Genomic DNA, 72,089 nt, shown 5'->3' with positions numbered 1-72,089 from the left:
AAGTCCTGAGGGGAGACTGTCTTTGGCACCTCCCACATCTGCATTTCCTTTTGGCCCAGCCTTCTGGGTTGTTATTGGATGGAAAAAGCTCAGTAGTACTGATGCTCTGATGAAGAAGTGTTTACTGCTCTTTGCAGCATAAAGACCATGAGGAGGAAGAGACCCTTGTTTACCTGGAAAAGCTATAAACACACACACACACACACACACACACACACACACACACACACACTCACCTACACACTCACCTCAATATCCATACATTCAGCTTTATAATTCTCAAGTTATGAGATATATGCTGTGATGTTCGTTGTTGTTTCTTTTCTAATAACACACAGCTGTTGAAGCCAACCGTGTGACTTCTCTGCCCACTCAGACTGTAAAGCCACACCTCCAAGGTGCCAGAGGAAGCCAATGACATGGATACCAGAATACAGCAGGACGGAAGCTGGGCTACATTGGTAGGGCTGGGAGAGTCCAGCTCTGAGGAGGAGGTGCAGGGCACTCCCTTATACTGTCTCTTAGGACTCTGGGAAGAGGGTTTTCTTGGCTTTCAGGCTGCCTCTGGTACTTAGGGAACTAGTAGAGTGGGATTCCCCAATGGCTCCAGTGCCAGATTGATTCAACCAGCTCCACATATGCCACTATTGCTGCACAAGTGGATACAACTCTGAGCACAGCCTCCCCAAGGGATTCACACCATGCGCTCTCTTTCACCCAGAGACTGTTTCTGTTGCTTCGGAAGGCATCCTGTTACCTACAACCATGACTTCAGTGCAGCCTGGGAATATTTCTGAAAGAATGGGAACTGTATGAAACCAAACAGGCATGGGTGATGGCAGGCTGTGCCTGTGGAGTTGCAGCTTCTAGGGCATCTCAGCACCTCCAAATTGCTTTCTGACACTCCCTCCATGTTAAGTTTGCTTCCTCATTCTCCCTTCAGATGGGGTCTTCCATTGCACTCCAATCCACCTACTCATACTGCGCAGGGCTGATCATGTATGCTCCAAAGGAACCCTTGATGCTCACTCATGAGCATCCCCACAGCAGCCCTCAGTCCTCCTCTGTTCATCATCTCTACAAATGCTCTCAAGGCCATGCCCAGAAATGCATCTCCTAGATGGTGCCATACCAAGCTGGCAATCAAGATTAAACATCCCACTTGTAAAGTTTGTTCTTTGACAGTTTCATACATGTATAAACTATGTTTTAAGCATATACATCCTTATATAGTCTCCCTCCCACTTCTTCAGAACCCCTTCTTCCAAATGCCTATTCTTCCAAATGCCTATTCATTATTTCATTAATGATCATAGTCTGTTCATATTTCCTTCCACAGCAACAGTCTGTACGTGGGAAAGGGCCTGGTGTGAATCCCATGAGGAGGAGGCTATGCTCAAGAGTTGCACCCACTTCAACAGCAACAGAAGGGTATGCTGGTCTGGCTGAGCCAGCCTGGCACTAGGGCCTCTGGGGACATATTAAAACACTAGGGATCTCTTAAAATAGGGATGAATGGCACCCCCTGAAGGATGTAATTGTGTTCTGACCCCATGAACATGTGGTGAGCTTATTTCAAAACAGGGTCACTACTAATGTGATTCACAGGAAGGATCCCAAGATAAAATCCACAAGTGTTATTCAGGTCAACCTTAAGCCCTATGGCAAGTGATGAAAGGGGGAAAAATGAGAGTCATTGGCAGGAGAGTTGAAGCCATGTAAAGATGGCAGAGGTATTGCAGCAGATACAATCCAGGCCAAAGAGGTATCTCAGTTCTCAGATGTCTCTGGGATTCTGTCTTCAGCACCCAGGTCAGGTAGGTGCTGGATTCTGTTGCCTTTAACTGCAGCTCCAGGGAATGCAGCCACAGGCCTAGGGATACCCAGAGCCATCAGCAGCTGGAAGAGAAGATTCTCCCCTTGAGCCCTTATGGGAACCTCAGCCAAGCCCTGCTAACATTTTGACTTTAGACTTCTGGCCTTCAAAAGTATAAGAAAATTTAAAATCCAAAAACAAACAAATGAAACAAAATAATACAACAACAAAACAGTGTGATGTTTTAAGCCACAATGTTTGTGGTAATTTGGTGTGGCAACTCAAGGGTGACTTAGGCAACAAGCCATATGCTTGTTAGTCTAAAGTAATGACCTTGCTGCCGCTTGAGTATAACTTGAGAATGATTTTCAGGACAGAGAAGAATATCACAGAAGAAGACCCCTGAGTCAAAAGTAAATACTCTGAGTTCAAATTACACCGACTTTCTTTCTAGTAGTGTCCTGCCTGAAATGCCTAACAGTTCCAATCTCCAGCTTTCTCTTTCACAAAATTTGTTGTGTTTGTCTTGTGAATTTGGCATGAAAATGGAATCAGACAGAATATTGGATGGGGTTCGGCTAACAAATATGCATCTACCTGGAAAAGGGTTCCTAGATTCTGCAAGTCTATTTTCAAAATCTTATTACATTTTATTTATTTATTGTATGTATGTATGTGTGTGTGTGCATGCGTTTGCATGTGCATGTATGTGTGTGTACTGTGGAGGTTAGAGGACAAACTGAAGAAGTCACTTCTCTCCTTCTACCATGTGGACTCTAGAGATGAAACTCTAGTGGTCAGGCTTATGAGCAGTACTTCAAGCTTCTGAGCTATCTCACTGCCCTTACAACTGCAGCAGGTAGTACTGTGAATCTTGAACCATGATGTTCTCATCTGTAAAAGGTCATGTTGAGTCCAGCATGCAAGACTAACCTGGAGGTGAGGCGGTTATAACATAGAAACACTCTACAGCTGGTCTCAGACTTGGCCGACTTTGGATAAGCAGTAGTTGTGCTTTGAGTTGTCATTGCCACCTCACTTTCAAGAGCAGGAACAGCTTTGTGCTGTGGTTAACTTTTGGTCTTCTGCATGTGTGCACATGCCACAAGTGTTCTTTGGAGAGATCCAAATTTTCCTGCTAGACAGAGTCTAAAAGAATGGTCAGAGATAGATAGATGGATCGATCGATCGATCGGTAGATAGATAGATAATAGATAGATAGATAGAGATAGACATAGACATAGACATAAACATAGAGATATAGGAGAGAGGAGAGATAGAGGAATAGAGACATAGAGATAGACACACACACATACACAGAGAGAGGGAGAGAGAGAGAGAGCTATGAAGTTCTTCAGAGCTGGGGAGATGGCCTAGCTGGTAAAAACACTGGTCATACTTGCCTAACAATCCAAATAAGTACAAAACTAGATGTAGTGCATGCATCTGTAATCATGGCACTTCTACAGGAACATATGAGACATAGCTCGACTCACTCAGAAACTCGTGATCCAGCTAGGCTAGAGTACTCAGAACGAAGGTAAATAAAATAAACTCTCAACATGTTGGCAGGTAAGGACTCTCTCCAGAGCTGTCCTCTGACTTTCATACATATATAGGACACACACACACAAGCACCACTTTAAAATTGTTTTTCAATGTCCTTCTCCCTTATAATAGAAGCCACATTAGTAGAGAAAAGTTTATAAAGAAGCTCTTCATTGCTGTTAATCCAGAAATGTCCATTAATACATGGTGGGTAAAAGGAAGCAGAACTACTGGATAGAAACACCTCCATGTCTACAACACTGTCTATCAAAGTATGTTTTAACATCTCCTGACAGGCAAGAGTAAGGACTACATCTTTGGAAGCCATACCAGAGACTGGGCTCCATACTTTGGGTAGGAAACTGAACATGTCACCAGGATCCCAAATAATTTTGACACATTATGTTTGTACTCACACTCAAAAGACATGCTGTTTTAAGTCAGCAAAGACTCAATCCTCCCACCAGTGGGGCTAGCCTGATCTAATCCAACAATTGTTTTGCTGGAAGGCCATGTAGAAGGATGTAAGTGTAAAGTAGTCTTATCCTGTTTTGCGCCATTATTAACCTTTCAGCACCAATAAAGTGGGTTCGAGTTCGAAGTCATAGACACTCAGGGACACTGGGTATGGAACTGGTGGCTGCCACTTGGAAATCAAACAACAGAGGAGTTGCTTCAGGATAGTGCGATGCTAGGGACAATCTTCTTCTCCAGTACTTTGTAATTCATCAGGTGTCAACTTGAAGGGGAATGGAAAGAGGAGCCTGTTATCCCCATGGTGGCACCAGCAGGAGAGGAAAGGAACCACATGATTCATTCAATTAGTCTATAAGTTCCCTCTGGGTCTGCAGAGGGGCTTCTTATGGCCATCAAGGTCAAGTTGTGAAGAACACTTATCTATGGGACTTGATAGAAAACAAAAGAAATCTCATTTTCTCTCAAATTTAATTTTATCCTGTGTTCTGAGAGTGTGATCCTATCAAACTCAGAGTGTAATAGCCCAGTTGGAGTGGATCAGATAGGATTTTTGAAAGTGCCTGTGAGCTCTCAAATGGCAGGCACATGTGCCTCCGCTGTCTGTTTAACCACAAGGTTTCTGAAAGTTGCCTTATCCCCATCCCCACCCACATGTCTTGTCAGTTCTTTGCTTTAGCAGATGGTCAGCAGCACCAAGGCATGGGAAATGTCTTACCAGTCCAGCCTAAGATGTTTCTATTACACGTTTCCAGGGGAAACTTGGTTGCTTTCAAATCTCCTAGCCACTGGAAAGATACCAGGCTCACAGTTCATGAAGCAAGCTTCTAGGAGCAGGCGGGCCAAGGTGGTGCATTGTAAAGAACACCTGATAAATATTCTGTAACTCAAGGGGTATGGAGACAGAGTACAGTGGCAGAGACTGGTGAAGTGAAGCTTCTTAAATGGTCAGTGAAGATTTTCCTACTGCAGAGAGCTGTGGGTGAGAAAGGGTAGGTAGGACAGCAGGATCTGGCATAGCTAAGGCCCTACCTTCAATAGGCAGGGGTCAACCACTGCAAGGGGCCTCAAGAACCAAAGTGCCTTAAAGACCTCAGAGTGACTCCAAGATCTTATCCCTTTAAGGCATGAAGAGAGCAAAATCTCCGTCAAAAGGTCACAACTGAGATTTAAGACCAAGAAACCTTATAAGCTAGAAGTAAAGGCAGGAGGCAAAATGATTGAGGAGGAAATGCCTTGGAATATCTGAAGCTTGCATTTATACTTGGGTGGTCTTTAAAGACCCAGTGTGAGGCAGATGTGGTCATGTGCACCGTGAAGAAAGAGAGACACCCATACATACCACAGGCAGACAAGGTGGAATGGTTGAGGCATGGCTGCCAGCAGTGTGAAGGCATAACTAGGTCAACCTCAGACTCTGACTGAAGCCCCCAGGGGTGGGGAGCTTTCTGGCATGGCCTCTTCCCAGGTTACTATATGTATATCCAATATCTGGAGGTGTACTATGAGCCTCTAAACCTGGGAGAGGGGTTTTCGCCCTCCTTGGTAGTCTCTCAGGACTTTATAGCTCAGAACATATCTGGTGTGAAAGGTTGCTTTGATGCCCTGGAGTCTGAGGATAGATCTAAGGAGTAGGAAGTTCCCATTCTGCTGTAAAGAGCACAGTCTTTTCTTCTGACCTATAGAAAAGAGGGACTCTGGCTCTGTCCCTAGAAACTGCGTCCCCATAAAACCTTTTGATGGCAAACTCTCTGAAACTGTGGAGAGCAGAGAAAGTGCCGATGAGAAGGTGAAAACGATTATATTGCTTGCGACTTGTCGATAGACACAGCAATTACTAAACAGTCTCATGGAGAATTTGCGAGGTCACCATTGGCAAACTCCATAACCATCCTTATAAATAAGTCCCATGGCCTTCATAACTAACCCTGTAATGGTTCAGACCTACTCTTCTCCCATTTCCTCCCTCCCTCCCTCTCTCTTTGATGTGTAGCAAACAGAAGAGTTTGGAAGATTAGAAAGGCTTTGGCCTCTGTTTCAAATGTACTTGTGCAGGTGTTTAGGGGAATCCTTTTCTACCACAGTGCTTAACTTCACTGTCAGCCTTGATTTTAATGAATAAAACACAGCCCTTTAGAGTTGTCGGGCTATTTCACACTAAATTTACCTGTGCTCCTTAAATGACCCAAGAACTCAGCTGAGCTCTTGTGGCAAAGCAAGGCTAAACAGTGTGCAAACACCAGGGAGAAAGCTCACAAAGTAAAGGGAGCAGGCAGGCCCAGTCCTCTGCAAGGCCCATTGGTACCTCCACCAACGCCATCTGCCTACAATGGAGAGAGGAGGGAAAGTAAATATACACACTTAGTGGACTTCAGGTCCATATGATTCTTCAAGTTGAAAAAACCAACACTGTGCAGGAAGAATGTAGAACATTGGTTGTGGGGTGTACTATTATCAATAATTAAAATGCATGAATGTGCTAAGGAACCCTTATTATGATAATTTAATATAGAAATGCAGGCATATGTGTGTACACAGATCTACTGATATATATGTGTGTGTGTATATATATACACACATAGACACACACACATAGACACACACATATAGATATAGATGTAGATGTGGATGTGGATGTGGATGTGGATGTGGATGTGGATGTGGATGTGGATGTGGATGTGGATGTAGATATAGATATAGATATAGATATAGATATAGATATAGATATAGATATAGATATATAAATATTTGGGTAAAAGCTAAAACAATGGGGATCTTTAGCATTCTGAAAACAGCCAGCTAATTTTGACTATCTTTACAACTGATTGTTGTGTGCTTATTTCAGATTGAACTACTTCTGCCTACAGATCTGCAGGCTGTGATGGGGTAGGGTGTGGGACAAAAATATAGGGCAATATGCAGTAAATAACATAATCTAGCTAATCAAAATGAGGAAGCATATATATGATATGTGAATGCTTGTGCATACGAATGAGTATATGTAAGCATTGTATGTAAGGAAATGTGGAAAAGCAATGGATGGATGTGTATATCATACTGAACAATCTTAAGGCACTCAAATGAGACTACATGTATTACAGGTTTATTAGCTCTTTCTGTATATATCCATCTATTGGTTATATATTATTAAAAATATAATGCTTTTGCATATAGTGAAAACTATGTTTAAATCTATTTAGAAATCATCTTGGAGGCAAGTGTACTTTGCAAAATTCAATGATAATGCTGGAACTATGCTATCTTATTAATTCAATTTACATTAGAGGAGACAGGATGAGATGAAGTCAACACCACAGGGTACCACAGGAGACTTTGTAGAAGGGTTCTTAGGTCCCTGGAGTGTTTCACCTTGGGCCTAGGGGCATAGCTAGAGTGTTCTGTTTAATGTACACACTGTGAACTTCATTGTCAACAGGCACTTCACTTCTCAGAAACTTTACAAACAAAATTGCTTTTGTTGAAAGGAAAAAGCTGCTTTGGCAAATATACTTAGTGAATTGGCTAATTGTGGATGGTGTGAATAGAGCTGCCTTCTCTGGTTTCCAAGGCTCACCAGGGTACTGCTGCCAGGAACAGAGGGCACGCAGGCAGTGGTGTGTGATGAGGCAGGATGTCCATATGACTGCTGAGATGACTTATGCTTTTATTTCAATGTCAGATTATTTTATTTTCCTTGAAAAAAATATGGTTAGACAAGCCTCAACAAAACTGAGATATAAGGAATTTGATAATTCTTCATATCTCTAAAATATTTAATAGTTTATAAGAACTTTAGATATTAGAAATAAAACTAATATTAATACTAAATCTATTAAATACCTGTTTAATAGTGAATTTCTGAGCTCATTTAGTATCAAGAATGGCTCTGGAGGCCATATTGTACCTATTTTACAGATAATGAAAGAGAAGTGGGGGATTTATGACCTGTGCAAGGCCATGGAACATGGCAGAGGATATGAAATCTACCTCACAGATCCTAATGCTGTGGCAGGACTTCTAGATGTACTATGCTGGCTTCCAATATAATTCCTATGATGACCCTTTCGGCTTATCCCACTGAAAGGCCAAGTGGGAAACCAAGCACCAGACCAGGACCAGGGGCACTTGTCACCTTCAAAGACCCACCTATGGAAACCTACTTTTACTAGTTATTTACTATTTACTATTTCTTAAGGCTCCACAACCTTTAAATTAGCTCTGTACTAAGAGCTAAAGATTAGTTGTACAAATGTGAGCTGGTAGGGGCCATTCCAGGTTAAACCATATAACAATGACAACAGCTGGCTCTGCCTATAACATTTGGGGAGGAAGGGTTATTTGGGGAGAGAGGGTGATTTTCTTGGATCTGAATGAGATGTTTTAGTGGTCCTTAATGGCTCCCAATAGTGTTTTGAAATTCTCTTGAGAGAATAATTGAACACACAAAGGGGGAAAAATACATGTAGATCATCTTTGATAGATTTAAATCTGTTCTTCCTGGGAAATTGCTCTTAATTTGCTTTGCCAATTTAATTGCGAGACATATCTCCAGACCTTGTCCAAACCCAGATCCATTCTCTACAGTCCATTGCATCCATAGTTATTGTCTGTGGGGCATTTTGTATTGTTCCCATTTTAATGTGCAGTTGATAGTATCCTCAGTTAGACTATTGGCATCAAATAGGCCAAGACTTTCTGACATTCTGTTCCCACTACTCCAAGCACATAGCACTAATAGCCTGTGCTTCAAATTACAAGAAAACAAAAAGAAAGGAAAGACTTAAAAAGAAGCAGAAGGATGAAGAAAAAAAGGGTGAGAACAGTTTTAATGGCAATGACAAAGTGTGTTTTAGACAATCTAGCTAGTGCTGGAATGAAAATAGAAGTAGTTTTCAATATGGCATATGTAATTACAATTAATTAAATATTCTGTTACCTAAATTATTTAATTACTAAACTTCTCACAGCCTGTGAGTTGATTTAATCAAAAAATGCCATAAAAATTAGAGATGTGGTGGATGGATGGCCTTTGAGAACATTCTGTATTATAAATGGAACCCTCAGCCAAAGAGAGGGAGGAGGGAGACAGGGGGACGAAAGGAGGAGGGGGAGAGGGGGAAGCAGGAAGAGTGAAGCAATGCTTTCTTCTCCAGTCAGCTGGGAGTTTTGTCTCAAAGTGAGGGGAGAGGGGAAGAGGGTGAAAAGCACTGGGAAATTTACCATGTTAATATTCCAGAGCATAGGACTGGCCCTGATGGGAGCTGTGGGCACAGCAGTCAGACAAACCCAAGCTCACCTCAGCACTGAATGTTAACTAAGTGCACCTTCCTGACTTTGTTTTTCTCATTCATACAGCTAGATCACAATAATGGTGATAAAAAAAACAATAAGGCCAATCCCTGGAGGCCCCTATGCAGATGAAAGAAGCTAATATATGTAAACCACTTGACCCCATGAAAGGCCCCTGGCACACTTGGTGACTGTCAATTCCATGCTTTGATTTTGGACATTGCTTACTGTTTATACTGGGGACAGAGCTTACAAGTCTCTGCATTTCAGTTCCTTTGAATGATGGCTGGTATGTACAAGATAATGCTGATGCTGATGAGACAGCAGCTCCACTTGTCGCCAGTTCTACCTCCTTCCCTGCATCCCATCCATCCAGCTACACAATAACCCTTATCCTGTCTCCCCATCAGCTGGCCTCTGTCTCACCTGTGAGTCCCTGTGTCTCCAGTAGAAAGTCATTTATTCTGCTGATAGGCCTTCACTTTCCTTCACATTTTGTTTTGGCTAAATGATTATCTGACTGTCCTAGGTAGGTGGTTTATCTCAATAAACTGAGAATGTGTCTGAAATGGAATGCATGGAGAAAGGATGCCAGTCGGTCTGTGGCATGAAATGTGGATATCAGTTCGGACTTGTTTTATGGGGTATGGGACAAAACATATAGACTTGAAATATTCAAGTAGGAAAAAAAACCCCACAGCATATCCCCTAGTCTTCTTCCAATCACCACCATCCTAAGTCACAGAAATGAAAAATGACTTTCTCACCTACAGTATCAGAAATCAGTCCCAAGTTTCCTGTTCCCAGATGATAATTCTTTTTATCATAAACTGTTCTTTTTGTACTTGATAAATTTCTATGGTGCTACTTATTGCCAGACCCCCATAGAACAAACAAAAACTTCAAAGATGTTGCCATGGCTTGCCTCAATTTCCTGTGCCTGCCCCCACAAAAAATGGCCCCCAAATAATATCATACTTGCTACCAGGCCCTTCTACCTTTTGTAGGAGCTGGCAATGCTGGTCATGTACATCAAGCACAGGAGTCTAGGTGTTTGGATATACCATAGATAAAAAGAGGTATATGTCATGTTTACACACATCCACTACACAAATCCATGGCCCATGGAGGGTCATGCTACAAGAAGTTAATTCAACATGTGGGTCTGACTCATAAGCTATCCCTGACTTGGAAGCCTTGAGTGGACCTGGACATAAAAAGGAAACCGTTCCAAGAAGTTCTGAGCAACCAAAGAAGTCCCATATGTTCACCAACTTGTAGAGAAATGGAAGGGTCTCTGATTTCTCTTTTCAAAGTTACTCTCCAGGGCAACGGAATGGTCTCTGGTAGTTTGGAAAGTCTTGCTTCAGAATGTGTCCTGGTTTTTAACATTTGCCTGCAATGTCAGCTACATAATCCCAATATTCAGTCAGAGTGAGTTTTCTTATCTTGACTCCACATCTACATTTGTAGAACACATTTTATCGAGTACTTGGCAGGAGATATGGAGTGGCGAGGAGGTAATTCTCTTGTATTGCACTGATTTCAGAATTTTTAATAAAAACTCCCCAAATCCAGTTCCACCAATATAGATGGAATTGGAAATGTGTGCTTCGGACTGCATTAACCCTATAGTATCTGGATTTAATTACAGGAGTCCTAGGCAATCGTGCCAGCTTCCTTGCTCCGTGTAGTATTGTGCTTCATCTTACCACAGAGACACTCAATCAAATTATAGATCAAATTCATTTTCAACTCCTATAGTCCACAGAGGCTCATAGATTACTGAAAAGAGACTTAGCATTATCCATTTTTGAATTCCTGAATGTTTATTTTAGAAATACAAAAAAAAATCAATTCCAATCCAAGAGAATTTATGTGTCCTCACAAAGGAATTATGCATGCCTAGTTCAGTAGAATTATTACCACTCCAGAGTTACCTGCTCAAGTTACTCCCAGGCCACATGGTAGTACCACCCCTGTTCCTAGTTCCCAAATAGAACCTGTTGTTTCTTCTGCTTTGTGGATCATTATTCCAAATCTTAGATTACTCTGGAGATAAGAAAAGTGCCCATGACATTTGGAGCTATTGTAGAACTCCTTTCAGAGCTAAGATCCAGTGTCCACTAGTAGCCTCTAACATTCCTGTCACAGATCCAAGACCTGTATTGTCAGGATATTGACATAGTAGTAAGAGTGGTGATAATTACAGCTAAGACTTATAGGCAGTTAACTTTGTTTCAAGTATATCAAGAGTTCTATATGTAATCTTGTATTTTCCCCCAGAGCCCCGCCACTTTCCCAGGTCTCAGGACTCCCCTTCTGATTATTTGCTAGATACCTGATTCTCTTGTTCTTTCTTGTTCTTCTAGAACCAAAGAGCTGCCTCCGAACTACATTTTGAGAGACAGAAAGGAGCAGAACTTCCAAATAATAACTGTACCCTCTTCTGCTTCATCTCCAAAATCCTCCTACATGGACTCCTTGCTGAGCCCAACTCCTTGGTTTTAGAATGCTAGTGCTCTGTGCTCTGTGCTCTGTGGAAGTTTCAAGTGGTCCCTCTTGACCCTGAGCCCCAAGCATGCCATTCTAGGTCTCATGCCTCTCCATTCCCTGATGCCTTAGGCTAAAGTCTTTTCAAAAAATTGCATGATCTCAGGCTGTCCAATACAGAATTCCTTGTGCTTCTCCACAGTGGACTAATGCGCATTTGTGTATGATTTTAGATCTACTCATTTTATATCATTATTGAAGAATGTTCCATTATGCAGTTCCATTGTGAATCTTATAGATGTGATTGTAAAAATTCATAAGACACAATAGAGTTAGTTCATGTGAGTCCGATATTTAAGAAAGTATGGGATAATGGGAGGTGGCTGGGAAATTATAAAAGCACTCTGAGCTTATTTGTGTTGCCCTATAGTTCTCTGAGTTCTAATGCTCCCTGATAAATAGCATGATAGAGTGTGATAATAGAGCAGATGTGACTTGTTATTACACAGTGCGGTTGTCAACTGGGAAGCCATTACTGCCGACGCTCAGGGATCCATAATGATGAAGGTAGTGATAACATGGATAATTAAAATGTAAAGAGATTCATCATTATTTTAAGCCTCTAGTTTTGCCCACACTTAGGCTTAATTTTTTAGCTCACAAATTTTAGCACTTCTTTCTGCTTCTTCCTACCACAGAAATAGAGAAGAGTGATTTACAAAATCATTCAAAATCGGAAAGTAGAAAAAGAGAAAAGAAATTGAGTGGTGGGTAATCCAGAGCCTAATGGATCATGCCTGGATGACAATGAGGGAGGCGTAGTACATTTCTATTTTCATGGTAGGCTTGTCTTTGGAGACCAAAATAATCCAGGTATCAGCTCATCAGTGTCTGAATAATTAAGCGTTGGGTGAACTTCTCTGCAGCTCCAAGAAGAAATCTTCCATTAAGGGGGAAATGTCAAATCTAATGTCACCTGGGCTCCTTTTCCTTGTCGAAGGCTTGTCTTGCCTGTGACTTTGGATTAAATCTCCTTGCTCAGGTTTCTTATCTGTACATGTGCCCTCATGATCACCATCAGACTCTGCTCTGCAGAGAAGTAGGGCTGAGTATAATGAAGAGGAAGTGAGTGTCAGTCCCAGAAGTTATATGCACCCCTCCTCACACCCACCTCTACTGAAACTTAGAAATGATGCATAGCTTTTACAGGTTTCTCCATGACATGTCAGGCAGTATGTGGGCATCTAATTGGTCGTCTCTACACAAGGATAATGCACAAAGTTGGACCATGTAAGCCAGGCTCTTGAGGAGTAGGGTCAAGTCTCTGGTCTCTGATTCTGAGATAGTCTCTAGACAAGGTAAAAAACAGTGAGAACAATTTCTTTTATGCAGAATCCTTTTGGAAGAAATGCTTTGCAAATCTGCTCTGGCCCAGGAATTTAGTAGACCAGGTTTCTCAGTCATTAACAATAGTCATTACAGCACTGTTGGACAGAGTACCAGATGTCCTTTTTAAATCAATGTAATCTAAATCAAAGAAAGCTTAATACTTTCCCTCCTCCAATGGAAAGTATTAAGCTTTCTTTCTCTTTCATACATTAATACCCCAAACCCACTTGGAACAATTCTCATTTAGATGGCTACCTGGTGACTGGGTCTTGGACATACGGCTTCTACTCAAAGAGAAGCATCAAATATACAGTTGAATGCTGATTTACACTTCAGTGGTGGAGGTGGGAGAGAAGTAAAAATTGATATGGAATCTGAGGTTGCTGGACACAAGGCCACATATGCTAGAGAAACAAAAAGCTGGGCCCAAAGTGTGGGAAGCCGTCCTGAGCTATTCGGACTTATGCTTACTCATGGCCCTAAGGTGGTGGCTGCTAAAATATGAGAACAATTAACTAGAGCCTTCCCCATGAGCTATCGGTACAAGAAGATTCCCGAGAATACCACAAGATGTTCCTGCCCTAACCGCGGAATGTACCTGCTGGCGTTAACTCCGGGTGTCCTCTCCAGATGACCAGATGACCTCCTCGCTTGCTTCCTGCTTCAACCCCTAGGGGTGTCTCTGCCCTTCCCTCCTTTGTCTGGTGTGAAGGTTATTTCCTTCTCTGTAAGCCTTAAAACCCACTTACCTCCCCGACATTAAATGAAGCCTTGACACAACCCAGACTGACTCTGATTTTGTTAGCGTGCTTGGCTTCCCTTTTCTCTCCCCCCACCATTTTTGACCCTCAGGTAATGTCCCTTCGGGACCTGGGAATAACTGGACCTGCTGGACGGGTCACCAAAGCCCATATTAGAAAGTCACCAATCATTTTTGCCATTTTGGTAGAATGTCTCTGTGAATTGGCTGAGCGACTGTAAGAAAGACAGTCATCAAGTCCAAATCCCAGTGTATCAGCCAACCAGTTATACTCTACGGCACAATTAAGGCAAATAATCTGTTTTTGTCTAGAATACCTCTTTGTTCCAAAAGGAAGTGTTGAAAGTATAAAACAATCCCCTTATTTCATTTGCCTTTAATCTCTCATTCATGCTTAGCAAGGCACAGAAATTTATTCATGTTGTTCAGACAAAAAATTATGAAAGCATTCTTGACTTTTTTCCTTCAATAATAACCACATACATTTAGCCAATTTTACAATGTTATCTTCAAATATATCCAAAATGTGGTTTCTCCACTATTGCACATGTCCTGCTCTGGGCCACAAGCATCTTTCATAAAAACTTTGTTCCACTGTAATCTATTTTCTATATAACAGCCAGAGAGATTCTTTTATTTATTTCTTTGTTTTGTTTTTATTAAACACTACATGCCCCTGTTCAGCCTGGAATTCATTGTATAGACAAGGGTGCCCTTAATCCCACAGTGATCCTCCTATCTCTGTCTCCTAGGTGCTGAAATTAGAGTATGAGCCAACGCATCCAACCAGAGTGGTTCCTTTATATTCCAAGTAAGATTAAGTAACTCCTCTTTCAATGGCTTTCTAGTTCCCACAATGTATTAGGCAAGAACCTCATGACCTTCCATGGCCTTGTCTCAGCTAACATTACAACCTCCCTCAAGATCGCCGCTTTATCTCCATAGATTTCCAGGTTCACTTGGGAATTTTGAACTTGCTCTTCCTTCTGATTAAAATAATGTTTCAAACACTCATATTGTTCCTTTTCCACTTTATTTTGGTCTCTCCTCAAATGTCTTTTAAAGGCTTTCTTCATACCATTTAACTTGAATCTCTGGTCCCTTATCTTGCTCAATTTTCTCTATAGAGTTTAATAAAAATGTAGTTCACTGAGTACAAGGACTACTTTCACCTTTTGTTTTCTGGCTAGCAAACAAAACAGTGATTTTTATTTTAACCTTTTTTCTGTGTATATAGCATTGATTGTACTTTAAGCCTGTAGGGTATCCCATACTACCTCACCATAATCTTCCTTCTATATCCTTACATCTATATCCATCTATCATATACAAATGTGTATATGTATATGTCTACATATACAAACAGATATAGATATAGATGATATGGAAATAGAGATAGATACATAGGGATAGTATTATGGTAGAAAGGACATGGTATGTTTCAGAGAGTTAGCTCATTCTAATTAAAGCAGTGATCTCCTGTTTTACCAACTGTCTAAAAATTAAATAATTTCATCCATCTTCATAGCCAAATGCAATTTCATTGTGTGTGGATACCACATTCTTTTTATTAGTTCTACTGTTGGTGGGGATCTATACTGATTCTGTATACTGACTTGTAAATAGTACTGTAGTGATCATGGCTGTCTTAGTATCTCTGTAATATCATAACTTAGGTAAAGCTAGAGTATATGGTAGTTCTATTTTTAATTTTCTGGGGAATACCCATACTGGTTTCCAGAGAGGCTGCACAAGTTTACATTCCTATCAAAAGTGACTGAGTATTGCTTCCCTCCTACATCTCACCAGTATTCATTGTAATCTACCCTCTTCTGATAGAGACAGAAGGGTATGTCAATAGAATTTTAATATATATTTCCCTGATAGATAAGAATGTTGAACATCTTTTCAAATATTTTTGGCATTTGTATTTCTTCTTTTGAGAAGTGTGAGTTTAATCAACTGGTCATTTATTTATTTAATTAGGCCAATTTTGTTGATTAATTTTATTAGTATTTTTTTACATATTCTAAATGCTAAACTTCTCCCAAATGTGGGAAAGATCTTACATTCTATGATTTGCCTCTTAACTCTGGTGATTGTTTCCTATTAAGAGTCTTTTTACCTTAATTCAGTCACATTAGTCAATTCTTGCAATTATTTCTTGGACTATTTAGAGTCTTGTACAGAAATTTCCACAATGGTATTTTCAGTTTAAGTTACTGCCGTGTGTCCCTTGTTGCCAGAATAGTCCCTGGAGGGTAGCATTTACTCAGCAAATACTCATTGACTACATAAGTAAAGTCAGTGAGGTAAAGTTTCTTGCATAAGTGTAAGGTGTGTGAATCAGTAGATCATTTCAAAGAGATTTTCTTTAAGCGAGAGTTCAAAAAATTTTTAGATCTGTGTGTCAAATTACCTCAGTAAAACTGGGGTCGTGGAATAATGGCTTCATAGTCCTTAAGGTTCATGCTTCCCTTTACTACACAAGGCTTGTGTGTGCCACAAAGCTCTGGATATACCAAAGTAAAAATCATCAGTGTAAGGAAGTGGCACACTAAAATGTTTGAACATCTTCCTCGGAGTGAGAATTTAGGGGTACTTCATTGTTAAGGCAAGAACTGGCACCATTATTCCCAGCACCAGTATCAACCAGAGAGCCTTGGTTTATGACTGATCTAAAGCTTGCTCATCCATCTAATTGAGAACTCTTATTATGAAAGCTTGCTTTCTCTTGCCTACTTCAGAAGATACTAATTAAGAGCTCTAGCTTAATGGTTCTTCACTATGTTGAAGAACTCATGTTTTTGTAGCCTACTTTGATTCCAGTTGTGTTTGCAGGGGATTTACAATAAAATACATGTTCTCCTCTTTGCATGATAACAATATGGTCACCTTTTGAGGGCTCAAAAACAGACATTCATAATTTCAAGTCTCACCTGATTAATACTATATTATAGATGTGTGTGTGTGTGTGTTTGTGTATGCGCGTGCGTGCAAATGGTAAGGGTAAAAATTACCAAAAAAAGTCCAAGAAACGTGCAAATGGTAAGGGTAAAAATTACCAAAAAAAGTCCAAGAAACAATGCATACGATAGTTTAGTCTTCTCCAAATAAAAGTTCTTCAGTGACTAACCAGGTACATATGAACTATGTGAGTTCATATAATTTGGTAGCTCCAGGTGAAAATGGGAATATGTAGTTTGGTATACAATGTCCGCATTGCGTTGTTTTGTTTTGTTTTCTAACTTAAAATACATGCTTTGTAGCATATATTCATGAATTATCATCTCATCCCGACAGTAAAGAACTCAGCGAAGCTGGTGAGGAGTGTCTCATGAAGCAAAATAGAACCCAGCAAAAATTTTGAAAATTGGTCAAAATGTTTCTGGAGGTAAAGTTAATAAACAGAATTCATGCTTTGGAATCTCACATATAATATGCTGCAAAGCATATATTTAATTTCAGTCTTCATAGAATCCAATGAGAGATAGGAAAAGAGGGAAGAGAATATCTGTTTTGTAGCTTGCATTGTATATAAAATAAAAATAAATAAGTTGTCCACAAGAGTACCATACAATGCCTCTAAGTGTCGTCATAGGCAAGACACTGTAATGTAGGGATTAATGTGCTCACCAGCATCTTCCATCACTCACCATGCTATAGAATGTCATAAAGGGCAAGAAGCTTCCCGGGGCGGGGGTGGGGGCGGGGGCGGGGGCGGGGCTGATCAGCTGTGCTGAGACTTCTTATATGCTTTTGTCTTTCAGCTACAGTTTAAAAGATAAAAAAAAAATCTTTCCTAAGTCTGACACTGAAATAAAAAACAACTTTCCACTAATGTAGCCCTTCGTTCATGAAGCTTGGTTACAAATGGTTTGCTTCAGGCACTGGGGTTGTGCTGAGAACCCTTTCTATTAAACCCAGAAGGGAGATGTGCAACTCAGTTATTGACTGGGAAAGCCTCAGAGCTCAGGTTAAAGAAATGAGCTATCCAAGGTGCTGACGTCCATCACAACAAAAGGGAAATGGAATTTTCATGCTCAATTCACTTCAGCTCCAGACACTTATTGGGAACTAATATGTATTAGGTACTGTTTAGCTGACACGCTGGAGATGAATTAAACCTTGTCCCTGCTACCAAGTAGGTCATAATGAGGAAACAGAGAGCTAGGTCAAATAATAGCAATCTTGGGTTATGTCAAACCTAAAAGGTACTTGGTAAAGAAAGGATCATCTATCCCATACCTGAGGTGTCAGAAATGGCAACCCTAATGAGAAGACCTATGAGTTAAATATTTGAGAACATTCCCACTACTGTTTTGTGGCCAGCCCATAAAAGATAAATAAGTTATATGAAAGGTATAGGGGTATTGTACTCACATGCATACATGGGTATTTTTGTTTGTAGTTGGGAGTAGGGGGGATAGTGTTGCAAGTTTATAATCTGTATATGCAAAAGCATAAAACCATAATACTGCAAGAACTTTTGTTTACTACTGAAATATAATATTAGAGGTAGAAATTCATAGAGGGTTAGTCTGGAGAAATAGCCAGAGGCTAGGTCATAAGAGAGATTTGGACATTCTGTAAGCAGTCAAGTCACTGAAGTGGTTTTAAATGAAGAAGTGATATGTTTTTTCCTCCATGCTGATCTGCAGCACTATAGTCTTGCAGAGGAAGAATCAAGGTTGGTAGTCAGATGTGACAGAGGAAATTGAAGAGTTGGAGACTGGCTAGAAGGTTGGAGCTGAGCCAGGAGTCACAGGCTTTTGTTTGTAATCCCAGCACACTAGAGAAAAATGCAGAAGTATCATGAGGATATAATGAATGTGGGCTTTGTAACAAGACTGTATCTTAAAAATAAACAAATAAACAAGACAGATTCTGTAATAGTACAATGGCTGTTGAAAGGAGGAACAAGGGATAGTTTAAAGAATCCTAGAAATAGTAACAGGACTTTTGCCACCTATTAGTTGAGTGGTAGGAGCACAGGGGTCCAAGATATGTCTGTCATTTTGTGATAGGATATCAAAGCAACCCAAAAGAAGAACATCCATGTTCCTGGTCTTCACATGCAAAGGGACTTCTCTTAGATAGATGCTTGCCTCTCCTACTCAATTTCCTAACCATGCTGACTTTCTGCTTTTAAGCCTCCTGTTCCTCTATGTAGTGACAGGAAGGACTAAAGGTCCATCAACCTGTTATTAGAAGGCACTCATTGGGCAGGAAGAATTTGGAAATAAGAATCATGATTTATTTTTTGCTTTTTCTAAGCAACCACTAACATTCGTGTCTCTACCAACTGCCAACTCTCTGTGCCTCAATTTTCTAGTGTATACAATGGACATTTGATGAGATCTGCCCTCTGTCTCACACAGTGTCAATATGAGAACAACCATAGCTTTTTCCCAGACAATGCTTTTGAAATGTCTGTGTCACACAGAGGTAAGGTTCTGGTGTTGTCATTATAGGAGAGCAGAGCAAAACTAAAGCCATCAAGAAAAGGATCTAGAAATGGGCCATTCTGCATAACCCAGAGAAATTTTTATCCATTCCTTTCCTTCTTTTCAGTAGGCAATGACAAATATATAGAAATATGACTACGGCATAATGCCAAGTTTAATACTCGTAATATCTATTCAATATTCAGCAATACACATGTGGTATTGCAGATAGTTATGGGATGTGATGGTCTCCTTCCAACATATCCAAAGGGAAAAACAGAGTGTTATAATACAACAGCCAGTCATTTGGTGCATCCTAATTGTTGACGTGATATGAGAGTCAGCAATCATGAACAAATTAAAATATAATTATGCACACAGACCATCCAGGATTAAGTCACATTTCATAGATGTGTGTTAAAATACTAAACACCCTTGGAAATACATTGTGACCATGATTTGATATTTACCCAAGAATATTATTACTAAAACAGACAAAGTACACAGGTAATGATTGCTTAATACATTAGTGTGCATGATAAATTAGGAGGTGCATAAGCTACTAAACATTCATATTACCCCAAAGGGTCAGTAGACAATTTAATTGTGCATCGACAGACATGCCATCCAGCATGCCATTACTCCCTTGGCAGTACAGACTGCTTAGCTCTGAGGGGATGGCTCAGTTTATTGCAGATCCAATCAGTGCCACACCACACTATAATCCTCAACTGGAAAATGTGGATTTATGTGGTCCTTATGTGAGCTGGGTTATGCCTTAGCCTGGCATCCTTATGTCTATGGCTGTAGGCAAGGGCAGTGGTAGAGGACATGGTAGAAATGAAGATGGACTGAGCTTGTGATGTAATGAAGGCCTACAGTTGACTTCATTGCTTCTATTCTTCACAAAACCTAGCCCAGTTTCACAAAGCTGGGCAACTACAAGGGAGGGGTCCTTATTGCTAACACCCTGGGAATGGTTTATGCATTATGGTCCTAAGATCTGCTTTTATTTCTCTGCAGCCCTGAAGACCAGACTAACCCCCATCATCATTGCATTTCCATGACACTTGGCAAATCTGAAGTGCAGTTTGATATTTATAGAAAATCTTAAAAAGAAGTGTGATCTCTTCTCTGTTCTTGAAGCACCCCTGTATAAGTCACACCTCTGCTTTCCATATCAGATGCCTATTTCTGGTTGGTAATCCATTTCTGAGGAGGGAGAGAATGGGAAGACTCCCCTTTGTCTTACTTCTTATTTATGAATAAACTTTCATTTTCTGCATATTTAAACTCTTACTACCATTTCAGTGTCTTGGGAGTGAGCTATTAGTCAATGGTAAATGAGCAAATTAACAAGTACTTATTAATCGCCAACTCATGTTAAGTACAATTGAAAGTTTTTTTTTTTTAAATTACAATTCCAGCTGAGAAGATTAAAGGGTGACAAATGAAGTAATTTGAAAACAATAATAAAGAATGTTTCAAATCACCATGACACTAGGTTGTGATGGTTTGTCTGCTAGGGCCAGGGAGTGGCACTTTTTTGGAGCTGTGGCCTTGTTGGAGTAGGTATGTCACTGTGGGCTTGGGCTTAAAGACCCTCTTCCTAGCTGCCTGGAAGTCAGTCTTCTCTTAGAGGCCAGCAGATGAAGATGTAGAACTCTCAGCTCTGCCTGCACCATGTCTGCCTGGATGCTGCCATGTTTCTGCCTTGATGATACTGAACTGAAACTCTGAACCTGTAAGCCAGCCCCAATTAAATATTGTCCTTATAAGAGTTGCCTTGGTCATGGTATCTGTGCACAGTGGTAAAACCCTAACTAAGACAGTGGTTTACTTCCAACGCTATTTTAACAAACACAGCAAAGCACAAGCATTCAGAAAATGAACTGAAAAGCAGAAGACTGGAAAAGACAAAGAAAATGAAGCAGAGATATAACTGTGAGCCAAAAGTAGGAATAAATCAAGTTCCCTAGCAGTCAAGGAAGAGAGCATACTGAGGTCTTCAATTTTCATGTGTGCCTAAGAGGGAGTATTCTGTTTTGCCAGGAGAAGCAAACACTTTCCTGCTACTAAATTCTATGGGGATTCATAATGTGGATCATCCTAGCAGCAAGGCAGACTAACATAATGAACAATATCTTCCACAACAATTTTTAGAGAAAATGCAGAAATGGTATTCGTTTGGCTACTTCTTAAGGTGATTGTATAAAAGTCACAGGTATGATAGCCAACAGGACTCAATAAAGATATTTCTGTAAGGAATAAAGTTAATGTGCTGGTATTAGCTTTCTAAGCAGACAGCAAGAATTTAATAAGCATTAAACAATACATGATTGTCATATATTTTGATCCAACTTAACGCTTACCAGTTACCACACCCACCCTCCTATCTGGAGCTAAAAGGGCAGTTGCTTTACCATTGAACACTGACAAAGACAACAATAATAAAGGAAGAGTACTGTGTTTTAGAGATCAGTTCTGAACACAAGGCCAACAGATACTTTGTTATGAAACCTGGGACACTGACAGCTATTTTACTAGAGACCCTAAGGAAGGTTTAAGATAGGGATGTCTATTTTTCCTAGTGCCCACATTCCAAGACAGAAAGATGAGATTTGGGTTAATGCATTAAAGGGTATCTATGTAGGTTTTAACAAAATACCTGAGGTCATAAACTTATAAAGAGAAAAAGGTTGAGGCTTTGGTGGTTTCAGTCTATGACCAGTGTCTACTGCTTAGGGCCTGAGGAGACAGCAGCATACAGAGGTGAGAACATAGGGTTCAGGAAACTGCTTGTCCTTAGCCAGAAGCAAAGAGAGAAATAGTAAGGGCTCAAGGTCTCAAAACTCCTCTGGGCACAGACCCAATAACCTAAGATCCTCCCATATGAACTAGATTTTAAAAGTTTCAGAACTTTCTGGAGCACCAGCCTGGAGACCAAGCCTTTAACATGGGCCTTTTGCATGTCAACACCTAAATTAGAGTTGTGTCTTTAGGACAAGAAGGGTGGAAAAAACCCTTCTTGACATTCCAGCTGCATAGTCCAACACTTCTTGCAAGGATTCCTTCTTCACACACAATTTAGGTCTCTGTGAACTCCCCATCAAGGGTCTCTCATCTGACTGAGTTAGTGAAATGTTAAAAGTGTCAGCGTGGATTTTGGTTGACTCGATTAGATCACTTTTTATTCAAAACAAAGCCCCAGCAATAGTGGTCTTTGAGACAGCAGAACACTAAGCTGCTAGGACTGCACTGTCTGATTCTGATGGGCAGCAGGGCAAAGCCACCTAGGATCCTTCCTGCCAAGAGCCTTTGAGGTGGCCTGTGGTAAACCTGCCAGCTCTCCCACTGAAGGACCACTCTTCAAGCTTCCTGTCTTTAAGCATTTACTGTAAAAACAAAATTTCAGAAAACAGACTGACCAAAGGACCTACTTCTATTCATTGCCCACAAACTAAATTAGGTCTATAGACATAAAGACAGAATTTTCAATACATGTTTTTTTCACATAAAACTCAAAACTTCCAGACATCTTTTAAAACTGCAAGTCTGGCATCAATGTTCCTGTGTTCGTGTATGGGTTTTGTTTGTTTGGTTTGGTTTGGGGTTTTAGAAAGGGTTATAGCCTAGGCTGGCCTGGAATCCTCTCAGTAGCTAGGGATAACCTTAAAATTCTTATCTTCTTGCCTCCATGTCCTGGGTGCTGGGATTACAGGTATATCGATGCTAGCACGCCCAGTTCATGCTGTGCTAAGGATCATCCCAGGGTTTCATGCTTGCTGGGCAAGCACTTTACCAAGGAAACTGCATCCCTAGCCTGGTACTAGCTTACGAGTCAATCAGATGGAGCAGGATGACCTCAGCCCATTCGTCACAGCAGGGTTCTTTTATTTTGTTCTAGTCTCAATATTCTCCAGAGTCTTCTGCAAGACTTATTTTATCTATCTGCAGGAGATGCAACATTCTATGGGCATTTGAGTTTTAATCCTCGAGCCAGTACATTCATTCTTGCCTCAAATAGGGAAAGAGACCTTGATCAAGGTCGTATATCAAATGCCTGACCAAGCCAAGAGTTGACACTGCCTCCTCAGGCCTCCCTGATCTCTGCTCCACAGATTGAAGCCCTGAACTGGCTGATGGATCCATGCCAGCCCCTGATGAGGAAAGGACTCAGGAGCACACCCGAGACAAGGTCTGCACCCTTCACACAAATTTGCCCCAGGCTGGCTTTGCCTGAAATAATATTTGACAGCATCCTCTAGAAAAATCAATTTGTTTAAAACAGCAACCGATTTCACCCTGGGTGAAAATGTTTGGCATATGCAAAGAAGGAAACCCTTTCTAACCTATGAATGAGTGGGATTATTTACCATATACGCATACATAACCAAATAGTTGAAGTATGTTTTCTGGGAGGAAGGACATTTAAATAGGAAGTATCTGAGAATTTGGTTCTCTGAGAGCATTTCTCCCAGCACACAATGTCTTTGTTATAACACTTGAAAGTACGTTTGTCACTATTTTGTGCTTTTAAAAGGGGGAGGGAGGAGTAGGAGGGGAAAAAGAAAGAAAGAAAAGCTCATGATCCTGGGCTCTCATTTAGAAGCAGAGCAATATGACGGGAGGAGGGGAAGCTGGGAGAAATGACTCTGCCTAGATGAAGAAATCACAGGCAGAACGTTTCCAAGCTGCTAAACACCAGAAGGAGATAACAGGCAGTGTGTGAAATGCCAATTATGATGGGAACTATAATGGAAACAGTCCTAACAGCAGTCCACACTGCGCTTTGGAAAGCCTCAAGTGCCTGGCAGACGGAACCCTCCTGCGCAGGTGCTTTTGACATTGGGGCTTTCTTTACCTGGGAGCCCTGAGGTTGCAGGATCCCAGTCAGGTAGGGAGCCCTAAAGCAGCTCCCCAGAAAGGACACCCGCCAGTCCCCTTCTGCCATGCTAATTACTTGGCTTCTTCTCTTGGAGCACACCCCTGGTTCCCCGCCTTTCCCAGGGCAGTCTTCTGATGCGCCCTCCCCACTATGTTCACTGCACATAGCTGGAACCTTCGCTCTCTCACCCCCCCCCCCCATCATCTTCAACCTGCAGGCAAGACTCCAGCCTTCTCTTCAGTTATCTCCTTCACAAAGCTTGGGCCATGGCACTCCCACCAATCAGAATTCTATTTTCCTTCTCCTCACTGCTGAGCTGTTGTAACTCCTTCGTGGCCCGCATTGTACTCTGCTTCGCTGCACAGCTCTGGTTCAGCTGTCACAATTCCTAACTAGATTCTGAGTTTCCCAAGATGGGAACAATGGCTCAGCTGTTTATGCCCCCTGAGTCTCTAAGGTTTTGTTGTTGTTTTGCTTTTTTGTCTATAAGCATTTGATAAATGTTTAATGGAAATAGGATTCTACTTTCTTTTTCAAAATTGTGCTGTATGGCTGGAATGAGAAGGACGAGCTGTGTGAGGCCAAGGAGGGAGAATAGTACTTCATGGTGAAATATACCCCAGGTCAGTCAGTCAGCTTCATACAACCTAAGTGGGCTGCCCTCCCCCTCCCCCATAGCTGCCCCAAAATGGCAGCCTATGTTCTGGCACCCTGTGTGAGAGATGCAAATGGACCAGCTTTAGTCTTCACCATTTCAGTATCTTTTCTCATCTTAGAGAAGGGAGTGCCCTCTGAGGCCTCAGTATCCAGCTGTGCTGACTGACCTCCTCTCAGACCATGCTGTCAGCTGCCCTTTCTCATACTTGTCTGGTCTCCTTCTAGAAAAGCAGACTTTATCTTCTATAGTGGTGAAGCAGAAATGGCCTTCCTTCAAGGCTCCCTTCCGCTCCAGGCTCCCAGCAAGCTCCCGTGCCCACCCATGTCCTCTGCCTCTGTCACAGCTGCTCTTCTCATCCCAGAAAATGAGCCATCCTCTTCACTGCTGCTCAGCCTAAGACTTCAGGACCTTGACCCTTCCCTTTGGGGACCATCGCCCTGCTTGGCTCTGCTTTTAGAAAGCAGTTCCAAATTTCCTCCTTCTCTCTCGCCTACAGTTACTCTCTGCACACACAGAAGATACCCAGTAGCTCAGACCTATGCTTCCTCAACAGCATCCAAGCACCACTCCTGCTAGCCCGTGACTCTGGGGGCCCCTACTAATGCCCAAGGGCAAGAGGGATTGCACTACAGGCAAAGCCACGCTACTCCATGCCAGAAGCCCTCTCCAGGTTCACTTTGTTCCAGACTGAACGCAAGGCCTGGCTGGTCAGGCTACCAGCTAACCTCTCTTCCAGACTCGCATCTTTCCAGTTGCTTGGGCCTCCTGATTTTTGCTCTGGTGCACTGCATCTCTCTTCTTGTGGCTGCTGATTTGCAGTATCTCCTGGCCACAATCTCCTTCCAGACTAGTCTCCTCCATAGTCAGGCTCAATAACACTCTCCAGAGAGCACTTTCCTTCTCTTCCTGTTTAAAGGACACCCCAACCATTACCTGGCATCTCTCCCAATCACACAGTCTGCTGATTGCTTCTGAGTATTCAACACTATTTTGGAGTTTTCGGACACTATGATGTCACTGTGCTATTTCTTTGTCTGAAGCCCATTCCTCACCATTCTGCCATGAATTTCACCAGGGCAGACAATACCTCCTTTACGTCAGAACCGAGGACTGAGCCATGCATCGGGGCTGCTCCCTCTCCCACGCATGTGGCAGGTGGCTCCTCTCATCTCCATAGCATTGCACACATCCACCACACAGCTGTCTGTCTATCCACCTTGATCGTTCTGCGTGTACCGGCGGAGAAGTGTCTCTACATGTGTTTCCTAACACTCACTTCTAGATTCTGTGAGCGCTGTCACACTCACCCCACCCTCGCCTGGAAGATGGGGCTCTTCATTTTTCATAAACTGGTAAAATATTATGACTTTCCCCTGTTAATATGTGTTACGATGATTAGGGATTAATATTAAAAACAAACAGAGCAATGCGCGAAGTCAAGTAGAGCCTCTCAAACTGCAGTCAACAGAACCCTGGGGAGTTTTTAAACTTTATGCTTTCATTTTGATATCAATCTTTTAAAAGTACAATTGTAAACGTACTTAAAAAAAAAAAGTGTACCTAGTTTATCAAGTTGGACACACCACAACTAAGTGTTCTGCAGTGACTGTAATACCTTCACTGTATTATTGCTTCACAACTTTAGCCACAAAGGAAGCTAAGCTTATGTGATAAGCTAAGAAAGCTGTAAGAAACCTGACACCAGAAAGCAAGGATATCTCCCCTCATTCCTCTATACCCTTCCCCAGCATTACTCCACCCTTATCCCAGTACTACCCTTCCCCCATCTCATTATTACCCCTCCTCTCTCAATAAGACCTCTACCCCATCTTTTCCCAATCACATTTCGAAGTCCCCCTCTACAATCAAAAGAGGAAGTTGAGACCCTTAGTATCAAAAGCCCCAGTCCTTGGAAAAGGGCTATCATCCACGAAGAGAAGAATGAATGGCAGATAAATTGGATCAGATCCAGAGAGGAAACTAGAGAATAATTTTCCTTAAGAAGAAAAATCCAAGCAAATATATATGCATACTATTTGTGTAAGAAAATTAAGATGTTTCCATAAAATTGAAAACACTAGATGGAACTGAAAAACTCTCTCTCTCTCTCTCTCTCTCTCTCTCTCTCTCTCTCTTTCTCTCTCTCTCTCTCTCTGTGTGTGTGTGTGTGTTCCAGTTACTGGAAAGATAATTGGGGCATTTCAGTCCTAGACAAGATCACTTGCAAAGTTAAATGCTCATGTTAAAGGTAATGCCTATATTGTAAAAGTTGTTCTGGGAAAGCAGAAAAGGAGAGATAATTAATTTATTTCAGAAAGCTGATATTATTGTAGGCCTCAACTAGAATAAGGAGAATGGCAGGGACAAAACCAAACAGACTTATTACATTTGACATGTATAGAAACAAAACTTCTAGAATAAATAGTGATTATTGGAATATAATGGTTAATTGAAAGATCACCACCAAGTAAGAGTTAGCACATGAAAAACATATTTAAACATCAGAGGATGTGATTCAAGCCTCTGATGATGGATGAAAGAATAATTGTACTAATACTTTAATACAGTCAAAGTATTTGCTGAAGCATACATCTCCTTATTTTTAAATGATTTAAAAATATAAGAACCGAACTTTCTCAGACTGCTAGAGCTGAATACTAAAAGGCTAGATGCATTTGGTGCTCTTAAGTAAATAGATTACTTTATATTTCTGAATGAGAGCATATTTATCTGAGTCAGAGAAAAGAATTTTTGAACAAGATTTGAGTGAGACAAGGAGCAAGATGAAAAATTAATAGATTTAATTACATCAAAATTAAAAATCACTACTCAAGGGTGGCCACGATGAGTGAAATTCACAAAGAGGTCATGGGCTTGGCAATGAATTTTTCAATTTATAAAAGCAGCAAGAAGTGAACATCTGCATTATTAAATAATCCCTGCTAATTAGCAGAAAGGAAACCTAACAGAAAAGTAGCCAAACCTATGGGTAGAGAATCCACTGCAGGAGAAAACAAACAGGCTAGCATGTGCTTCAAAGATAATGAACCCCATTGTGGATTTTTTTAAATGCCAATTAAAACAGCAAGGTAATACTGTACACCTATCAAGTTGGTGAACATTTTAAAGTCAGACACTGGACCCTCTTTGGTTGGGAAGCAGGGAGAGGGGAACAAACGTAATGCTAAGCTTCCTGCTGTTGAGAGCATAAGTGTACACCATCACTCCGGAGCACAGGTGCATTGAAGGCTCTACATACAGGGGTTTTAGGACCATATGGCCCATTCTGGAGACACCCTTAAGGGAAACACTCACCTACATCTCCAAGGGCACTTACAGAACTCTATTTGTGACAGCCCGAAACTGGAAGTAACCCAGGTGTCTTATTAGATGTTCCTTCACCAGTGGCCTCTTGGCCTCTCACAAGGTCAACCCTCAGCAGCACGCCATGTCCCCTTCAATTCTGTAACTCTCATGCTGCCTGGACTAGTAATGCTCAGTAGCATAGGTAAGTAATACTCAGTAGTATGGGTAATTCTGGAAAACATGGCAGTCCATGGAAAAAGTGAGAGACTGGATAAACTCTATCCATCTCTCAATGTATAGAGCAACTAAAACCAAACCACGAAATAGCATATATTTATTTTTGCAATATATTTATAAAAGATGTCCAAGAAACTGCAGTCAGGCTAGAGCATGTGGGCATGGGAGAGTGCTGGGGAGGAGGAGACCAGGGAGCAGAAGAGAAAATTGAAATAGACTAGCACAGGAGAGTCATTTGCTATGGGTGAATGAAGATAGTTTGCCATGATTTGAGAAATGTAATTAATTCAATTTTTATAGCTTGAGTTTGCAGAAGAATACACATGTGCTGGAATACACTGGGCTACTCCATAACAGATACGACTTTCTGGGAGGGAAAAGAATTGGCACTGTGTTACTCCATAGCCAGCTTGCCATTGACTGCACGCAGACATTTATTCTGCAGAAGACAAGGAAATACCAAATTAAAGTGACGTGATTAACTCCAAGGTAGGCTTTTTTTTTCCTGTCTTGATTTAATTGATAAATTTGCTCTTGTTTTATAATTACACAAGATTTCCAAGCACTGGAGATGTGTACCTGATTTTCTGTTCATAAGAACATAAGCTTCCTTGATCACAAGAGTTCTCTAAATGCTGAGTCACTTAGAATATTTTTCCATGAGGACTTCTTTTTGTTATTACCTGTGTCAAATGCTGCTTCAGAAACTGAATTTCGGTGCCCCTGGGGACCTGAGGCGATATCTTCAGGCAAGCTGGTTTTGATGCCCCAAATGCGCAGATATGCCTTTTGTTCCTTCCATGCTAGGGAATATTTCTTCAAATTCTCCCAAATCCTTCTTGCATATTGCTTTGCATAGCTCTTGAACACCCAATTTGGTTTGTACATGTAAAAACATGTACAGTCTTGTTTTTGTTTTTGGATTCAAATGGAATTATTCAAAGGCAAGATGCAGAAGCTTGGGGATATTTAAAAAAAAAGCATCTAAAAGTAGCTTAGCAGCGGACAGCAGAGAATGAATACATGCAGAAGAAATGAAGGAATTTTATTGTGTGATCTGCCTGGGGAATGGGTGCTGTGGAGCCTGTCTAAACCACTATAGGATATTACCTTGTTTCAGTCATTCATGGAAGAATACTGCTGTCTTCCATTGAGTCTCCTGACATTGTGGGAGCACTCAGTTTCCATGTTGTTGCAATGAGGACCATCAGATGCTACACAGATCCCAAGGGCCTATGAAGGCGAACCATTTCCACATTCATCCCTCCCTGGGAATAAGACCTCCTCCTCCCTATCTAGCCTCTATCTGTCAAACAGTCTTTAACTTTTTTATCTCCAGGAATTTCTTCAGCCATCTCCACAAAAGCATTCCTCATTCCATTGAGAATGTGGGACTTCCTTCTTTTAGTCCTCTGACTGTTTGACCCTGATGATTGGTTTAGGGTCGCAGTACATTGGTATTGCATGAGCGCACTTCCTTGCAAGTCAAAGACGGGTTGCAGACTCACTGTCCCAGCCCATACACCCATGTACATGAAACTCATTATACACACAATATTCTACAAATGACCCAAGTATAAATAAATAAATAAATAAATAAATAAATAAATAAATAAATAAATAAATAAAACAAACTTCTGTCTCTTTTAAATTGTCAAGTCTCTGCCCCTTCCCCTGGAACATTAATTCTTTACTAGGGTCCCATATTTTCTCATTCATTTATTGCATGTCCAACTCTACAACAATTGCATGTCCAACAATAACCACAAAACATTTAATTTTTATAAGAAGACCATTAGCATTGTCCTCAGTTTTGCAAGTAAACCAATGCTCAGAGATGCCAAAAGCTCTTACTTAAAAAGTTGTTGGGTTGGCAAGAACTGAGACTCGAACCCAGCTCTGCCTGTTTCTTCACTCAGTCTCCAATCACTACTACAATAGACAAAAGAAATTGATGCAATGAATGCTGTAGGAATCATCAAAGTCTTGGTCTGCCTCCAAGAAGATGGGGCATGTGCAATAAACCCCTGGAACACTATGAAGGACTATTATCCATGTAACTATTATAATGGTTGTAATTACTACTGTATCTCCCATTACTGTTAGCATGGACCTAGCATGACCTTTCTTGATAAGTTGTTCTACAATTCCTTAAGTAGGGATCAATATTCTGTCCTGTAAAAAAGGGGAGAGGGCAGGGAGACCTTGGAGGTTGGTCATTCTGATGAGAAATCTCATCAAGGTTAGGTATGGAACAGTAATGGTGATTCCTGTTCTTGGCAGTCCTGTATAATTATGCCAGCTGTTCTAGGCACAGGTTTAGGCATCGGGGTCAAGTTCTGGAATCATTAGGGCTCTAGAGCTAATCCATTGTGCTTTATACAGGAGGGTACCTCTCAGAGGAAAAAGCAGAGTCACACTACTATACCAAATTACAATTTCATTTGCCCAGACAAGTCTGATTTTAAAAATCTGTCCTTACAGGGAGAGAGAAAGAAGAAAGTCAAATTTCCCACCCATCCTCCAACCCTTATCAGCGCACCAAGCTCTCTTGTCAGCCCTGAATGAACCTTGAGGTGAGCACAGACCCACAATGACCTTGCCTGTATGGTAAGGCAGGCAGAAAAACCTCTACTAGCTAATATAGGGCAGTCATCACTTGTCAGACAAAAATATTTGTCAGTTCCTGTTGACTGGAGCTGGGTTGAAACCAGTGACCCCACAGTACAAATCTCCTGACCCCATTAAGGCAGCCAGCATAGCACAGCCTTGTTCCTGTTGCTGGTTAGTCCCGATGCTGAAACCACTTGTGCTTGGGACTCAGACAGAAACCTGGATAGGCTTGTACCTCCCAACCAATCCATTCTACCCCGTCTTTGTTTTCCTATTCACATTAGCCTGGTCTGTGAATAAGAATGTCACCAGATGAAAGGAAACAAGTGCTTATGGTGTGACAGCCCTATCCTGGGAGCTGGCAAAGGTAAGGTGAAGTCACTGCAGGTATATGGCATTTCCTAAGGTGTGGGACATTTTTCAAGAGAAGCTGTATGTGGCCATGTATATGTTGTGTATTATGTGCAGTCCATGTGCTTAACATTGTATGTGGTTGTGGTTATCTATAACAGGATGTGTGCATGGTTGTGCATGCCTATCGATGTGGGTATGTGGATGTGTTTGTTGGGTTTGTTCTAGGGAGCTAGGCGAGAGAATGAGGTAGAGCGGCAGGACATGTGGTGAAGGCCAGAAACAGGGAGGCACCGGAAGGAGGAAGGAAGGACACTAATAAAGGATGCAATGATAACATGAAGGGGAAAAATTACTCTATACGAGTGATGGGTCTTAGAAGCAGACATCTACTGGAACACTTCAGTAGATGGATGCATTGCGGGTCCCGTTGCTGACCCAGGTTAATGAATGGGAGGGAAAGCAGCAGCTGCTCCTGCAGCAGAATGCATTCAGAAAGCACTGGCTGTGACAGGTGACCAGCCCCACTTCAGCCCCAGTCAAGTCAGCAGCACCGCTCACAATCAGGACTCAGCTCCTTCCAGCCTGGCTCTGCTGTACGGGTGCTCACACCTGCCCCATCAGGCACAGGACAGGGAGGGAGGCCGTACTACTTCCTTCTGCTTTAACGAGTACGAGAACGGAGAAGTGAAGCAGATAAGAAGGGTCTTCCCACTCCACATATTGTCCTCAGGACATGACAACTCAGGAAACAAGCCAGGCCTATGGGTGGGCACACAACCCATGCACCCTCCACAGACTGCTCAGAGGGTCCAGAGTAACCGGCCCTTAGGACTAAGTAACACCCTATCCCTGACACCCCACCTATGGTGCACCCCCCGCCCCCCAGTCCTGGACAGTAAAGTCCTGGCTGGAAACTTTGAAGACCATCTTTCAAATGAAGATACCATTCTCAAGTGGTCTCAGGGGTTAGGACTTCTTCGACAACGATGCCTAAGAGTCGGCAGCCCCTCTTCCCCCCTGCTCTCTTCAGTCGTTTACAGCATTCAAAACTTTGACTGGGTCACACACACACACTTTGTGATAAACACATTCTCATTGATTCCTTAAAAGCAGAGGTTCACGAACGGGGAATTCTCTCCTCTCCAAAATCAATAGGAAAAGATAGAATTTCTCTTTCACTCCCTTGCCAATCCCCGGAGCCCATTTTGAGGACTTGAACTAGAGGGAGGGTGAGGAGAGAGAAGAACTGCAACAAATTCAAAGGGTAGAGTAGACTCCAGTTTCTGGTTTTCGCATAGATCGTTTTCAAAATCTCTGAACCAAGCCAGACTGCAGGAAGGTAGGTGGGAAGAGGTTCTCAAACAGATCAATACTTCTCAGGTTGGGATGGGGGTGGGGGGAGGGCGGAGGGGGAAGAAAGGGGACAGTGTAGAATTTCTGCCTCCACCCTTCCTTTACACGATTTTCAGAGTGCTGGGATGTTCAGGCAATCAGAAGCCCTAACCAGTGTTATAGGCCTTTGCTGAGAAGGTAAAGTAAGTTGCCACCCCCCAAAAATCAGCTTCCCAGGGGGCCTGGGGCTACAGAAATCCAGATTGGAAAGGGCCAATCATATGGGTTAAGGAAAGAATGAAACCTAAACTTACTGGAAAAGACCCTCTTCTGTCTATCAGAGACAGACGAAAAGGCCAAGGAGTCTGTCAAGAAGAGTAATTAGCCAGAAACCAACTGCCACAGAGGTCCTGGGTCTCATGTGCTGTGAGGACAGGGAGGAGGGACAGAAATGCCCCTGGACTCCACTTCTCTCTTGATTGGGCATGTTAACTCATCAAAAACCTCCCTTCAAAACCCTTAGAAAGAAAGAAAAAACTTTTAGAGGAAACCAGGAGAGACAGCATAGAACCAACCCTCTTGGCAAAAGCTTCAGGGGACAGGACTTGTGAAGAAGGCAAAGAAATGATTGAAAACTGTTCCCTTCATGTATGTTGCAGTCAGATAGAAGGGCTTTGTTTTACTCTTACCACAGACATTTTGAGGGACAGATGATCTGAGAAGAACAGACCCACAAGCTCTGCTCCCACAGAAGGTTTCCCTTTGACCAGAGACCTGGATGTCACACAGAGACAGCAACTGCAGAAAAGAGCACAGGGTTCCAGGACCTGGCAGCTGGCAATATCCTGGAAGGAGGGGTGGAGAGAAGTAGTGGGTTGCTAGGAAAACACAGGTGTTCATGTGATCGGGTAATTTTGATGGTTTTGTCTTTCCTTCATCGCTAATTTTAGCTTTTGTCATGGTAATTTTTCTATAGTTAATTTTAAAGGTAGGTCTTGGGTGAGTGACAGAAAAGCAAGGATTCCTGTCCCAGACACTCACTGTTTGCCAGAGAAATGTGTTTCTCCCAACAATAACAAAGTGAATGACTTCCAGAAACTCACACCAATTCCTTCCAACTCAGTTTCCACAGCATTACAATGAGAGCACTGAACCAGCCCAAGGCTCTGAAGAAACCTGCATGAGACGTGACTTGCCAATGAGCTGTTTCTTTGGTTCCTACAGTGCCCAGGCCAGCACAGGAACTGAGCATAGCTCCAGCAATATAGTCCCTCGGTCCCCATGGAAATGTGACCATCCAGCCATCAGAAAGAGACTTATTATCAGTGACTAGTCAAATCTTTTCCATTTTCACATACCTCCATCAGTAACAGACTTTTTATACCCCTGGGATCTCCATGAGTAACAAGTGAGGATGGTCATCAAAGGTCTTTAAGAAGCCTGGGCCTTCATCAAAGTTTGTTCATTGAGTGTTTATGGAAATCATAAAAAAACCACGCCCAGTTATAATCATAGACAGTGGGAGAGAGGGGGAAGAGAGAGAAGGAGGGAGAGAGGGAGAAAGGGATGGAGTGAAGGGGAAGGCCCCAGTTCCTCTGACTATGGAGCATCTGTTAGATTGGACCTGACAGGATTGGCTTTGGAGATTAGAGAGGCAAGCAATGGGATACTTGAGACATGGAAGCAGAGGAGAGGACCCACAAGATTAGAGCAAGAGATGGAGAAATTCAGTGGTGGCAAATAAGAACAAATATGAAATGTAACACATATGTTTTGAGGATGGCATGATGGTATTAATTTGAAAAGAAAACTGAGCTAGACTGGCTCAGTGGATAAAGGCACTTCCACCAAGCCTGGGGATCTGAATTTGATTCCAGGAACCCACATTGGGAGGAGAGATCTAACTTCTGAAAATTGTCCTGTGACCTCTAAATCCACCCTGTAATGAGTGAACATGTACACACGTGCACATACACACACAAAGTAAATAGATGATAGATAGATAGATAAATAGGTAGAGATGAGTAGATGATAGATAATAAATAGCAGACAGGTATAGATTAATAATAGCAGATTAGATAAATATAGGTAGACAACAGATAGAGATAGATGATAGATAATAGACAATACAGAAAAATGATAGATGATAGATAGATAGATATGGATAGATGATAGGCAATAAATAGAAGATATATATAGATAGATAATTGATAGATAAATATAGGTAGACAACACATAGAAAATAGATGATAGATAATAGAAGATACAGATAGATAATAGATAGATGATAGATAGATGATAGACAAATGATAGATAGATGATAGGTAAATGATAGGTAGATGATAGATAGATGATAGATAGATAGATAGATATGAAAACTGTAAAAAAAAAAAACTGTAAAAGGAAAGTGAAAGGACTACCAGAAAAAAAAAAAAAAAAACGAACAGATAAAACATAGTTGAGTGCTAAGCCAACAATGCCTTCCCGGGGATGGAAGAAGACTGTACTTCTTCTGCTGACTTGGCTAAGGTGTCTGAGGGATGGAAGAAGGCTCTATCTCTTCTGTAGACTTGGCTAAAGTCTAGAGAAGTAGAAGCGGGATTGGGACCCTAAGATAAGAGAGGAAGCCTCAGATAGTTTGGGTCTTTGAAGGTGAAAGGCATGATGTTGGTTGTACCAGCTCATCACCCCATCACTTAGTCCAGAAAGTCAAAACATCTGTGAGCATTTTCTGTGGCAGTGTCTCCAGTGACTTGTTCATCCCACCATCACCAGCACTCACTCACAGAGCCTCTGCTCTCCACCAGCTTCACAGAGTCCCAAGGATCTCAATCAATATCGAGAGTGGAGGCCTCAGAGCCATCACCTGTGCCAGAGCCACCTGAGCAGAGGTGCTAGATCTGCAATCCTGAAAAGAAAACCTGGGCCACACCAGCCTCAACTGACTTAAGGAGTAAGAGATAAAGGGCTGCCCCACTGGCCCTGTCTGAATCCTTAGGCTTTTGAGAAATGGCAAAGTAAAAGGTTGCTTTCAGCAGCTTTATGGTGGTGCAATAAATAGTGAGATAGGAAGTCAGAGCAGGAGTGGGGCATCCAAGTGACACTTTATTCCAGGGACATTCGGGGAAAGCTCTACTAAGGGAGGTTTCTAGAATTCCTCCTTACATGGTTTTGTACTGTGCTTCTAACTCCACCCAAGGACAGCCCTATAGTCTTTAACAGCACAGTAGGAGTAAACAGTTTTCCTTAGCAAAGGATTGGGATGCAAATCCCCCAATCAATGAAGGAAAATTTGTGGCGATTAAGGCTGCATCCATGCATACACGTTTCTCTCCTTTCAAAACCCTTCTCTCTTGACTTTGATCTTTCTATTCTCTTTCTATATTTACTGTCTCTTTCCTTCCTCTATTTCCTATTCCCCCCCCCCCTTCCTGGCTCATCCCAATCATTTTTTTTTCTGACTTAGGATTTCATTCCCACTCCTTTGTACCTCTTCCTACCATCTGGTTCTAAGCATCTCAGCTGTGCATCCTCTCAGAGCAGATGCAGTGTCCTCCATAGCCATCCTCTGGCCCAGAGACAATGATAAATTCAATGTTCCTAAACTTAGGAGCATGCAAAGCTAATCTATGCACAATCTGCAGGGGGGGAATTACAATTTCCATTCCCAGACCCAATACCACTTAACCCAAAGGTGAATGTTTAGAGGAATTCGGAGTTCTGACATTTGCCTGTCCCTATGTTTTGAGGGAAGAAAAATCAGGGTTAGCGCAGAGATTATAACCCAAATCCATAGATGAGCAAGGAGAGGATGGAGAGTTGGGTCTTTTTTTTTTTTTGGATGTATTCTTAATTTACATTTCAAATGATTTCCCATTTTCTGGGTCCCTACTCCCCGCAAGTCCCATAAGCCCTCTTCCCTTCCCCTGTTCCTCCATCAACTCCTTCCCACTTCCCTGTTCTGGTATTCCCCTATACTTGCATTGAGTCTTTCCAGAACCAGGGGCCACTCCTCTGTTCTTTTTGGACATCATTTAATATGTGGATTATTTCTTGGGTATTCCAAGTTTCTAGGTTATTATCCACTTATCAATGAGTGCATACCATGACTGATCTTTTGAGACTGGGTTACCTTACTTAGTATGATGTTCTCCAGCTCCATCCATTTGTCTAAGAATTTCATGAATTCATTGTTTCTAATGGCTGAATAGTACTCCATTGTGTGAATATACCACATTTTTTTGTATCCATTCCTCTGTTGAGGGACACCTGGGTTGTTTCCAGCTTCTGGCTACTACAAATAGGGCTGCTATGAACATAGTGTAGCATGTGTCCTTATTACATGCTGGGGAATCCTTTGGGTATATGCCCAGGAGTGGTATAGCAGAGTCCTCCAGAAGTGCCATGCCCAGTTTTCTGAGGAACTGCCAGACTGATTTCCAAAGTGGTTGCACCATCTTACAATCCCACCAGCAGTGGAGGAGTGTTCCTCTTTCTCCACATCCTCGCCAGCACCTGCTGTCTCCTGAGTTTTTGACCTTAGCCATTCTGATTGGTGTGAGGTGAAATCTCAGGGTTGTTTTGATTTGCATTTCCTAAAGTTCCTGAATAGAACACCAATAGCTTATGCTCTAAGATCAAGAATTGACAAATGGGACCTCATAAAACTACAAAGTTTCTGTAAGGCAAAGGACACTGTCAAAAGGATGAAATGTCAACCAACAGATTGGGAAAGGATCTTCACCAAACCTAAATCTGACAGAGGGCTAATATCTAATATATACAGAGAACTCAAGAAGGTAGAACCTAGAGAACCAAATAACCCCATTAAAAAGTGGGGTACCGAACTAAACAAAGATTTTTCACATGAAGAACTTCAGAGGGCTGAGAAACACCTTAAGAAATGTTCGACATCATTAATCATTAGGGAAATGCAAATCAAAACAACCCTGAGATTTGGGTCTTAAATACTTAGAGTAATGTCAGATATCCAGGTTTGGGCAAGAATGACCAAGGCAAAAATTCATGATATTTAATATGGTCTTGTGCTCACCACATAGCTCTGTCAGAGTGTGTGTCTTATTTCCTATGCATCTTATTTCTTTCTACCTGATGATTTCTTTCAATTGCCCCAGCCACCTAGACATAACCTTCTTACCCCCAGACACTACCATGACTCATCACCTTTATCAAGCCTGGTGGATGCCCATTACTCTGAGTATCTCCAACCCATAAGACATATCCTGATAATTTGCTGTCCTGTCTTCTAGACTTGTCTTCTTGTCTTCCAGAAAGGAATCAAGACAGGTGAAGGGCTCCTTTTGGACCTATTCAGAGTCAGGCTTGGTGTGAGCATCTGGCTAATAGTGTGGGATGGATGGATGGATTTGAATCTCATACAAACTAGTATGGAAGCAGGGGTAGGTATCTTCTTTCTGATACATTGATGCCGAATTCAGTGCTGTTGCAAGGAATCGTTGGCCTGTCCTCTGGATCCAGGAAGGATACATGTCACCTGTTTTTCAGAACATTCTGCCAACTGAGTATGGAGAAGACAGTGGGTTCATATGGGTGCCTTGTGGGTAGAGGTTAAAGCTTCTTTGAAGGAAGCCAAAGACATGGCCAATCCTGCCCTGGGGAAGAAATTTGACTGGCCTGAGAGGTCACTTCTAAGCTTCTGTAGCTAGCTGATAAACAGTTACTTCTTTGACTTGTTTTTCTTCTTGGCAGCCAGCCTTCCCATGTTGGAGGGTCCCATGACTAGTTTCCTCTCTGTGTGAGTCAGACACACAGGTCCCCAGGATAACTTTGTTTCCAAATGCAGTAACAAAATATTTGCTAAAGCAACTTGAAAACATAAGAGTGATCAGCAGTTCAATTTGAGGGTAATGACCCCTTTGGCTATCCAATGACTTTTTTCCAGGAATTGGGTAAGACAATCCATCAGAAAACACAGCTGTTTACATTATGATTCATAACAGTAGCAAAATCACAATTATGAAATATTAATGAAAATAACTTTGTGGTTGGGGGGGTCACCACAACATGAGGAACTATATTAAAGAGCTGTAGTATTACAAAGGTTGAGAACCACTGATTTATGCTCAGTTTGAGGGTACAGTCCATCAAGCAGGAAAAAGCTCAATATTAGGGGTGTGAGGTATCTGGTCACAGACCACAGTCAAGACACAGAAAGAAAGAAATGCTGCTGTTCAACTTGCTTGTTCCTTCTTTTTCAGTCCAAGACCAGAATGCGCAGAATGATTAGACTCAAGGTGGGTCTTCCCTTTTATGTAAAAATGTTCTAGAAACTTCCTTATAAACATACTTTTGCTACTCAAAGTATGGCCAAGGGATTAGCAGCATTGGCACCAGTAGACTTGTTAGAAATGTAGAAGCTCAAGCTGTGAATGACGGGTCCTGTATGTAAGCTAAGCCTTCGAGAAGCTGACACCAGAGCATTGATCATGTGTTCAAGGTCAAACTTAGCAGAGGGACTCAGGCTCTGCCCAGTGCTATATAATGAGGTTCTGTCTCATTGAAACAGAAGAAAAGGAAGGATAACAGGAGAGGAGGGTGAAGAACAGGAAGAAGGGGAAGAAAAAGAAGAGTAGGAAGAGAAATGGGACAAATAGGTGGAGGAAGAGTAGGAGGTGATAGAGACTCTTCATCCTAACTCCAGACCTATTGGATCTGAAGTTGCATGCTTAATGGGATCTCCAAGTGATATCTATTCCCTTTCTTCCCATTTGAGAAGCTCTGGGATAATCAATGTATTTTCAACCAGCTTTAATAGGAGCAGATCCTGATTACTCACCTGTAGGGATGTGGGTTGGGTGCATCCTATATATCATGAGCCAAAGAAATCTGTATGAGTGGCATTACCTATTGTGCTTGCCTCGTGAGGAGTGGCACTATTAGGAGGTATGGCCTTGTTGGGTGAACTGTGTCACTGTGGGGACGGACTGAGGTTCTATGCTTAGGTTCCTCACAGTGCAGAAGGTACCCTCCTCCTGGATGCCTGCAGAATTGAGTTTCTTCCTGGTTGTTTTCCAGCAAAGATGTAGAATTCTCGGCTCCTCCACAATCATGTCAGCCTGCATGATGCCATGCTTCTCACCCACCATGATGATAATGGACTGAACCTCTGAAACTGTAAGCCAATCCCAGTTAAATGTTTTCCTTTGTAAGTGTTGCCTTGGCCATGGTGTCTCTTCACAGCAATGGAATTCCCTACCTAAGATACCTATAAAGTATCTTATCTGAGAGAAGAATCCAGGATGTGAGCCACAGGGTAAGGAAGAAGGAGTCCTGTGCCCTTTGATGGACTTCTAAGTGGTCATATGATTTTGATGGTACTTGTTTGAGGAGAAATGTCTTCTGTTGTGGACAGCCCAGTGCTGTTCTTTAACAACTGTCATGGTTCTTTCAATGCCACTTACATATGCAGTATGGTGTCTCCTTAACAAGGAGCTGATGTTCTTTAACCATGCCTATCTGAGTCTAGCTTACCAGGTCCTATGATACAATCCATTCTGGCAAGAGTAGAATGCCTCAACTACTTGAGAGTAGAAAGTAGAAGAGACAAAATATGCTGGCAGGCACCTGGCATCTCAAAAGAAGCCAGAGGGTAGCAGTGGATGTTACTCTGACAGGCGTAAGAATTGCTTGTTTTGTTTTGAACACATTCAATGACTAGCGCCATTCAAATAGTACATATATCCTCCCTAATGATATCAACAGTTCTACAAGGCAAAAGCATGGCCTCCCCTTTAAGAATGAGCAAGGAGAAAGAAGCGAGTGCCTTATGTGAGGTCCATTGAAATAAGAGGTGAGGCTGCACTCTGACCTGCTTTCTTCTAATCTTGTGGTCTCCCGTGGCCTTGTGTCTCCTTGCCTAGCAGCACAGATGCTCAGGGATAGCAGTTTGCTTGTCCCAGGCTTCAGGCCTCTGCAGCAGAGAAGGCTTCAGAGCTGAGTAAGGTCTACACTGGGAATTACTGCTGGCCAGGATTGTCCCAGAGTTATCAAATTCCCATCTCATCAGAAGCCAGAGCATCTGCTCCTGCCTTGGTTTCCCCATATTCTCCCAGCAGGCAGCAGTAAGTGATAATGAATTATCTCACTAGGGGCTGCGAGTGATGAAGAGATAATGAGAGTAAAGCAGATGAAAAATAAAGTGGAGTAACCACCATAATTACAGCTTCTGCAGAGAACCCCTCCTTCCCTGTAATAGAGAACAGAAAGAATTCCCCCAGAAGCCCACAGTCAAACATAGAGTCTGACTAGCTATGGGGTGAGTGAAAGCCAATAAATGGGACCATAATGTCTATCCAGCTCCATGCCTGGGTCTCCTCTGAACCATATGCCATGGACCACATAAAGCAGGTCAGCTGTGCAATCAGCAACAATGTGAGGTAACTTTAGAGCTCCCTCTTTCCTTCTCTACACAATACACTGCTCATGGATAAATCACATTTTAGTAAAATTGTACATGCTTCAGTCAAGAGCATATAATTACCCAGGTGGGTGTTTTCCAGGAGAAACTTGAGTTAAATGTTTTGTTTTTTTTTTTCTTAAAAAAAAAAAAAAAGTCCCTACAAAAGTACAAATTTTAGCAACCACCAACCAGGCCGGGGTTTCTGGTAAATGACCAGTAATGTTAAAGGAAATACTAGAGCCATCAGATCTGAGGTCGTAGGACTGGTTGTGAGGAGAAGTCTTGGTAATGAACAAGGAGAGAGGAGGAGGGGGTGCTTCTCTTAAGCACAGCAATACAAGGTGTCCTCTTCATATTCTCGGAAGCCTCTCTGGCTTCTGGGAATCTTCAAGTCCAGAGCAGATACCAGCAGCCTGCACTTTGTGGAAGGAATGTGTCAGAGCAGGACAGGGCCCTCATCCTCCGTGGAGTTCTTCAGAATTCCTCTCTCTATAGAGCTTGCAGCATGACCATCCTCTCTGTCTGGATTCCATATCCCCATCTTCTCTCCTTTGTGGTTAGCCAACAGTTAATGGTCTACTCTGAGCTTGCAAAGTCTAGAGATTGTCCTCATAGGCACCAGATTGGGGTCATGAAATTCATTTCACTCACACTGTGGCCTCTGCCACTGCAGTATTTCTTGCCTTCTGGGGCACGAGGTTGGTTGCTTCATTAACCCCTGAGATCTGTCAAAGCCTGTCTGGGGATTGAAGTAATGCATGGATCTAGTGGTGTGACACCTAAGAGCTCAGATCCAGGCTACAAAGCCAGGTGAGAGAAAGCTGCTGAGATGTGGCTGTTCTTGCCACCTGCACTAGGGCACAAGAAAGAACATCAAAGAAATGGGTAGCATCTGGGAACTGAGGGAAGAGAAGCATTTTAGTGCAAGTTAGCACTTGGTAAGGAAATGAGTTTTTAGCCTTGCCTAGTAGTTCTTAATGCATTTGCTTCTCAGCTACCATTTACTGTGCATTGTAACCATGTTAGACTCAGTGCTACACAGGAACGAGAAGTTACATGCAAGGTGACCATGCGAAGGGATGGAGACCAGCATGCCAGGGTGAAGGGGAGAGACATGGAGTAATAGCTAGAAATCCTTGGTTCTGAAAACATGCACATAGACTGGACAATTATGCTAAAGCTTAAAAGCTAAGTTAGTAAAGAAAGACTGTAACATATTCAGGAAGGCATGTGGTTTCACATGAATAAGGGTTGGCGTCAAAGTTCATCACAGACCTGTGTGCAAATCTCAAGATTTTAATGCCATTCTGGAACCTATGGGGTGGGGGAAGACAGGGAAATATGAATATGGTCTGATTCAGAATCAAGTTTACATCAGCCATCTTCATCCTGATAGTGCTCCATTTGGGGCTAGATTAGAAGGAACGTGAGTTCAGGACAGCTAAAGTAATTGAGGGAAAGGACACAATGACTGTAACTACGGCCATGGATGGAGATGAGGAGAAGAGACTAGGATGGGAGCTGAGACAGAAGAGGAGGTTGTAGGTACTGAACACCTATTGGCAACAAGAAAGAGGATGACTGACTCAGGTTTGTAGGTAGGATACAGATACTTGGGGACCGTGAAGGTTCAGGAGAAGCTGAGGGGTTCACTGTGGACATGTTGGCTTTGAGTTTTGAGGATCCTGTGGTCATTCAGGCAGGGGAATCCACAGAACTCTTCCTTTGTACCTAGTCATTAGGAACCTTGAAGGGGCAAGAACAGAGCCCTCCCAGGTCAGCTACTTGGTGGAAAGCTGGCCATTCAGAGCAGAGTGAGGTGTGGCATCCAGTCTCATTTATGCATTTATGCACTTCACATCCCTGGAACTTCTATCACAGTGAATAGGTATACACAACTATATCACACCCAATGAGATAAGGTTGACAAATAAAATAGAGGACATTCAGTTAACTTGTCATACCATATAACCAATATGTTTTAGTATAACTATGTCCCAAGGAGTGAACAGGATACACTTTTCTGGAAATGTAAAAGCTAAGCCCAGAGGGAATAGAGCAAGGTCTACCTTAGGTCCTGGTTATATTAAGCCCAGAATATTGTATTTACTAGTAGAAAATAATTCCTTGAGTAACTCTAACTGGATCTAAGAGCTCTGTGGGCTTTCTTATCCAAAGAAGCCCTGTGATTTAGGGCTCTCTGTATGCAGTGGTGTCGGGGGTAGGATGGGACGGGATGCTGACCTTCCCATGAAGGGCACAGGTTTGGCTCTTGCTGAGGAGCTGGCTCATTGTAGACAGCCAACAAATGTTTGGATAAAGAAGCAGATGGAGTGATACAGATTTAGTTCCTACTTCCTCCTCGTGGGTACAATAAAACCTTCTTTTAACAGACATATTGTGATGACCAAATGAAATACTTTGAGTAAAGGGGCCAAACACATGCACTCATTTGTGCCTAGCCTGCCTTATCTGCTCTGGTCCCTAATGTGTCCACCTGCGACCAACATTGACAAGGGGAGACTGTCACAGATAAGACTTATGAACGTATCCTCAAAAGGAAATGTGATAATATTAACAGTTATTATTTTTGACTTTGTAGTTGCTGTTTTGTTTTGTTTTGTTTTTCAGGTAATGTCTCCTGTAGTGCAGGCTGACCTTGAACTTCTCATGTAGCCACAGCTAGCCTTGAACTCCTGATTCCCCTGTCTCTGCCTGTTAAGTACTAGGATTGTAGTCATGTGTCACCAAACCCCAGTTATCAACTTTATTTTCTAAATGTAGCAAATAGAAGATGGGACAATCCTAAATGTCACTCCTTTGTCAAACTGATTTTGTCACTTGCTATCTGCTCACTGACAGCCATCAGTCCCGACTGAGGCAGATTCTGCGAGCCAGCTCAGCAAAGATTCCCCAGTGCACAAGTTACAAGCCCATGTGTCCTAGAGGTGAATTCTAACGAGGCCAGAGGACACTGCACAGCCCCTTTTCTCAGTAACTGAGAAACTTCCAAGTTGCTGTCCTTGCCCAGTAACCCTGGGCTCCCAGCATGCTCTGAGCTTGCTGAGGAGAAAGTTGCATCCTGCAGGTTTTGGTCTGATTTATCATTGTCATCAGCCTGCTTTCACAATCCCCATTCAATTCGGAAATGTCTTCTGAAACGCTGCTTCCTGCTAGGCTATAGTCATCACCCTTTTGCTCAATCAGCATAGTTACTGCTCACTCCCAGTCTGCATAGCTCATGTTCTTTCCTCTGCCTGGAAATGCCACCGCTGCTTTGCGCTAGGACCTTTTCCTAACTTCTGCTCGGCCTGCCACGCATCTCCAGCCTCTCGGACCCACAGGTCCTTTCTTATCTCTAAATTCCCAAGAATGTCACCTTGACATCATTCACTAGAAACCTGTAAATATATCTACAAAGATTTCAATTCAAAGCTTTTTAAATTATATTTAGTTATTTTGTGTGTGTGTGTGTGTGTGTGTGTGTGTGTGCCATAGTGCACACGCAGAGGGCTTGCCAGGATCAGCTCTCTCCTTTCAACATTTGAGTTCCAGTGACTAAACTCAAGTTGTTGTCCCAGGTGACAGGCACCTTTGCCATCTCACCGTCCCTCTGCCTTGGTTTTGCTACTTAATTTCTTCTGAATGTTCTGTCTTCTTATCAGATTGTAGACTTAGGTGGGGTGGGAAGGACATAGAATTTGCTGGTTCTTTCCTGCATCCTCCATTTGGGGTTCCTTCTTCCTGACCCCCAGGACTGGAAGACTAGAGGGCTGAGAAGTGATGGAAGGGTCACCAACAAGGACAGTAATATGCCCAGAGAATTAGCATCGCTTCAAATCCTAGAGAAGGCAATTAAACAGACAGGGATCATGCCCTTCTGCGACTCATAAGTCAAGACAGACAAGGTGACTCCTATGGAGAATCCAGAAGCATTCCACCCAATAAGCAGGCTCAGGCACACAATGAAATGTTTGCTCAGAGCCCTGAGAGAATTAAAAATATAAGTCTTGCATATGAGCTCATTCATTTAGTCACTCAACAAATGCTTTGCAACATCTCCTGTGAACTCTGCCCAGCATCCTGTGCAGAGGATGGACCAATGGATGAGTCATGCTTCCTGCTCCTCCAGACCTTACAACCCGATGAGTAAACAACTTCCTCTTGGCCAGATCGACCCAGGCAGTTTTCAGTAAAAGGCTGAAATTTTCTATGCACCCATACAGACAGTAGACTACAGTAAAAGTAAAGAGAAAGGCATTTTTAGCATACCAATCATGGTAACACACAATCATTGTATATTTGTTGCCTCAGAACCTGCATCCAAATAACAAGAAACTCAAAAAAAAAAAAAAAAAGAAAGAAAGAAAGAAAGAAAGAAAGAAAGAAAAAAGAAAAAAGAAAAAAGAAAAAAGGAAACAAACAAACAGACAACAACCAAAACCCCACAGGGGTCCAGGGAGCTTCAAACTGGCAAAGCTGGAGCAGAATCAAACCAGGGAGGGGATGAAGTGTTTTCAGTGGTAATGGTGTGCCCAGCACTGAGGGGAGCTCCCTTCCTCCTCTCCCTCAGGGCTGCCAGAACCACCAGGCACTGTGGCAATGATGTGGAGAATTAGAGATGTGTTCATTAAACTCACAGCTAACCAAATAAGGCTGAAAGGTGGTCAACCAGGCCAGGAAGGAGGTGGAGAGGATAGGACCCCATCAGGAAAGGGGCCTGGGACATTAGCTCCCTTCTGGAGTAAGTATTTATAAAATAAATTGATGGTGATGATGATGATGATGATGATGATATCAATGATATAGAAAAACAGCCCTGACTGGAACAGTTAATTCTGAAGGGTGGTAAGTGACAAATTAGAGCTGGACTTGTGAACACAACAACCTGTTGCTACCACATTCCATGCTTTGCCCATACATAAGCACACACACGGGTACACACACATGCACACACAGCAAACCTCCACAGCTTAAGCTGCCCATCTGTCCCTGGCCCTTCTCCATGTCAATTACTCCAGTCCTCCCCATGTATGCATGTACACACAGGTTTGTCCATATGCACACCATAGTAAGTGTAGTACACCTCACTCCATAGGGACATTGGGATGCTATTAACTAGGGTGGCAACTATGTCTTATGCTAAGTAGAGATAGCAGCGGGCAATTAAGGATGCTTGCTTGGTCCCTAAGGTAGTCCCACTCCTCAAGGTACTAGGGGTACTCAGACAGCGACATCCCAGCACGGGCCAGGTGACCTCCCTTGAGCAACCCTCTCTGGATCTTTTGGGTCTTATTCCTTTTCTCCATTCCTCGGGTAGCAGAATATTGGGGACCCCCCAGCACATCGGTCTGCTGGGCCTCAGAAAACCTGTCCTGCTGTGATGGATTTTTTAATTGGATTGTGACAAACATTTAATACCTAATAGAGCTCTTACCAGCACAGTTAATTAAGAATGTGACTAATCTAATTCAGTGGGAGCTGAGAAGGAGAGAAGGGAGAGCCAGGAGAGAGGGGAGCAGGATTTTCCGGGGGGGGGGGGAGGGGAGACAGGGGTGGCTAGAGCTACAAGATGACTGTTGGGCTTATTTTTGTTGCTGTTTGGAGCAGGGGACACAGAATGCACAGAGGCTGCATTGAATTTGCAAGACAGAAGCAAAATGCTGGCACGTTGCAGAGTGGCCAGGCAAGCATGGGCCTCTTTTCCCAGCTTCTCTCTCAGTCCCATTGTGCATGTTGGCTTGTCGCCTCTGGCTTGTTAGCAATGCCTGAGAGAACAGGGTTTTGTGGATCTCAGAAAGCTGTAGAGAAAACTGCCGAGTGTCGCGATACTCATTACTGAACCTGCCTCACAGAGGGTAGCACTCCTTGGCACTGCCAACCCAGAGCAAATGGGCCTCTCAGCCCCTCATGGCCCCTCGGTGAACACAAGTATGTTATTTGTAACTCCTTTTACTACAGAGCACATTCACACATAAGCGTGTCATGTGAGCTTGCAGCACATAAATGCTCCTGTGTCTGCTCTGTACTTACCAGGGCTTGTCTGTGGTTCCACTGAAAAAAATGCATTCCCAAACACATGAGTGACACGTGGATAGAATTAATGACATAGACATGCATATTTCACACATCAGTGAACCCCCACTCTGGTGTGAAGTCCCCTCAGGTATCTTTCCCTATCTAGAGGATTACTCTGGTCCAACCTTGCTGTTATCTGAGTGGTTCCATCCTACCACCAGCCTTGAGGTCTAAGTGCCTGCTTGCCATTGGGTGGGGCTTCTGAGTGTGTGATTTTCATCCTGGTAGGTGTCTCCCCTCACCCTTTATCACCAGGAATGGGGAGGGTAGAGAGATACTGGGCCAGCATGTGGGGACCATGGGTAAGCAGAGTATCCTGGAAGTCCATAATGAGTTAGCATCTCACCTGCCAAGGGGAGAATGCCAAAAGGAGGGCTCAGTGTCAGGCTGGCTTTCCAAGGGTGGTGTGGGGGGAATATTAGTCCCTAATATACAGGGTACCATAGTAACTGCTGGGGAGGGAGAACTATTTTGAGTCTCTGCTTTAGCACAATGACATAACGGGCACTGAGCTTTACAAACCTGTGCTTTTTATAGCCTGATCTTTAATGGCAGGTGATAAGATTAGGGCAAGAGAGCTGTGATTTAGCATTCCCAGGTCCTGGATATCTTACAGGGGCTCAGCTACCCATTGTCTGCACTAATCCCCGTGCAAGACAAGTCTGCTAGGAAGGTGCCTGGGGTTCAGCTGCCTGTTGTCTCAGAGGAATGAAAGGTGAGTTTCTTGAGCATCCTCTTGTGGAGAACAAGATGCTCTTTGGGCAGAACCTTCCCACCTCCGTGCTCAGATCAGTCAAATCAGGATCTCACAGCCTGCTCTCTGGTCCCTAGGGATAATTAGGGCTTCTCATTGCTACTCAGATGAGGATTGAGACCAACCAGTACACTGGCAAGGCCATACAGACCTGGTTATATGTCAGGGTTGGGACCCTTGGCAAGGATGCTTTCTATGGAATTAAAGCAAAAGAGGTCTCCTGGTAGCACCTAAGAGAGATAGTAATGAAACATCATCCTGGGTAGGTGTTTTTTATTTGTTTCTATTTTGTTTGTTTGGTTTTGGTTTTGGTTTAGGTTTTGTTTGTTTTTGTTTTGTTTTGTTTTGCCACCTGACACAAGCTAAAATCATTTGAGAAGAGGGAACTTCATTTGAAGAAATACCCTATCAGACAAGCCTGTGAGTGAACCCATGGTGCATTTTCTTGCCTAGTAATTGATGTAGAAGGGCCAAATCCATGGGTTTACAAGAAATCAGGCTGAGGTATCCTTGAGGGGAAAGCCAGTAACCATGACTGCTGCGGCGGCGGCGGCGGCTGCTGCTGCTGCTGCTGCTGCTGCTGCTGCTGCTGCTGCTGCTGCTGCTGCTGCTGCTGCTGCTTCTTCTTCTTCTTCTTCTTCTTCTTCTTCTTCTTCTTCTTCTTCTTCTTCTTCTTCTTCTTCTTCTTCCTCTTCCTCTTCCTCCTCCTCCTCCTCCTCCTCCTCTTCTTCCTCTTGTTCTTCTTGTTCTTCTTGTTCTTCTTGTTCTTGTTCTTCTTCTCCTTCTCCTCCTTCTCCTCCTCCTCTTCCTCCTCTTCCTCCTCCTTCTCCTCCTCCTCCTCTTTTTCCTCCTCCTGCTCCTTCTCCTCCTCCTCTTCCTCCTCCTTCTCCTCCTCCTCCTCTTTTTCCTCCTCCTGCTCCTTCTCCTCCTCCTCTTCCTCCTCTTTCTCCTCATCTTTTTCCTCTTCCTTCTCCTCCTCTTCCTTCTTCTTCAGTTTCTGCCCCCAAGTTTCTGCCCTGACTTTAGTTTCTGCCCTGCCTTCCTTCAGTGATGGACTGTCATGTGGAATTGTAACCTTTTCTCCTCAATTTCCTTCTCATCGTGGGCTTTGATCACAGCAATGGAAGTCCTAACAAAGACAGAACCATAGCTGGAGAAGCCAACAAACACAATCACAACAAACAAAGACACCAAAAAAAAAAAAAAGCCAGGAAGTGAAAAGATCTCATTTCAACCTTTCTTCTTTCCATGTCTCTTCTTGATATCTAATTACAATTGCCTACCACCCAACAAAGGAGAAATGTGTCCTGATCCAAATTTCAGTGATGGGTTTCACACACTTTGGGAAATTTATCAGATTAACTTGCAAGAGACCCTGGGCCCCAAACAGTAACAACCCAATTGTAGGTAACCAGGACTGTTCAATTATGAATACCCCTTACTTGCCATTGAACTCAAAAGCCTCAGTAGCTAAAGACAGGCATGGTAGAGGTCACTAGACTCTTATATGTTCTTCTTTCCAGTGTGGTCCCACTGAGTAAATCTTCATTCTCCACCATCACTTCCTCTCTCTAAAAGGCATTTGGGAAGAAGCAGCTGAGCCTAACTTAAGACTGCTAAAAAAGAAACTTTCACACCCCCCCCCCCCACCAAACATCTTGAATCTCATCAGAGATGGTTCTTCTACCCCAGGAGCTCACCAACCTCCCCCACCCATCACCACTGAAAGGGATCTTTGTCCCCATTTACAGATGAGAGAATGCAGACTGAAGAGAGGGGACCAGTTACATCAAAGGACACATGTGTAGTTCAAAGCTGAGCTGGGACTCATGGTGCTCAGGTGTGAGGAGTCCCAGCAGAATACTTCTTCTCTTCCTTCCTCTTTGTTGGCCAAGAGGGGCATGGAGGACCCAGTTAGAAATAAGCCACTCGCTCTACAATTCCTTAATTACCTCTAGTATCTGCATCACTGAAAAGCTAGAGAGAACTGCACAGCTCCACAGTGGGCAGAGAACCTTTGGGGACGCTACCTGAGAATGTGTTTCTGCCTCTTGTTTGGCTCCCCTGCTCTTTCTTCTGACATTCCTTGCCCTCACCCTACTCTTTCTGCTCCCTGGCACCATCAAATCTGAGGTGGAACCAGGAAAAGTAGCTGTCTGTTATTATGGTGTTTCTTTCTAGCAGCAGCTGCAGGGCGTAGGGAAGCATGCTGTCACATGGGGACCAAATGTCAGGGCACATCCCTCCCCTGACTGAGCAACCACAGTCGAGGCCCTTTTTAGTACAATATCACAGGCCTTTCCCTACAGCAGAAAACCTTTAACAACGGTTTGTCTGACAACTTAATCCCAGGAGAAAAGAAGAAGCAGGCAGAGATGGGAAGACTAGCTAGAGAAAAGAACAGGGTGATGGGTAAGACTGGAGTTAGAACAAAGCCCACCTGTGTTTACTACTTTGAGTATGCTGACCTTGGCTAAGTCATTAAACATTTTTTTTGAATTGCATCTATTAACTGAAATTTAAAAACCTATAGTTTCTTGTTCGGAAGATACCATATGTAAGAAAGTGGAGACTGCAAAGGACTTCCAAAGTGAAAGGTATATTTTTTATTAAGTAGAAAAAGGAAGATCAAGAGTGACAGGGGCGAGAGAGGAGGGAGAAGCCAGAGGGCTAGGAGTGAGTGCCAGCGGAAATGAATGCTTTCCCACCGAGAACTGCATTAGGCACTTTCGAACGTTCCTTCTTTTTCTAGAAGATCATAAAGAGAAAGCTATTCCTAATGGGCATCAATTATAAGACTTAAGAGTTAGTTCGTGGCACCTGTGACAGGGAGCTATCACGGCAATCCTTGCAATTATTTCCCTACCCAGCTTGGTACACAGCACTTCTGTTTCTTATCCTCTGCCATTCTGGAACGGGCACTGCTGGGACTGAGGGAGGTAAAAAGGATGGAGCCCCCATTGGGTTAGGCTGGGATGGACTGGAGAAATTCTGGTTTAAGGTGAAGAGGGGAGGGACAATCCGTATTAAACACACAGATTTCCTCTGGTTCCACCCCAACCTACCAAAATCAAACCTCAAGACTGAAGCCTGGGTTCTTGCAGGCTTCAGTTCCCAGGGCGATTACACATAAAAATGTCTCTGTACCCCCATCATGCAAACTTCTCTGCACATAAAATGGTGTGCACACATGTCTAACTTCCAACCAGGTCTCAGTATACAGAATATAACAACCGCCAGAGAACAGTCCTCAGACAGTTTCTCTCCATGCTCTGCCCAGCTCTCCTGCCTGGATACTCATCCTTAACTTGCTTCCCTTAAATCAGAAACGGTCCTGGGAGATATAATTGAGAAGGAGGTTGCTTGCCAGGCCCCAGAATATGGTAGACTCAACAACCAAGCCCAGGGCTAGGAGTTACAAATAAATGAAGAAACAAGCCAACAGACCTAAAGCCAAAGGCCCGGGTGGAGATAGGAAGATCAAGGGTTTAGGTCCTCTACCTTTCTAATTATGCAACCTTGTTACACAGTTCCTCTTGTTGTGGTGTCCTCCAACTGTAAAACTATTTTTGTTGCTACTCCATAACTATAATTTTGCTAATGTTATAAATAATAATATAAATATCTGTGTTTTCTAATGGTCTTATCCAACCCCTCTGACAGGGTTGTTTGACTCCCAAAAGGGTTATGACTTCAGGTTAAGAATTGCAGGTTTTAGGAGGAGAGGTGAAAGAGAAATTGGGGCTATTGTTTAGACCTTGAAGGATCTAGGAATTGGAAGATATTCACAGAAGACCATATGCACCATCAGAGTACAGGTAAAACACTGTGGTGGTTTGAGGGAGAATCTATGGCCCCTTCCTGCTTCTGGATCCTAACTGGGTTTCTTCTTCTCCACCTTTGTCTGTCTGGGCTCCACTCTATTACCTGGCGTAGGTAAAACAGTCCCCCCAAAGCAGCTCTCAGAAGGACTAAAGAAAGAGAATTCTCCAGTTAATTCTGCATGTTTCTGCTACTGATCCAATTTGCCTGGAGGGTCTGAGGGAGATAAGGGGGAGTTTTGGGCAGTGTTGACTGAATTTCATAAAAGCCTCAGTTTGGCTGGGGGTTGGGAATGAAGTTCTGTGCCACTAAAGCTTCTCTCTCTCTCTCTCTCTCTCTCTCTCTCTCTCTCTCTCTCTCTCTCTCTCTCTCTTTCCTCTCCTCTCCTCTCCTCTCCTCTCCTCTTCTCTCCTCTCCTCTCCTCTTTTTGCTGGGAGGCAGGCTTCTGGACCAAGCAGTTCAAGAAGTACTGAGGAATTCACATTTCCAGCAGCTTCAGGGGTCCAGGGCCTTAACATCTCCTCGGTGCTTTGATACTAGCAAACTCTCTGCTCAAGTAGAGAGACAGCAATAGAAGATGTGATCTATGCCTTCCACATCCTCACAATTCAGTTGGATAGTCAGAATGTCTACTGAATGGCCACTATCTTGTTAAGTCCATGTCACCAACCCCTACCCCAAAGTATAAACTACAGACCAAAGACTGTGTGAACAATGTTCATGGAAAGAGGGGGTTGGAGAGAGCAGGAGAAGCCAGGCTCAAGAAAGTTCAGTGTGAGTGAGTCCTGCTGCAGGCCATGCCCAATGGGGAATGTGGTTCTCAGTAATCACTGTGCATGGCAGAAGGCTGTGTGGAAGAGCAGGGGAGCATGCAGAGTGTAGAGGCCCCATTTTGCACCCATCTCGACTCCATATTGATGTGGGCTCATTACTTAATCTGCATGGTGACACAGTTATCTATGGCATATTGTCTATGGTCATTGGCCACTACACTATCCACAGAGCCTCTGAGCATGTGCTTCTCTCTGTTGAGTGTCCTTAGGAGAAATAGGGCTACCTCATGACTGTGTAACCTCAGCTTTGAGGGTGTACTGACTGAGAACTGTACAAGCCTCTAACCAATCCGCCAAGCCCAGCATCCAGCTGGCTCGTCTGTATGCATAGTGTTCTTCAGCCTCAGAGTTTATAAATAAACCAAGAGAAGTCTTTTTTTTTTTTTTTTTTTTTTTTTTTTTTGGTCCCAAGTGGCCAAGAAATACAGAGATGTTCTTTCTTTCTCTTCTATGGTTCCTGACTTGATTGTTACTCTTTGGTGAGGAACAGGGCTTAGATTGAACATGGTTCCCATCTGCAGTGGAGAAGCACAGAGAAGGAAGAGAGGGTGATAGAGAGATGTGGATTCACACAGCCATGCTCTTGATTACACTCACAATAAGTGAGGCTACTGAATAAACAAGAGGGAAACCAAAGGGAAGTGGGAGGGGGGAGAAGCAAGATGGTGGGAGGCTGTGGAGATGGGTGTGTGGAAGACAGAGGAACTGACAGAGACAGAGAAGAGAACCTGGCAGGACCAGGAACACAACTGGGAACTACAGACCTAGTAATGGAAGAAGGGGAATGGGCAGAGACACAGAGGCAGCCAGCTTGAAGAGAAAGACTGGGGCTAAGCACAAGAGGGACAGAGACAGCCAGAAGTGGTAAGCAAGCATCCTGAGTGGTGGGGGTGCACTGCAAAGAGAGATGGGGAGGGAGGGATTGTGCAGAGAAGAAAGATGGACCCTGTGGTCACGTGGGGTCTCAGTGTTATGAGTAAGTACTAACACGTCAAAAACAAAAGTACAGCATTATCTTTATATTATGACCTTAGGTGAAGAAAACCACTTTATGCTGCAGTCAGAATAGGGACCATGAACCAAGGCTATCTAGGTAAAACCAAGGCTATCTAGGTAAAACCAGTTCCCAACAGGGTAGCATTAGCCTGAGCCTCAATTTTCCCTCCATGAAAATGGGGGAAATATTATTGCCAGCTCAAGGGTTGTCAAGAAGATTAGATAGTTTTGTAGATATAATGGAAGCATCTAAAATAGCAGAAAAATACTTGGTATATTAAAAAGATATGGAAGGGTCAGCAAGTGCAGACAGGATGTGGGAATGCACAATTCAAAGGGGCAGGAAGTCTGCAAGCAAAGATATCAAAGGATGAGTCCACCTCTTTGTAGTGTGAATTTTTGAATTTTGGTTTCTGAAAAGAAACAGAAAAATCATAAGAATATGTTTTTTATTGTTGTTGATGATGTTTTAATCCCAGGTGTGGGATATTGGGCTGCTTCAGATTGTCCATGGCAGCTATGATTTGTCTTGTGCTCTAGTAGGGATGTGATTATTCCAGCTGCAGATAGTTTCTGTGATTGTGTGATGTTGTTAGGGTATATAAATGCTAGGACCCCAGGAGGAAGAGGGCGTGGAAGCTGCTCACAGTTTGTTAAGTAGTTGTGCACAAAGAAGACGTTAGATATTCTGACAGCAAAGATCAAACTTGCCCCCAAGGAATTTGATACCCCTAATCAGCAGAAAGTAGTCTAATGATAATGTCACCCCCTTTCCTGGCCCTGCCTTCATTCAGGGATCTTTTTCCTTTCCTCCCTATCCTTTTTCTCTCTCTTAATAGGAATAGTTTGAAAGTGCAGAGAAAATGTATAGAGAAAGGTGGAAGAAAGAAGAACACACAAAATACTAAAAGACTAGCTACACCTCTTCACCCATAAATATGTTCCTTTTAGTAGGCAAGCTTTTTGTTGTGTGCCATGGAGCTGAGATAAAAAGAGAAGCTCTCAACCATACACCAGGGCAACAGGGCAGCTGAGAAAGTCAGAAAGATGAGGAAAAAAAAGGAAGCTCGGGTCTGTGTCAAAATAGAATCTCTAGAAGTGAGAGCAAAGCTTGCCAGAAGGACCAAGGGGGCATGAAGTCAAGGAGGGTCAAGCCAGCACATACCACAGGAGGAAGCAAGAGGATGGGAAGGGGGATGGGTGCTCCGTAGGTGCTGAGACTCCATCTGTAAGGAGATGCAGCACCAGTTCCATGAGTCCTTCTGTACAGCCCAGGAAGAATTTGGGGTGCTTCTCTACTCTGCCTTCCAAGTTGTGTGATGGACAGTTGTCTTCCTAAACAGATGTGACACTTTAGAAATGAGTTCCTTGGTGTTCACTACTGGGAGGGATTACACACAGATCTCAGCCACTGATAGGGGAGAGGCAGGAATGGGAGTAGAGGGCAGGCCTGGGATATAAGGAGAAAGATGGGAAGGGATCAGAGCTTGTTTTGTTATAACTTCATGCCCAAGCCCTACCATGTTGTTCATGTTCCCAGCATGGGTGAGCATCCTAGCAGAGAAGGAATATTTCTCCTTCTCTGCTCCTTAAGAGGGCACCTGCTAGTACCAATGGCACACTGAATAAGGAACAGTACCCTGCATATAATGGGTGATACTCTATGAAAGGCGCTTTGTCATCAGGCACGATTTGTGAATCCAGTGAGACGTCCCGCACCCCATAACATTTCTCCTCAGAAAGTGCAAGCATCCACTATCTTCTGTCTCCACATTTGCTAAACCTGGCTAGTTTGGGCTTCTGGAACTGGGCCTGGAGCAACAGGGGCAAGAACACAGTGGAAAAAGTTTTAATGTATTAATTACTAACTGCCAGGGCTTATTCGTGGTTATGAATATTGTAATCACAGCTGTCACTTATTGCAAACCTCCCTGAGGGGCAGGTACTTATATCCATAAGCTCCCAAATCCTCTCAAGGATCCCATGGAGGAGAGAAGCAAGTTCATGTGTTCTGGACAAGGACTCAGCTCAGACAAGGGAATTGCCTCTACACTCAGGCTACAGAGACTCCACTCTCCAAAACTAAATTTACCTTGCACTCTCTCAAGGAACATGGGATTTCTTCTGTTTTCAATTCTGCTTAAAATTCAGAATCCCTGTATAGCAACTTCTACTCCAGACTCTCACTGTCTTTTACTCCGCTGGTGGGATGCACTGCGACCATCCTTAGGAAACAGACCCCCCCTCCACAAAACTCTGAGGGAAAAGAGAGCCTTTGCCTGAAGCTGGATGCCGTTTCACTCCATTCCACCTCCTTCATGTATAACTTGAGTTTCTGGGGAACCAGGGCACACAGGTACCAAGGAATCCCTTCTCAAGTGCTTAGCAAAAGCTATTCAAAGTTTTTAGCATCTTCTACCCAAGGTCTCTGCTGTGCATGTTGCTGATAACTAATATTATTTCTTTTCCTTGACTGAGATCTGATTCACTACTCTATGGAATATTCCGTATATAGCTAGAGACAGGTACAGAGAAAGCCCACTAAATAGTGAGGCTCCATTTCTGTGCAACAGGATCAAACTACTTTAGACCACTATTCAAGAAACAATAGTTTCTTGGGGTCAGGGTTAACACAATCACGACAGGAGTCTGTGAGTCTGGAACAACTGTTCTTAATTTCCCTCTCTCTGCCTCCAACATCTATTTGCCATGAGCAAGGTATTTCATAGCAATTCTTTAGAAGTGTATTTATAATTCCATGTATTTCTCTTCTTTCTGTGTATAAACACATACACAGAGAGATATACATACACAGACTCATATGTGTACACGTGCATGCACACACACAGACACACACATGCACAGATACAAACAGACTTATGAACACAGAGACATACACAGGTCAAACACATATACACACACATCACAGAGACACCGGCACACACAGATTCATACACACCCTGATACCACAAACCTTATTTCCTTGAGAGATTAGACTCCAGAGATGCTTAATCAAGGAAGATAATAAATTTTCATCTCAGAAAAATAAGTTAATTCCCAGCTTCTTTCATGCAGTAGTAGCACTATGTTACCAACACTGATGAAATTCAATCTGGAAGTGACCAGTCCCCAATCTTCATATCAGAGTTCCACTGAGTGGAAGTTTTTTCATTAGGAATCATTCTCTGCCATCACTAGAAATTGCTGTGGGTCCACGTGCATTGAACAAGAATTAGTCCAGCACGTGGGACTTCTTAACCTGCTTGTCAACCTGTTCCCTTCCATGAGAGGGGCATGGACACACCCCACCCCATTCCCAACCCAAACTGGACAGTCACACAGACATCTATTTGCTTTCCTTATATCTGTCCGGCCATCTCCCATCTCAGGCTAAACAGCTGCCTCAGAGAAGAAGAAACTAGACAGGGAAAGGACAAGGAAGGAGAGGAGACATGTGGGAGAGAGCATGTGAGGAAAGCCCAGGAGATTGGCTTCCAGGAGTGATTAATTTAGAGAGAGAAAATAGATTCTCACTGCAACCACCAAGTCTGCAGAGGCTGATGGAGAAGCAGTGATCTCCGCTATCAGACAGCCTTGTTCTATGAGAAAGCAGTTCCTGAGCTTCCTGTTCTTGCACCAACAGGATGGCAGTGGGTATCAGTTCTCACCTTACTGAATAAAGAAATACTGTGACCCTGGACATAAGATCTATAACTCTTTCTAGAGAACATGCCTCCAGCCTAAGAGAGACTTATGCCTCTCCCATGCATGCTCATGCCTGACCCCCCATGTTCCTGAGAGGGTCCAGTATCACCAGTTCACTCAGACACTAGGAGAAGGCTGGAATCTGTTGTATCAGCGCCTCATCCACCTTTCTAGAAGACATCGTGTAACAGCTCATCAATTATGAAGCCATTCATTCATTAGATGCAAGCTGTGTATGGTGATACAGGAGTACAATACCAACCCCTGGAAGGAGGCAGAAAGGTCTGAAGAAGGCCAGTGTCCCCTTTATTGGCAGGGGGATGGGGGGGTTGGGGGGTGGGAAGGTTCAAGGCTAGACTGGCCTATGTGAAACCCGGTCTGGGGTAGGAGAAAGCAGAAACAAAACAGATACAGACCACACCCTCATAGAACTCATAGTCAATGAGAAAGAAATTTCTCTGGTGAATGGGTTTCCCTATCTATACCATAATGGTCCCAGAATCCAAAGGGAGCCAATGAGAACTAAGAAGCCTAAAACATCAGCACTGTCTACCCCACCATTATTCAATAAATAAGGAAACTGAATCCCAGGGAGTTAGAAGAACTCTTCCAAAGTCACATGAGCAGTAGACAGCATGGACATAACTGTCAAATCCCATTCTCCCTTTAACAATTGTCATGCCCCACTATACTGCCACAACCCAGAGAGGCACAAAATGTCTGGAGCATATGTAACATTTCTGGAGTATGTTCTTGGAATAGCCACTCTGTCAAATGCTCAATGGAAAAAAAATACATGTATGGGAGTTAGCTAAGTTCTGAAATGTCAGATGTCTATGTTGTGTTGAAGCACCAGGTCTGTAGAAATAACTCACTTCATCATGTTCAATTCTGTGTCTTTCACACTGCTTAGTTACATATTTACACAACACATCTTAGCACCCCATACTATCTGCCTCAAAACACTGGAACACCCACAATCAATAAAGTTCACCCATTTAGACATGGAACTTCCATTTTCTGGCTTCTTCTTGCTCCTGTTCTGACCCCCACATCTACCTCCAGTAGGAATTTTGGTGCCTTTCAGTTGAATATGATTCTACATTCTCTCTAATAATCTGTACATTTCTGGATACTCTACTTGCCTAACCTCAGGGCTTCCTAGCCTCTTGACTTCTCTTCATTCTGTTCTCTCTGAATCACTTTGAATCTGAGGCCTTTCAGTCTTTCTGCCCCTCAGTAATTACCCTGTTTCCTACAAAGGTATCAAAGAAAGGATTTGAAATGTCATCAGTCACATTCTTAGGATAAATTGCAGCCCAGTACTTGGCCTTTGACCTTTCTCCACTGTGATGAGTTTCTCTAGAGAGTTCATTCATGGAGCTAAATAGTTCTTACTCATTGCTGGTGGACAGACCCCACTAAAGGCAACTTCCCAGGGTCTCTGCTTAGATTAACCCTCCAATTGAAATGTGGTGTCAAGGTTAAGTTCATGGCTTTGACCTCTGCTTGTATCTAAATTTCATTCTGCTTCTGCCTTTTGAATCCTGGTAAATAATGCTCACATGGGTGTCTTTGGACATGAGAAAAGCAGTGTAAGAGAGTTCAATTTCCTATCTCTGAAGAAAATGACAAGAAAACCAAGATAATAACAACAGAAAGTCCTCACTTTAGGATCAGAGCTACACAATCGAGATGATGTCAGCCCTTCCCCACACTTACTCCTCTACCCAGTTCTCCCATTTTACCTCTCACACCATCACCCTTCGCCAAACCTCATAATTATTTTGCCAGGAAATGGTTAGCAGGAGTCTTTCATTTCCTTTACTCAAACAAAGCTAGTCTTTTTCTGTTACTGTGTGCATTCATTTTTTTTCCTCTCACAATGTGGTTCACTTGCATTGCCCCCCCCCAATGAAAACAGGGAGGAAAAAGGCTTTAAAGAATGCTAAAGGAGGAATATCCACTCTGACAGCCCTTTCTCAAGAAACTTGCCACCATGGAGTATGTGACTGGCTTTCACAGTGTTGACTCTACACATAGGTACATGCACTTACACATAATTCCTTATTTTAAAAAAATGCAAAAGTTGATTTTTCTCTCCACCTAAGTGTTCAGGGAATTCTTTGGGGAATCATTTTTAAACAACACTGCTTATTACTCCTGCATCCCAACAACACCTGGGAATATCTAAAATATAAGACAAACAACATTCTCAACAGAGAGTCATTAAGATGTGTTACAGAAAACACTAGTAGCATCCACACCAAACATTAATTTAAAGACCATACACAGTCTCAGGTCATTTCTAGCTAATACTCTTTTGTACTACATTCCCTTCAGATACCACCAGAGATTCTGAGTCCCCCCCTCCCCTTCTTTTTCACACACACACAGAGAAACACAGACATAGACAGACACACAAACATACACACAATCACACACAGAGATATACACACAGACACACATGTACACACATACAGAGACAGAGATAGACACACAAACATACACACAGTCACACACACAGATACACATAGACACACACAGAGAGAGACACACACAGGTGATAGAGATTGGGTCACTGTTTCATCTATGTTCAACCTATGTTCATCTATGTTGGGAGACTGAAAATCATCCTTATGGACTCAGCTGTGCCCTGATCTGCCTCTGTCCAGTCCCCTGACCACAGTGCTACCTCCTTCTGTTGAACCCCAAGCAGAAGAAGATAAGAACATTACACTCTACTGTCAAAGAATCATCTCCTTTTGTACTCAATTTCTGTGCTCAGAGCTCAATTCATACCCTGTGCATCCCTCAAGGACCTATCCACCGACTCTGTCCACTGTCCTCTGAAGAGGTCAGCTCAGGAACTTTGGAAAATTACACCAGACCCCTCCTCTCCTAGAAGAGAAAGGTCATAGAGCACATAGGCACTCCTCCCCTCTGGAAGGGAGGAGCTAATTACATTCCTCAGACCACAGTGGGGACTGACCTGCAGATGAAGGAAGCCAAGAACACATAGACACATTCCTTAGGGTGGACTGACCATTAGCCAACCCCAGGTAAGGGAACTCCTTGCTACCTCATTTTCTAAGGACCAATCAGTTTGCCAATAACATTGTCCTAGTGGCTGTTGCTCTGTTCTACCCCTGAAAACTATAAAAACTGGCATCATGGGCTGCCCAGGGTCACCACCTCTCCTTCGGATGCAGGGCAAACCCAACACATTGGAACAATAAATTCCTTTTGCTTTTGCATCGATCCCTGACTCTGTATTGTTCACTTGAGGGGTCCCCAGTAAGCTAAGGCTCGTCATAGTCTTACGCCACCTTTAGCCCTGCATTGGTCTTATAAATGTTTATTCTCTCAAAAGCTCAGTCTGTATCAGTTCCATCAATTCTTTACACTCATGGAAGCAAAGTATGCTTTAATGGAGAGAACACAGCCTTCAAAACAAAAACAACATGATGTTCCTTTCTTTCTCTGGCAACTGCCAGCTTGCTTCTTCCTTGTCTCCAGCCTTCCTAAACTTAGATGATCACTGTTAACTCAAAATAAACAAGAGCTGTGATGTGCTGAGATCCTCATGCCCAATCTTCTCTCCTGTGCTCCTCCCTTTCTTCTAAGGAGATGAGTGCTCCCCTGCACTGGGTAAACAGGAGCTGCAGACAATATAAGGCAGATGCACCCGTCAGGAGCCCATGCCTCAAGCGAAACGCATTCCATATGGCTGATGGCTGAAAATGGCTTGGTCCTTCCCATCTTTGTTGTCAGTACCCCCCCCCTCACCAAATCTCCCCTCCCCTAGAGCATACTCAAATCTTCCAACAAACCAAGCGTGACTATACCAGCCATCTCAGACACCCAGGGATTGGGGAAAGTGTTAAGAGGTACTGTAAACAATGCATACTAATTGCTGTTGTGACATAAGTTATAAATTAAGTCTGATAAGCCACAGTTTTGAGCTTTCCTTCCCCATCCTCAAACAGTAACAAGAGCTCCATTGCCTCAGAGAGAGGAGGCCAACTTCCAATGAGCGCCTTTTGATATTTCTGCAACTAAACCCCTAGGTGCCTTGTGATATATTAGTCCTTAACTATTCCAGGCCCTGAGGTTCCAGAGCATTCTGTGCTGAGGACAAAGAGGACCTGTGGAACAGGGGTGAATAGTGATGGACAAACCTGCCTAAAGTTCTTGGCTCCATCAAAGTGGCAGGCTTTGAGAAGGCACCAGTCAGAACCAATATTGCCAATAATATGAGGCTGGGGAAGGGTGGGCATGGAGGGAGGACAAGCAGAGTTGCCAAATCATTATCCTGAGGTTTGCTGTCTCCCTGTGGGGAAGACCCAGGAAACCTCTGTCTAGAGGGTGGAGTAAGCAGAGTGAACCTGAGGAGAGTTAATGAAGGAATAAGTAAAAGCATGCTCTTGTTAAAGATCCCAAATGTCTTTGCTTTCAGTAAGCCAGAGGTTTGCTTGGTTTCAGTCAATATAGCACAGGGCAGAGGGGATGGCACTGATTTCAGGGAGCTGAGTGACACCATTGAGCCTGTGGAGCATCACTTTTGCCAAAAGCAATCCTTAAAGGAGCTGGGTTTAGCCGAATCTAGAGGCAGCTTGCAAGTGTTGCTGGTGTTTGGTGATGGTGGGGTAGAGTGAGGCCAGGCCTCTTGCTCCTTTGTTTCCTTTAAGTAGTCTCCTCATCCCTACCTACATGGATGCCAGATCTCTGGGTCACCTTCCTACTCCTCTCAGAGAGGAGCTTTTGCTTTTTCTCCACATCACAAAACCAAGGTCACAGATTGTATGACAGAGACCTTGTTATCAAAGTCTATCCATTTACTCAGCAAACTTGATAGAGTGAGTTTTTAATCCAAGCTGTTGGAGAGGCCAAGGCAGGAGGCTAGTTCAGGGATACCCTGGGCAGTTTAGTAAGCCTTGTCTAAAAACAAAACAACAAAAATAGGGAAAGCCTGGGGATGCAATGCACTGACAGGGCCCAAGGTAAGTTCACTCTCTACTACCAGCAAAACAAAACAAATAACCAAAAGTGATGAAGGGACCTCTGCATCCCTGGCACTCTACAAGGCTCTGGGACACATAAATGAAAAAAAAGTACACCTGGCCTCAAGGAGTACATGGTCCAGAGGGGAGATACAATAAGGTCATTGCAGTGTGGGATGCCCTGAAGGATCAAGGTGCCAACATCATGTCTGGGACCTTTTCCCTAACAGCCAGTATGTAGAAGTAATGGGGAGTTTAAATCCAGAGGTTAGCATCTGCACTACAACAATCTGGTCACTTAGAGCCTTCTAGGGGAATCCTCAGTGCCCGCACAGACTCCCTACTATTTCCTTTTGCTGAAAAGAATCACAGAAAGCTCAGCGTTTTGCAGGCACACCTGCAGCATGACCAAATACTGAAACCTAACTTCAATTTTCTTCCATTATTTTCATCAGTAGAAATCTCAGATGCCAAATGCCTCTTAGATTGCAGGCTTACACGCTTCTAGAGAGGGAACAAGTGCCGGGAGCAGGGCCATTTGCATGCTTTCATTAACACAAGCTGTGGTGGACCAGGCTGCCAGCTCCCTGAATACATGTCTTCCTGGGGTGATGGAGAATCAATTGTCTTGATGCACCTTCTGGATTCTTGCTACAGTCCTGGCTCGGGGCCCATGGAGGCCCTCAGACAGACATCAATAACCTTGCTTCTCATTGCCTTTATTGGCCTCGATTCTGGCCCCATTAGAATGCACCAATATTTATATACATTTTAACAGTACTACCAACAGCAGCATCATAGCAGGGTAGCCAGCCTTGGCAGCAAAGGAAGGCTTCAGGCTGTGCTCCTCCAACTTCATGCTCTGCTTCATTTGCACTAGAGGGAGAAAGGGCTTCTCTCTCTAATTCCTTCTCGCCAATACCTGAAGCCTCAATTTTCATTGCTACCCTAAGGTTCAACATTAATAAGAATGAGTATTAGTTGCTGGAGACCCAAAATAGAGAGGAAAGCGAGGTTACTCTCCATGCATCTATTGTTTCCTGTGATTATCACAAATTCATCAAGGTAAGTGGTATTGGTATTTAAGAGATGACTAAGTCAAGATTCAGGGTGGTCACATGGCTATCACTATGGTTACTAGCAGTACAATAAAGTCACATAGTAATAACAAGGGTTTTAGCTGAGGTCTGGACCCAAACTTAATATGCTTTTACATGATTATATTGCCTTGGGTCCTTACAAGTCAATACATGCAATAAATATTTATTGAACATCTACTTTGTGTGAGGTAGTCTTATGAGATCTAAAGATATTGAAATGATTAAAGCTAGTAACTTATCTATTTAGAGTGTAGACATCATAACACACACAAAAAGTATATTAAAATAAGAAACTATTAGCTGGTGGTAAAGATGTGCAGAGAGTAAAATAACAATGAAATTGAGAAGCTACATAGCTTCTGTTACCAGGAAAGCTCTCTAGGGGAGGTAGCATTCATCTGAGTTACAGGTACAGAGAATCAGCCTGCAGCAGAATCCCCTAGGCACAGGCTTGTTGGTTTCGGGAAGGTGTGAGCTGGGTGATCTTGCGATTAGCCTAGTAGCCCACAGCAGTAGAGAGGTGATAGGCAGGAGAGCAGGCAGCAGAAGCAAGTAGACTGTATACTCCTGGCTTCTCCGCTTAGAGAAAAGCCAACTGAATTTAATTTTGTTTGTGATAAGAAGTCACTGGACTTGATCTGATATAATTAGTGGAAGTTCCCTCTGGCTTTGAAGGGAGAAGCACTGGAGAGACAGGTGGTCAATTAGAAGGCTACGGCAGTTGTGATGGCCAAGAAAGGGTGGGAGTCAGTGAAGGGAGGTTGGGTACAAGGTAGGTATTTGAAAGTTGTGTAAATCAGACTGGCCGGTGGGCTGGATATGTGGGAGAAGATCAAGAAAGGCTCAAGCCTCATTTGGAGCTAAGCATCTCCGTGAATCATGGTACCATTTGTCAGTGTGGGGAAGGCTGCAAGATGAATTTATGGGGAAGCTGGTTGAGATAGTGAGTTAAAGATGTATTCAGGCCACTTAAAACCTCGGATGTTAATTAAATACTCATAGAGACTCTAATTAAACTCACTTGGACACACACACACACACACACACACACACACATACAAAGAAGACATGAGAGTAGGACAAAGCCTGTTGATGGGACCCCAGAGGGAAAGGGAAAAGGGAGATGGAGAAAAAGAGGAAGTTCGAGTTACCAATGATTGAAATTCATTATATACATGTATGAAACTGAGACAATAATAAATTTAAGAATATATAAATTAAAAAAAAACCATACAGATAGTGAATTGGATATTGCCATGCGTACTGCTTAAGATGCCAGCCAAATCTCAGGTACAGATAAGGAAAGGCACCTCTGTCTTCCCTGGCCACACAAGGACATGCAGAAGTAGAGAAAGGGAGGGGCCACAGAGCAAGCAGAGGATCAGAGGCCAAAACTAAGAAGAGACCTTGGAAAATGGAATGCCAGGACAATAAAATCTAAGCAAAGGTTTCAATATAATAATGACTGAAACAACAAAAATGGAGTAGAGGGTGATCACAGTGGCAGCAGGAAAAGCTGAGCAGGAATCAGGCTCAGTTCTAAGCAGCTCCTAGGCTCCCGCTTATTTCACCCCACACTAGCGGAAGGAGACACATCACTCTCTCCCTTTTGGAGCTGAGGCAACAGAGACACACAAAATAATGCCATTCAAAGTCCAACCCGGCTTTCTACCCCTTGTGCTCCCTGTGGAGTAAGCTGCGTGTGCTTCCTTCCATGGCCTGGGAATCAGCTTCAGAGCCTCAAACAGGTACTGACTGAGTTCTCCGCAGGTCCTGTCCTTTTCAGCCCTGAGCTTGGTTTATTAGTGTCTTTGTCGGTTTCAATGTTCAGATCAGGGGAAGTCGGCTAGCTTAGCTGACAGACAGTAGGCAGCAGCTAGAGAGAGTAAACAGGTTTATATTTTTCTCTCTTCTGCAACAAAATCATCTTTCTCCTGCCTCATTCTTCCCTCAGCTGTTAAATCCCCTCCTGTGACATTTAGGCTGTCCACACCACCCTGACACTGTCTCACATATTTTCCCAAGAGTTGCCCAAATCTCACCTCTTCTGACAGTGCTAAACACATTCATCTTTGTGATCTCTCACAAATTATCTCATATGTAATTAATTTTCATACTTAATAAGGTTCAATTTTGGGCTGGGTATTGGCAAAGTGGTTGAGTTCCCATGATCTACTTTAGTTGAAAACATTATTACCAGAGGTGACTTCAACAGTGAAGGGAGAGATATGTATTCCTTGATGTTGGAGAAAGGTCTAATACAGGAAAAACTATTAGGTATCATTGAACCTTGGTGTAGAGACCCATAGGGGTAAAGACCATTGAAGAGAGCCCCATAAGCCAAGGCTGGATCCGGATACCCAGATCCTGTGAAGGGCCAGACTTTCTGCTCTGGCGGTCATTGGGACACAGTCTTCTGTGGCGACATATGGCACTGGCTGGTCCTCCAGAAAGGAAGGGTGGCCTCTCTGGGAAGTGTGCCCATTACAGTATCCCTTTGGCCCACATGCTTCCAAAACGGACTTAATATATAAGCAGATGGAATGTGCCCTAGCAATGGTCAAGAGACTTCAGGAATGGTCCAAGTTCTCATCATGGCTTGGCTGGGAGAAGACAAAGGGAAAGGCAGTCAGGTGCATAGCAGCACAGCGGTGGCCAGAGAAGAGACTGCCCAGTGTGGGCTCATCAGTAGGGGTTCAAAGAGGAAAGGCTCATACAGGGCAGGAGACAAAGGGAAAGGGGTCAGAACCAAGCCTGCTGTCTTCAATGTGTGCAGAGACAAATAGGGAGAGACACATTTTTTATCCCACACTACTCTGGGCACAGGAGAGGTTCTGGCAAGTCATCCTTATTTGCAGGGAAACCTACATCATTTCTTCTCATTCACTGATTCATCCAACACCAATTTATTTAAATATCTACTATGTGGAGTTAGAACTCAAGTGTGACACTAGGGCACAAACTACACAGATAATGAGCAAATTGTATAGGGCCGCAAGGGGTGATGAGAGCTACATCTATATCCCCAGTACCACGTGACTGTGCATAATCTTAGCTTGTCTTTAGTATCTTGCTAGGAACCTCTGAGACAAGAATAGCACAGTTCCCATCCTCTCCTACTCCATTAGCACCTCTTCCCTCCAGCCTCCTCCCTCATTAGCTGCATTCTCTGTACCACTCATGTGTTCTATACAGAGAAGGAGCGTGGTCACACGTGTGTGGCAGAGCTAACCCTTCTAGTTTGGCATAGACCATCCACAACAAAAATCCTTCTGCCAGTGAATCTGTTCCAGGACTTAGAAGCCTAGTTCCACATTCACATCCTGTCATGTGTGAGAAATGCTACCCCAGGGAACTCAAAATAACTCCAGGGATGACAGAAAAGAAATTTTCACTCCTGTTTTGATTTCTCTTTCTCTCCCCTTAGGTCTTCGAGGAACTGGCTTCTGCCCCACCCTTCAAGCTTCCTCTCTGGAGTCACACTTTACATTAGACAGAGATAGGAGCAATAAAGTAAACACTGTGTTCTTTGTGAAACACTAGTGACTCTTTAAAAAAATGTCATATAAAAAGACTAAAAGTGCCCTAATTTTATCCAATTCCTAGCATACATGTATGCACACACACATGAACACACACACACACACACACACACACACACACACACAAGGTAAAGCAATATCATTCCATATGTCTAGTACCAGGAGAGATGTATACAGAAACATGTTTGCACACACACAAAAAAATCATGGCCCACAATGCTGTGTGTTTAGACTGCTTTTCTTCTCTTGTATATGTGTGTATAGGAGAAAACTACCTATTTAATCTCTATAGTCTCTCAGAAATTATCTCAGATATAATTAATTTTCATACTTAATTAGGTTCAATTTTGCACTTGGTACTCACAAAGAACTTGGGTTCCCATGACATATTTCATAAGCATTATTACTAAAAGTGGAAATAACAATGAAGGGGGAATATGCCATGAGCTACCAGTAACCTTGGGGTAGAATCTTATAGGAGATGTTGAGGAGAGCCAAGATGGCCAACACTGAGTCAGGACATTCAGATAAATAGATAGATAGGTAGATAGATAGACAGACAGATAGATAAATAGATAAATAAATACATACATACATAGATACATATAAATAGATACATAGATACATAGAAATATAAATAGATATATAGATACATATATGTGTATGTGCATGTGTGTGCATGTGTATGCATATGTGTATGTGCATTTGCTGTCATGTTTACATTACTCCAACTGCCACATATGGCTCTAAGAATAAATAGCACAATGCCTATAAGTTTATATATATATATATATATATATATATATATATATATATATATATAATATCAAATCTGTAGTTTTACAAATGTCTAGCTAAATAATGCTTTTAAATCCAGTGCATGCCGAAACTAAATAAGTAAAATAAACAAAGCTTTAAACCCAGTCTGTGTCTGTGCTAGAGTTCTGATTTCCTTTTCTCACTTATATATTACTGTCCTGTCTCACCCATGACCTCTCTTCAAATATTGCCTTTCCACCAGTGCTTCACTAACTTATATTTGAAATTCATTTTTTCCTCTGTTTTAGAATGAGGCACAATGCAGTATTCCAAAAATATCTCTGCTGAGATGGTTACCATATCTTTGAACACTGCATACTCAACACAAACTCTCCCTACTTCTAAACCCCAACCATGCCCATTGCTCTTTATCTCAACAGTAACTGTACCATCATTGGGGGGCACAAGTCCAAAGCCCAAGCATTCTGGTTGGCTGGTCTTGTTCTTTGGCTGGTCTTGTTCTTGCCTTCATGGTCAATTTACCCAAAGTCCCAACAAATTCTCCTCTTAAATACATCTTGGATCTAGTGATTTAGCTTTTGTCTCCAGTGTCACCTCTAGTGCTACCCATAATATCTTACTTGCCTCTGTAAGGTCTTCCAGTTTACCTATACTTTTCTCCCCTAATGGGATGCCTGTATTGCAACCAGAGGGATTTTGAAATACAAATCTAGCATCCTCAGGCCATGTTTAGGTTGCTTCATTGTTTCTTGTCTTTAAGAATAAATACCAAAGCCTTCACATTACAATCTTAATGGTAGTTCCCTAATTCAGATGTTGAAATCCCACCCTGTACATATCCAGCATCTAAAAATATAACCTTACTTGATATTTACTTTTACAGAAGTAATTAAGCTAAAAATGAGGATGTTGGCATGACTCTAATCCAACATAACTGATATTAGTGTAAAAAAAAAAAAAAGATAAGGACGTAGGCAGAGGGAAGATGATGTGAGGAGAAAGAACCATCTACAAATCAAGTAGAGAGGCCTGCACAAGTAACCCTGTCAGCATCTTGTTCTCAGACTTCTGGTCTCTAGAATGATAAGCGACTTAATTTCAAATGTTTATGCCTTCTGGCCTATGGTTGTTTGTTATGGCAACCTAGCAAACCAGAGTCCTCCAGAGTCTTCCATAACTGACCTGGTAGTTTTTAAAATGTGTCCACAAATGTTTTGATACTCCTTTCTTCAAAAAAATCCCTTCTCTGCCCACTGAATATAATGAGTTTTTGTATGCTTTTCTTCTTGTTCTTCTTCTTCTTCTTCTTCTTCTTCTTCTTCTTCTTCTTCTTCTTCTTCTTCTTCTTCTTCTTCTTCTTCTTCTTCTTCTTCTTCTTCTTCTTCTTGTTGTTGTTCTTCTTCTTCTTCTTCTTCTTCTTCTTCTTCTTCTTCTTCTTCTTCTTCTCCTTCTCCTCCTCCTCCTCCTCCTCCTCCTCCTCCTCCTCCTCCTCCTCCTCCTCCTTCTTCTCCTCCTTTTTGCTTTTAAAGTGGAATGAAGAAGTGATAAGTTGTGATCCCCAAGCTGGAGACAGAAGCAAGCAGCATGGTATCCTCCTTCTTGTCTTGTCTTGGGCCTTGCTCTTGGGTGGAAGCCAGCTGCCACTTCATGAGAAGTGTTAAGAAACTCCCTAGCGAGACCTGTTGGAGGAAGGCTGAGTCCTCCTGCCCACAGACAAAGATGTGAGCAGGACCACAGAGCCAATGAACCTTCAGATGACAGCGGCTCTTGTCAATGTCTTAACTACAGCTTGGAGACCCTGGCTTGGAACATCTCAGCTTATTGCTTCTCAGTTCCTGACCAACAGAAATGGGAGATAATCTGTACTTATTTCAAGATCCTAAGTTCTGGAACATTTTGGTTTTCTGCAATAGCTTTATAGCAAAGTTAACTCTTTGTGTCCCCTCCCTCCCTCCCCTGCCCCTTGGCCCTCACATTTTGAGCTCAGCCTCACTTGTTTTCTCACTGGAATTGAAAGTGTATGTGTCCTCAAATCCCTCTTTCTGGTATGCATCCCTACATTCATCCTTATTTGAGTCCTGTTTGACCTTTTAATCATGTTTCCGGCATTATTTTCTCAGGGAAGTCTTTCCTGGTCCCAGATATAGTGAAGTATTCTCATTAAATAATGTTTTCTTCCCCAGAACACTTTCTCCAGTTGCTTAGTATTTGTTCATTATAGCAATCATTAGACAAATGACTGGCTTGCCCATTAGCCAAAAGGTCCCTGAATGCAGGAATGGTGCTGTTTTGTCTCACTACAGTGTGATTTGTCCATAACAACAGCTAAGATGTGGTTTTTATATGGATGGGTGGATAGGTGGATGGGTGAATGGGTGGGAGGATGGGAAGGTGGAGGGGTGAACGATGAAAGGATGAGTAGATGTAAACCACTGTCTGTAGAGAAACAGCCCCATAGCTCTCTATTGTCTCCTGGTTGGGATATCTTCTGTGAATTTACAAATACTGCTACCATCTGTAGCTAATCATGAGTAAATTAGGTTCTAAAAATCCATATACAGCTAGCTTGCATTTAATGTCATTAAAAATATTTTGCCTTCTGTTCATATCTTAGTAAAGTTTCTTTTTGAAATCCCATTATGCCACTGTTTATGAGTCAGGAGAGGAAATGGATTCTCCCCCTGACCTAGAACAGATTAAAGGGAAAAGGCCTATTGGTAGATGGGAAAAGCATCTGGGATTGTTAATCCTCTTATTTGAAGATGGGCCATGTGGTTACAGGGGTATGATATGGGATAGAGGTTACAGAGGTTCTGCAAGGCAAGTTCCTCTAGTCTAGAGGTACAGCAGTTGGGCAAATGTTACACCACAAATACAAGAGCCTTATTGATGAGTCTCAAGAAAAAGAACAACTAAGAATGCTGGGCAGGGATTGGGCTCATCCTTCCTTGTAGAGATAGCACAGCTAGCCCAGTGCTTATGGAAACTAATGAAAGAGGCTCCCACCTTCTTTTTAAAAATAAATAACACAATTTGAAATAAACAAGTGAGTTTTAAATAAAACCTTATTTAAGTCGTGCAATCTAGTGGCACTTGGGCTGGTTTGTCCTAGTTTAAGTCTCTGTTCTTTGTGAGTATGGTTTATGAACGATGTGTCTTGAAAGGAAGAAAAGAAGCCAGTAGAGCTGTTTACTCAGAGCCTCTTTATCTCCGGCTGTTTTGCATGTATATGTATGTACATATATCTGTAATTTCTCCCAAGGACCAGGAAAGCCAGGCTGTGGAAGAGCCTTTATTCATTATTTAATCAAGGAAAGAGCTTTAGCTCAAACAAGAGAAGGAAAGGAGGGGGAAGAGGGGGAGGAAGGGGAGGAGGGGAGGAGGTGAAGGGGAGAGAGCAGCCAGGCCAGAGTGAGGGAGCCTGGGTAAAGAGAGCATTTTATAAACAGACTCTTGAGATAAAAACCGTAACAAAGAGCAACACGCAGCTCTTTCCACATCATTTTTTTCCCATTTCTTTCTTGAAGCTCATGACAGACGCAGTTCCCTTCCTGCATAATAGCCTCTCATTTCTTTCTGGAGGTGCATCACCGGCGGGGTGGTTCTGAACACAAAATGTGTCACTGCTTTCTTTCTCCTTGTTGCTCCTTCCTCTGGCCCAGACAGAGGGTGAGAAACTCGACCCAGCCAGCCAAATGGGCCTCTATCGAATCTCAACCCAACCCAGTTTTTATTCTCCACTACCAGTTTAAACCCCACAAACATCTCCATGCTAAAGAATGTGGTCCTCACTGGAGATGGCTGTCTATGGACTGATTAATTTTTCATGATGGTTGGTATTCATTCACCCTTAGAATAAACCAATCCAGCTAGCTACTGGACCCAATTTAGGCCCAGAAACACCTATAATCTGGCTCACATGTCCACTGTGTGCTAGCACAGTCTTTTAAGTCTCACAGTAACCTAGGAGGTAAATTACTACCATATTTAATTTGCAAGTATGGGGGCTGGGGTTCAGAGAAATAGCTCCAGGTTCTTGGAAGGATCCCTGGCTTTGGGAGTCAGCGCTGCCATCCAATGTTGAGCTCTCTGACTCTAATCCACTGTCTTTGCTTTTCCCAGAAGCAAATATTCCCTGAGAAGACGTCTCTCTTGTATCTTTCCTCCTGGTAGGACTGCACTTCTTCCTTTAACTCTTTGTAATTTACCTACTTTCTGCACACCTCTTTGTGTAACAGGGAAGATGCCTGTGGGTTTACAGATGCTGCTTATACCCTGATTTAGGAAAACAGAACAAACAAGCAAACAGGTCACTTGTCAGGGAGCAGGCAGTCAGATATGGTGGCAGATGTCTTTAATCATAGCTCTAGGGAAGCAGAGGCAGCAGTACAAGCTAGCCTGGTCTCCAGAGTGAGTTTCAGGCCAGTCAGAG

The sequence above is a fragment of the Apodemus sylvaticus genome, chromosome 12, assembly GCF_947179515.1.
Source record: "Apodemus sylvaticus chromosome 12, mApoSyl1.1, whole genome shotgun sequence".
NCBI classification, from domain to species: domain Eukaryota; kingdom Metazoa; phylum Chordata; class Mammalia; order Rodentia; family Muridae; genus Apodemus; species Apodemus sylvaticus.
Note: the sequence above shows the minus strand (reverse complement) of the source record.